The 62,766-nt window shown below is 36.6% G+C and overlaps 1 protein-coding gene across 1 annotated transcript; it reads right to left on the bottom strand.

The window, feature by feature from the left end:
• Positions 1 to 17,834: 17,834 nt before the first annotated feature.
• Positions 17,835 to 37,096, bottom strand: LOC125875290 (uncharacterized). Its single transcript, XM_049556394.1, has 10 exons — positions 35,661 to 37,096; positions 34,607 to 35,080; positions 34,202 to 34,503; positions 28,276 to 29,004; positions 27,915 to 28,193; positions 25,646 to 25,807; positions 24,628 to 25,563; positions 24,297 to 24,512; positions 22,038 to 22,298; positions 17,835 to 18,421 (listed from the first exon to the last, which is right to left on the bottom strand). Exons 1-10 carry the CDS (start codon positions 37,024 to 37,026, stop codon positions 18,080 to 18,082), a joined length of 5,067 nt encoding a protein of 1,688 aa, XP_049412351.1. The 5' UTR covers positions 37,027 to 37,096; the 3' UTR covers positions 17,835 to 18,079.
• Between the last annotated feature and the right edge of the window lie 25,670 nt (positions 37,097 to 62,766).

Here is a 62,766-nt window from a genome sequence, read left to right as displayed (position 1 = left end):
AATAATATATTTTTAGGATGTTAATGAAATGCTTTTAACTTCCTTGCTGACTAATTATGAAAGAAAGGGGCAAGGTATTAAGAATGTATACGGTGCTACTTCAATCAAGTAAGTTTTACTTTTTTGGTGATTATCTTTATTTTATATGTAAAATGTGGATATGGATGGAAAGATTTTATATATGCTCTTTTTTTATTTGTAGACATACTTATATGTCGAACCATTTCTTTAGGAATTTACTCTAATTGTTCCCGTGTCATGAAAGATGAAGAGTTACCAAATCCTTGGTAATTTGCCTTGACTTTGTATTAATATATACTATGTGTACTATTTGACTCCTCTGTGATTCAAAAATGTTTGATACACTCGCCAATTGGAAATTTTGGATCCTTACTCGCTTTAACAATTGTATTGCTGAGTGACGTAAGTGACCGAGAAAAACAGTCAACTTCTAGAGACAGAACAACAAGCAGGTCAAACCAAGGGAAATGATTGATTTCAGATTCTCTAATTTCAAGCCTTCAGGTACAATTTCACACCCTTTCCAAGCTTTTAAGATTTGTAAGGAACCATAGTGTTCTATTTTGGATGATGTTGTATTAGTATTTAGTAGTTATTCTTAGATAGAAGTTATGCTTTTAGTATGATCTAAATTTCTTCTGTTATTTTTGTATTGTTTAAATTACAACTTCTGATTATTAGCAGACTGGCAGACGATACCAAAACACCATAGTTTATCATATTCATAATTACAATTCTGGAATTGAGAGGATGATCATACAGTAGGAGACTAATGATGTTTGGAAATGATTTAGGTAATATTCATTTCCTTAATGAGGTATTACCTGTATTTTTGACACACATAATATTTTATGAAGAAGTTTTCACATTTTATGTGATTATGCATGTGGGATAGGTTTTGCTTTAAAAAATTATTGTTCAACTTTTCCTTTATTGAATTGAAAATCTTTCGTTACGAGTAGTAAACTGAAATGAAAGGATAAAAACGTAGCTATAACATGATTTTATCTAAGTCAGGCGCTCAAATTATTAATGTTAGAGGTAAGGATAATGTCAAAGCAAGTCTGACCCGTTCCTTTATATCATTATCTTTAATTTTCTTGAACTTGTAAGGTTCTTATCGTTTTGTTAGATATAGAAGCTACAATGTCTAAGTGCAGTAATTTAAATAGCATCTTTGTTGAGTTTTGTAAAACAAATAACATACTAAAGTGCATGATCTTTAGGAGGAAAAGAAAAAAAATTCTATCTGTAATATCTTAAGATGGCTTCCTGGTAGCCAAAATAAATCTATCCATAAATCATCTTCTTATGAATTAATCTTTAATAGAGATTGTGGCTCACTTCTATCCCAATTTTCCCAAGAGAGGGCTTGAGCAAATGTGTACTCTAAAAGGTGTTTGTAGTTTACACAAAACCATGACTTGTTCAGACATATAAAGATGAAATTGACTCTTAAAAGGATTACTTACTTTTTGCTGTCTAAATCTTCTGTTTGGGCAAATAGTGAAATTGATAGACTTTAACAGAAACTTGTGTTGACTATTTCTGGTGTATTCACTTTTCAATAATTTTCAGGAACAACATATAGTGAGTTGATGTTCTCCATGGTACATTGGATTGTTCAAAAGTTGCAACACCAATGGAATATGAATGATAAACTGTAAATGCAGAATGTTCCTAACAACTTTGAGCATTCTCCCTTTTTTTCTTACTTTTTGATTCTTTTGTTTGGGTGCAATTTTTTTGAGTTGTGCCAACAACTCCTATGCTATGATTTTTTGAATGAAGAAGATTAGCTACTAAGAAGCGAACTCCGGCATCCTCTACATATGATAAACAATGACATGCTAATCTTATATATCAAAACTGAAACATCTTCTATATCCCTCTTCTAAATAAGGGTAATTATTTTGGTTGTATTACATTAGTTAGTATTTGCAGATCGTTCAAGTCGGCATCATACTGATGTCTGCTGTACATATTCAGAATATTTCTACTAGTATATAATATATGATATATGATATTATCCATCTTCTGCAAAAACTATCACCCTTGATTCATTAGTATTAATATTTTTACAAGCATAATATTTTGACTATTGGGCCCGTGCTTGCCACGGGCTTCCCCCATCTAGTATATATATATATAGCGTAAAAAGTTAGTACTATATTATCTAGTACAACAACTAACCCGGGCCCTATAGTACACGGTGATTTCTAAAATAATATTAATGTCAAACAACTTGTAATATTTCTCTAATAATGAATACTCATACATGTACTGCAGAGACAATTGATAAAGACAGTGTAGATTTTATATCATTTTACTTGTCATTATCCTCTTTCCTAGCTAATGAACTTTGGATGGCCTATGGACTGCTCAGTCATGATATCTTTCTAGCGGTTCGTATATTACTACTACTTACCTTTATAAATCCATAATTTAATTCAAGCATTAAAGAGCAGTAGTTAAAGGAATATAATATCAACTTCAGCCTACTCATTTCACTTGTACACGTACAAATCTTCTTTTATTCTCCTTTCAGTCTCCAAATTTGGTGGGAACACCCCTTTGTATATATCCTGCTACTTATATTGTATTTCAACTATCCTGTAAAGGAATTAGAACCACAGAAATGGACAGATTGGAGTATAAGGATGACAAACTTAAGCAAGAATTCCAATTAGATGAGAAGAAAGAATCAGTTCTAGTTGTCACTGAGAATATCAGTACCAAGATTTGATTGCCTCTCATTGTGTAATTTATTAATTAAGGTATACATCTTTATGTCATATTCTCTCATCTGTGTTGCAATCTATTTCCTTCTTGTTATAGCTAAGTAATATTTGTTATTTCATTTTTGTATAAGCAAGTAAAACCTAGCTCGATTAATATTTGTTACTCGACAGAAACTAAGCCTACCCATAAACACATGAAAAACCATCTCTCATCTATACGCTCGACACAAACTATACCCTTGGAGACTTGGACTGCTCGAAATAGTTGTTGGACCTGACTTTTTTCATGCATGGAAAATGTTGGTGCTGAACTCAAAGAGCCTAGGCAGCTCCATAAGCCAACAAGACGTCAGTTTATTTTTCTTTTCCCATGAAGCAGGTGTAAACAATAACACGACAAATGTATTATGATGTTTATTTATATATGAAAGAAGATTATGATAATTTTGTATATATGCATTTGATAATTGTCCTTTGATATTAGGACCAATATTTATTGTTGATAGATACTATACAAATAGGTTTTCAGGACCAGTAAACTGGTTTTGAAAATATTTAAACACTAATTGATTTTCTATTTAAGGACCGGAAAATATAGTCCCTAAAAAAGCTTTAAGGACCACATTTTTGCAAATCAGGGAGCAGAAATATTTGATGAGTCGGGGATTTCGACTAATTTAGGGCTAGATATTCAGAGTTTTAGTGTCCTCAATGCCTATTTATTCTCTAAACTAATGTTAAAATGCTAATTTGCAGCAATGAAGGCTAAAGAGCAAGACAAAGACATTATTGGGCAAGAAAGAGTGAATAGATGAAAAAGCTGAAGAAAAGAAAGGTTGATGTTCGCCAAAGCTACTCAGCGATTCGCCAAGTGACTCTTCAGCTCGCCAAAAGTTACAGAAGGCCAACCCATGGACAAATTCAACTCGGCGATAGAAAGAATGATTCGGCGAAGCACCGACTGGATCGGTGATGGAGACTTAGCCCGCCTAAAGTTACAGAATGATTGGTGAAAAGGCAAGCCAAACTTGGCGCATCGCCGAACGGGTCGGCAAGCCCGACCTCGATTGTCTAAAGTTACAACAAAGAAAAATTCAAGCCAAGAAGACGATGAAGGGAGCATTCGGCGTGTCGCCGACCTGGTTAGTAAAGCTGGACTTACTCCGTTGCGTGGCTCCGAAGCTGAAAACCTGGGACGTAAATGAAATTTTGAAAGGAAGAAAAGGATTTCCCTCACATTCTAATCCTCGGTTTTTGATCTAAAACACTTTGAACATTGTTTTTAGTCTTTTTGAATAGGAATTTAGGGTTGTTTTTTATTTTGAACATTTTGAAGAGTTGCAATTTGTTGCCCAAGCTGATGGAGAACATAATTGGTAACATTTTCTTGCTTTTTATTATGTTTGGCTAAAACCCCCATTCTTGGGGGTGAGATTATGTGATTGAATATTTCAATTAGCTTATGGGTGTTAGTATTTACTATTTTTTTAATGTTGATTTGAAGTGGGTTCAATTGATAGTTGAGTTTTAATTGATGAATTGTAGTTGCAAATACAATTCTAGTTTAGCATTCTAGGCTTGATTGAGAAAGAGGTTTTAGGATTAAAACTATGAATTGATGATTGTAGTGGTTGGGTTATTGTGGACTTAGCTTGAGAAAATGGGTCTGAATCCAATCCTACTAATCTAGCTTGAAAAAGTATATTAATTGAGATATTGGGTTGTTCTTATGTGTTGGGTTTGTCGAGGTCGAGAGAACTTGCTTAATTTATGATAGTTGATTGAGAAATAGCTATCGCACCTAAGGCCTGGCCTACCCACTAAGATTCAACAAGTTCTAGTAAATATTAATCACCCATTTAGCGCAATTGACATTCAATTGATCACACTCCCGAGGATTCCTCCCTACTTGATCACTCTCGTTTGTAAGTAGTTGTTACTTGTTCACTCTAATCCCCTCAATTGATATTAATTGTCAAACCCATGCCATTTACTTTAATTGTTTCGAAAATATCTACTTCTACAAATGATTAGAACACCATTTTACTTCGTAATTGAATTCTCTACCGTATCACTCCTTGTGGGATCGACCCCAACTCTTAGTTGAATTTATACTTGATTGTGACTGCCTACACTTAGAATCGGATGAAGTGTAGTTGAATGTTATCAAAATTGGCGCCGCCGCCGGGGAGTGGCGTTTAGAATTCTTTTATTAAAATTTAGTTGTGAAATAATTTTGTTGTAGTTGAATCAACTTATTTTTGTTTGTTGTTGGTTGCTCTTAAACAAGTGAAGAAATAAGCATTTGCAGGAGCAATGTTAGCCAACTTGGGCACAATGATGACATCGGTAATTTGCACGATGTCAATGGAGATCAGTTGGGAAGTGCGGGTGTTGTCTGATTGCCTCCGACTGTGGGCAATGCGGTGTTTCATGTGAACAATACTATGTTGCAGTCGTTGCAAATGAAAGGTCTCTTTGGAGATCTAGCCACTGAGGATCCTCATGACCATATCCGGAACTTTGTTGACGTGTGTGGGCCGTTTTCCTTCGAGAATATCGCGCAAAAGTCGGCCCGACTTCGTTTGTTTCCCTTTTCTCTAATGGAGAAAGCAACGAAGTGGTTGGCCGAGTTTCCAAACGAATCTATCATTTTTGGAAAGAGCTTACCGAGGCTTTTTATGTAAGGTTTTTCCCTCCCTCGGAGATGGTGAAGTTGAGGGGCCATATTCAGAACTTTAAGCGAGTAGATGGAGAACTAATCCATGAGACATGGTTAAGGTTTCAGAAGTTGCACTCCAATGTCCAACTCATGGACTTCCAAATAATGTGTTGTTACAATACTTCTATTAGAGACTCGACTCAGTCAACAAAGGTGTGGCTGACCAGCTTGCTCGAGGAGGAATCATGTAGCAATCATTTGATATAGCATCCACTTTTCTTGATGAAATGACAAAAATCAATCGTGCTTGGTACACTAAAGAAGATCAAGTGTCGTCCATGAATTTTGGGATGACAACAGAGCAAGTGGAGAAAAACCAATAGCGAGATGAAAACATGGCCAAAATGATGTCCCAAATGAAATTGCTAAAGAAACAGGTCATAGGGAGTCTTCTGAAAACAACAAGGTGCAAAAAGTGTCAAGACTAGAGGAGGGTTCTTGCTCGGGCTCTTTAAAGTCGGGTGGGAATCAAGGTTGGAACACACTTAGTGAGGACGGACGAAGAAGTTACAACCGAGATTTGGCTTACCACAATAACTTGTAGAGGAGAGAAGACAACTATGATGCATGTTACATGCACATAGGTGATGGCCCAAGATCTAGGGATAGTTTCGTGAGCTTTCAGGTGGATGAATTTTTATCCCACATTCTGAATAAGGTTGAAGGATCTGGCGAAATACTTAAAGAAATGAAAGTTGACTTCTCATCCTTGAATAATAAAGTAAACTCTCACTCGGAATCTATCCTAAGTTGAGTGAGTTTGAAGCTTAGCAGAATATCAGGTACCACTATTCTGTGAAGTAAATCGTTTTATCCTAAGAGGGTATATTCCATAATCTCGAGTACTTGAAGAAAATATGATATTTTTTTTACTAAATCGTTTTTATCCTAACCAAATACTTTACATTTTCAGTTCGGACCCAACAGATCATAGTAGTTATCTCTGAAAAGTTCAAAAACTTAAGAACTTCTAACAATAATAATAAATAAAAAATTAAAATATAAAGATTACAAAGTTACGTATAGTCAATTTTCTATGAATTAAATTGTATTTTGAAAATTAATTAACTTTACATTTTCATGTTCTATCATTATAATTAATAAAAAGTTGATCCACATAACTATTAAATTATATCTACATACTTTCTTGAGTAGCATACATGTATATGTTAACTCCCTTTTCTACTTTTATTTCAAAAATATCCAGATCTGAAAAAACGGTAAGTTAACCTTAAACAACAAAAAAAAAAAACATAAAAACAAAGCTAACTAATCAAGTAAAAACCTCAAAGAATATTTAGTTATGAGTTAAAGTGGAAAGAACGAACCTACAAAGAGAAAAAATTAAATTATTTGTTTTAAAAGAAAACTCATGATTTATATAATCAAGAATACGAAATATATAATTACAATAGAAAAAAGTGATAATTATATTATGTGTGTCAAATTATTTTACCTCGTAAAAATAAACTATGCAGAAATGTTTAATATTATCCATTATAGATCTCTCATGCACAATCAGATCAAAGAAAACAAAAAATTAACCAACCAAAGAGATAAAAGATGAAGAATAAGTAAATGAAAATAAAATAATCATCATATATGTCTCAAAATAGGTTTTTATACGTGTAATTTTGAGGAGTTATAAATTTGTATATTAAATAATTTGAAGGTTATGAATATGAAAGGTTAGGAGTTATAGATACAACTAAATTAATTATATAATTGAAGAGGTATGAATTAAAGAGATGATTTTATAAAATAAAATAATTGAAAAAAATTAGAAAAAATGTCAAAAAAACCACAAAAAAAAAAAAAAGATAAATAGAATCCTTTTGGAAAATTAATTTTAATATCTCAAAAGAAGTATCCATATAATTAATGCCTTAATTTATTCTTTAATACGTATTATTTGATATACTTATTATATCAACTATATGTAAATGCCAATTTCTTGAGAAAAGTCACAAATGACATAACTTCTTATCCAATATGCCCAAGCATTTTAATCTAACGTTACCTTTTGACCAATTGATCATTCATGTTCTTGATTGTCCTTAACCCCTATTTATTATCTGAGTTTTCATTTAATTGGATCTTTGTTAGTTTCTGGCTCCTAATTTTATATCAAGAAGAGCTTGTTGAATCCTGGGGTATACACCAATAACGGGTGAAATATTCTTAAAGACAGTGTCTTTTGACACGCCTCAAGCTATGAGAATTCTGTACAAGTGTTTGCAATGAAGTATTTTTCGTAAGATTTCCAATATATATTACTTGTATGAACATGTACACTTGTATGTATGATTGGAGTTGACCCCAAACAGTTAGACAAGTTGTTAGGTGCCTTATGTTGGGAAAGGCAAGCACCAAATAAATGTGCACGACAGGGCAATATCGGAAGAAAATCCAAGTCAAAACTTTCCCTTCTATTTGAACCAAGAGAAGACAAAATAATGCAAGAATAAAACGGTTTGGGCAGCAAACAAATCAACCAAAGCAAGCAAAATAAATCAACACACGAGACACCAAATTTAACGTGGAAAACTTCTTCGGTGTGAAGAGTAAAAACCACAAGGTCAAAGCTCCACTAAAATCAACAAGAGTTACAAAAGTGTTCTCCAAAATGGCCACCAACAAAGTGCCAAACAATGAGCAACACAACTACAAGATAACACCATAAACTAGAGAAATAAAAGAAGCAAAAAACACCAAACCCACAACTACTGTTCACGAGCTAAAATATATAGCTACAGGACTCCAAATCACCCTCTCTCAGTTCCCAATCAAAGATTAAGTTGAAAAAACAAGTTATCCAAAAATCAGCTCAATCGGACAAGAAACAAAGTGCGAATCGCGATTTAAATTGGTTGCTAGGGCTTGTGCGAAAATCTGCACTTTCTCACTTTTCTCTCCATATGACTGCTCTCTCACTCTTGTGATTCTTCTCAAATAAGACCGAAAAGAAAGTCTTACATATGCACCATAATATTGGGCTTATAGGCAAAAGTGGGCTAGTCAAATTTGGGGTAAATTTATCCACAAAGGAAAAAAAGGAAGACCCAAAACCTTGAACTTTTATTTATCCACATAGGAAGGAAAAAAAGGCCCAAAACCCAACAATTCTCCTCGTACCGACTATGTTGAGGAAACTGCCATCCCGACAATAATGCAACATTCTTCAAACTTCCCTCTTGGCAAAGCTTTAGTCATCATGTCGGAACCATTATCATTGGTATGGATCTTTTCAAGTTCAAGCAACATAGAATCCAACACATCTCGAATCCAATGATACCTCACATCAACGTGTTTAGACCGACCATAAAATGTAGAATTTTTGCCAACATGAATAGCACTTTGATTGTCGCAATAAAGCACAAACCTCTCCTGAGCACAACCAAGTTTGCCCAAAAATCTCTTCATCTAGATCAATTCTTTGCAAGCTTCAACAGCTGCAATAAGCTCAGCCTCTATAGTAGATAAATCAACACATTTTTACAACCTAGATTGCCAAGACACAGTTCCCCCTGCAAAGGTAATCAAGTAGCTTGAAGTAGACTTACGAGTATCAACATCATTGGTCATGTCTGAATCAATATAACCACAAAGAATAAGATTCTCTGTACCAAAACACAAACTCAGACTAAAAGTATCACAAAGATATCTCATAATCCACTTTACAGCATTCCAATGCTCTCTTCCCGAATTAGAAAGAAAACGGCTAACAATACCAATAACATGAGAAATATATGGTCTTGTACGCACCATTGCATACATCAAACTACCAACAGCTGAAGCATAAGGAACTTTCTTCATATCTTCCTTCTCACCGTCACTGGAAGGACAATGTCTAGTACTCAGTTTGAAGTGCATTGCTAAGGGTGTACTGACAACCTTAGCTTTGTCCATGTTAAATATACGAAGTACTTTCTGAATGTACTTCTCTTGTGACAATCACAATTTCTTGGCATCTCTATCACGGACAATCTGCATGCCAAGAATCTGCTTTGCTGGTCCCAAGTCTTTCATAGCAAAAGACTTATTCAACTCTTACTTCAACTTTTTAATCCTGCAAGTATTATGACCAACAACAAGCATGTCATCAACATAAAGCAAAACGATAAGGAAGTCATTATCAGAGAATTTTCGCACAAAAACACAATGGTCTGAAGAAGTCTTCTTAAAATCATGTTGACTCATAAAAGAACCAAACTTCATGTACCATTGCCAGGGAGCTTGTTTTAGACCATACAAGCTCTTCTTCAACTTGCAAACATAATTATTTTTCCCCTTGACTTCAAAGCCTTCCAGCTACTCCATATAAATTTCTTCATCCAAGTCACCATGGAGAAAAGCAGTTTTAACATCCATTTGTTCAACCTCCAAGTCCAGACTTGCAGCCAAGCCTAGAACCACACAGATGGATGACATCTTCACAACTGAAGAGAATATCTCATCAAAATCAATTCTTTTTTTCTGGTTAAAGCCCTTCACAACTAATCTAGCCTTGTACCATGGAATTGGGTTACCATCTTCATGTTTCACCCGAAAAATCCACCTGTTTTTAAAAGCTTTTCGATCTTTAGGTAACATAATCAAATCAAAGGTATGCTTATCCTGTAGAGACTTCATTTCATCCTCCATAGCATCAAACCACATTTCTTTTTCTTCACTTTCCATGGCGTCATCAATACTCTCTGGTTCTCCCCCGTCAGTCAAGAGTACATACTCATTGGGAGAATAACGAGATGAAGGTATTTTCTCTCTAGTTGATCTTCTGAGAGAATTCTCGGGAGCATCAATAATAGTTGGTTGCTGACCAACTACATCGTCTTGCACTGGAGCATCAACGACATACTGGTCATTTTGAATATGATCACCATCTTCAATATCAACTTGATTTTCATCATTTTGAAGATTTTCACTTGGTGGAATAGTCAAAGGAATTGGATCAACATCAACTAGGCTCTCACTGCTCTTAGAATCAACTTTCTCAGCTTTGTCAAGATCTTCAATTGCTTGGTCTTCAAAGAACACAACATCACGACTTTTAACAAGTTTTTTCTCAACTGGATCAAAGAAACAATAGCCGAATTCATCTTGACCATAACCAACAAAGATACATTGTCTAGTTTTAACATCCAAGTTTGACCTCTTATCCTTAGGAACATGCACAAAGGCTTTACATCCAAAAACTTTAAGATGATTAGAAGAAACATTCTTACTAGACCAAACTCTGTCAGGGACATCACCATTCAAAAGCAATAGTAGGAGATAAATTGATAACATAGGCAACAGTATTAAGTGCGTCTACCCAAAAGAAATCTAACAACTTAGCATCAGAAAGCATACATCTAACCCCCTCAACAAGAGTTCAGTTCATCCTCTCCGCCAAATCATTTAGGTGAGGAGTCTTTGGAGGAGTTTTCTGATGCCGAATACCATGCTCCCTGCAATATCTATCAAAAGGACCAATATATTCACCACCATTATCAAAACGGATGCATTTCAATTTCTTCCATGTTTGTCTTTTAACCAATGCCTAAAAATTCTTGAACACATCAAGTACCTGATCCTTGGACTTCAAAGAGAATATCCAGAGTTTGCGAGAATGATCATCAATAAAAGTCACAAAGTAAAGTGCATCACCATGAGACTTTACCTTAAAAAGACCACATAAATCAGAATGTACCAACTCCAACAAATCAAGTTTTCTTGAAGGTGGATGACTTTGAAAAGAAACTCTTTTCTGTTTACCGGCTTAGCAATGAACACACTTGTTCAACTTTGCTTGTTTCACTCCAGAAGGCAGTTTTTTCTTAGCCAAATTGTCCATCCCCTTCTCACTCATATGAATCAGTCTTCTATTCCATAATAATGATGAAGTATCATTCTCCACCACATTTACTAAGCCTCTGAAAGTGGAGCCTTGAAAAGCGTACAAGTTAGACAACTTGTCACCATGGGCTACAACCATTGAACCTCTTGTAAGTTTTCACTGACTAGCACCAAGGGTATTAACATAACCCTCATCATCAAGGTATCCAACAGAAATCAAATTCAAGCAAACATCTCGAGCATGCTTGACATTATTGAGAACTAGTTTGGAACCATTATTACTTTCCAAACAAACAGTCCCAATACCAAGAATCGCAACTTCATGATTATTGCCCATTTTCAACATCTCAAAATTACCTAGAGTATAAGAAGAAAATAATATTTTCCTGGGCGTGACATGAGAAGTATCACCAGAATCCACAAACCAGCTAGACTCATCGCAAATAAGATTAACAGCGTTTTCATCACAAGAAACAAGAAGGTCATTGTTAGCAACAACAACAACACGATTTTCAATATCACCTTCTTTTTTTTGCTGTTTCATATCTCTGTTGTATCTGAAACAATATTTCTTGATATGCCCATTCTTGTGGCAATAGTCACATGTAACATTCTCGAATCTAGACTTTGACTTTCCACTACTTTTATCTCTGTCATTCTGACCTCTAAACTTGCTTCTCCCACTGTCTTCAATAACCAAAACATCGGAGTGTGAAGTTGAAGAAAATAATCCTTGAGATCTTCTTCTCATCTCTTCATTCAAGACACCACTCTTAGCATATTTCATGGTCACAACACCACTGGGAGCAGAATTAGTCAAAGAAACTCGAAGAGTTTCAAGAGTCTGGCAGAGTATTAAGAAGCCATAGTCCCTGAATTTCTTCATTGAATTTTACACCCATTCCGAACAGCTGATCAAGAACACCCTGAAAATTATTAATATGATGAGAAATAGGTGTTCCCTCTTTATTCCTGATGTTCATCAATTGTTTCAAAAGAAACAACTTATTTTTGCCAGTCTTCGAAGCATAAAGTGTCTCAAGCTTATCCCATAAGCTCCTAGCGTGTGTCTCATTAACAATGTGATTTCTCACACTATCTTCAACTCATTGTCTAATATAGCCACAAACCTGTAAATGCTCAAATTTCAAATCTTCATCATTCATAAATTCGGGTTAATTAGAAGCAAACACATGTAAATGTATTTTCTTGACAAATAGAAGATCTTTCATCTTGCCTTTCCAAGTATGATAACTACTACCATTCAAACAAACCATCTTGCTCATATTTGACTCCATCATTCAAATAGATAATCAACAACAACTCAATGCTCTGATACCACTTTGTTGGGAAAGGCAAGCACAAAATAAATGTGCACGACAGGGCAATAACGGAAGAAAATCCAAGTCAAAACTTCCCTTCTATTTGAACCAAGAGAAGGCAAAATAATTGCAAGAATAAAACGGTTTGGGCAGCAAACAAATCAATCAAAGCAAGGAAAATAAATCAACACATGAGACACCAAATTTAATGTGGAAAATCTCTTCGGTGTGAAGAGTAAAAACCACAAGGCCAAAGCTCCACGAAAATCAACAAGAGTTACAAAAGTGTTCTCCAAAATGGCCACCAATAAAGTGTCAAACAATGAGCAACACAACTATAATATAGCACAAAAAACTAGAGAAATAAAAGAAGCAAAAAATACCAAACCCGCAGTTACTGTTCACGAGCTAAAATCTAGAGCTGCAGAACTCCAAATCACCCTCTCTCAGTTCCCAATCAAAGATTAAGTTGAAAAGAACAAGTTGTCCAAAAATCAGCTCAATCAGACAAGAAACGAAGCGGGAATCGCGATTTGAAATTGGCTGCTAGGGCTTGTGCGAAAATCTACACTTTCTCACTTTTCTCTCCATATGACTGCTCTCTCACTCTTGTGATTCTTCTCAAATAAGACCTAAAAGAAAGTCTTACATATGCACCATAATATTGTGCTTATGGGCAAAAGTGGGCTAGTCAAATTTGGGCTAAATTTATCCACAAAGAAAAGGAAGGAAGACCCAAAACCTTGAACTTTTATTTATCCACATAGGAAGGAAAAAAGGCTCAAAACCCAACACCTTAGACAATCTCCCGCAAGATGAAATGGGTTTAAGGATTGTTGTGATCTTGACAAGATAATATCTGAGAAGTCTTTGTGCCTAGATGTTCCTACCAAGTGTATTTTCATATATTTGACGCTAAGTGTACTTGATATGGTTTAGGAGGAAGCTTTTACAAAATATTGTGATATTGATTTTGAATTGGTGAGTTATATTACTTATCATCTTTTTGAGGATGAGTAGTGATTGGGGAAGTGTTAAGACTCATTGTGATGTTTGTTGAGATCTTTTATCAACTCACCTTGAAGGTATTTGGTTCACTTTATGAAAAATTTGACAAGTATTGGGGTGATCCAGTAAAGATGAACAAAATGATTTTTATTTTATGCATGTTGGATACATGCCACAAGTTTCACCTCCTTTATTTTTTCCTAACTTATATGTTTGGACAAACACAAGGGGCAAAGCTATAAGGAGTAGTTTGGTGTGAGACATAAGTTATAATAATTCTAGGGATAAAATGCAAAACTATTTTATCATGCGTTTGGTTGGAGGTATTAGGCAATCTTGAGATTATTTTTCCCACGATTTATACTTTAGTGATGGGTAAGTTAGCTCATATAATGGTGGAATAACTTATCCCAAGATAACTTATTTTAAAATAACTTGTTCCCAATCAAACGACCCCTAAGAGAAAGTCAGGACATCTTTGTTTGATGTGTATGCAAAGAATAATGTCAATTCATATTCATCTTGTCCATCAAGTGGTAGCATTTGTTTATCAAATCCAAACAATTTAAAAAGAAAGAAAGAAAGAAAGTCTCAAATAATTCTAAAACAGAGTTGGCTGAAGATATAGATGAGTTTGATATTTTATTGTGGTGGAAAGTGAATTCACCTAGGCTTAGTGAGATGGTTCGTGATGTGTTAGATTTTTCCATTTCTAGTGTGGCATCTAAATCTGCTATCAGTATTGGAGGGTTTATACTTGATCTATTTAGGAACTCCTTTTTGTGTGTTCAATATTGACTTGATTGGTAATGAATTATCAACGGAAGATTTAGGTAAACTCGATCGAGCAACTTGCAACTTAGTCATGATACTGTTTTGCATTTTCATGTCATGCTAATATGTGGCTCTGCATACCAGAAGAGAGTCTTGCATCATCCACATATACTTTCAAGTTTCAAAATATGTTGTAAGTATTCTAAAATCAGTTTGAATCTTCTTCTTTTTTTTTTTATAAAAGCTTCTAACTATATATGTTTATTATTTTGTGGATAGTCTAGATATTTTTGTATGCTACATCTACATCACTTGGTTGCATGCAATATGTACTTGGATTGTTTTGGGATGTTGGCTCATCGCTGTTGGATTATTGTATGCTTGTACATGTTGTCTACCTTTTATTTTCTCATTTATATATATGCTATTATTATACTTGTAAGTTGATTTTTATTTTTATTTTGTTTATGTAAGCTGCTGCAATTCTAAGACTTTTGTTACTTTTGGTTATATCTGTTTGCTCTAAATTGAAATGAAAATATATAGTTGCTTGTTGAAATTTCCAAATCAGCCAAGTTGAAATTATAATTTAAAAAATGAATCAAATTAGACCTAGAGAGGATCGAGTTTGGATGCAAATTTTTCAAACCAAAATGACTCGTGCATAGGCCTAGTCTATATACTTGAAAATTGAATCGAATTTTGTTAGTCACTAATACCGGACTCATTTTTTATTCGCCAAAAACAAGTGTGTTCGGTAGGTGATAACGGAAAACAATACACAAATCATCTTTCTATTCAGTCTAAATAGGGTAGTTCTACATACGGATATATACTTAACTTCCTAAATTATTTTTTATAACTAAAAATCATTCACTCACTAAATTATTCTACTCACTCAACTTTGTACTACTCCACGTGAACTCACTAACAATGACATTTTGTAACAAAAACATCACATAATTATCATTATAATTAGGGGTGTTCACAATTTGGATAAAATTCTATCTAAATCAAAAAATCAAACCAAATCAATTAAATAAACTGATTTTATTTAGGTTTGATTTGGATTGGTTTTATATTTTTAAAAACTGATAGTATATAGGTTGGTTATGGTTTTGTTCCCAAAGAAATAACCTAACTGAACTGACAAATTATATACGTTATTTTATTATTATACATATATAATATATTGTTTTTATAAACAATTTTAAAGATCGTATATATGTTCTCATCACAATTTATTTATAAAAGTAAAAATGTCCAAGGTGAGAACATTTATCTTATTAGTTTCATGTATATGAGCAGTGGCAGAGCCACATGCAGTTAAGGGGTGTCGACCAACACCCCTGCGTCGAAAAATTACATTGTGTAGCTAGAATGAAAATATTTTTTATGTATATATATTACATATTGACACTCCTTGACTTCTATATGATTTTATTTCTTTATATATTGATACCCCTTACGCGAAATTCTAGATCTGCCACAGTATATGAGTGTCTACGATAATTTTTTGTGGGATTGAAAATGTCACTGCCTCTTCCTTCTAGGGAAAAATTATGAAATTTGAAGCTTTATTCATAGTAAGTTCAATGATCGAAAGTTATATATGTAATGTCAGTCATTCTAATTATTTTTCATTTTGAATTGATTGTTGTCACTTTTTTCACGTTTTGAATGAATTGTTTCTTTTATCTGTCTATGGTTAATAACTGAATAACAAGATCAAATTAAACCAAACCGAACCGAAACCAATAACAATCAAACTGATAAATATATATTATATTTGGTTAGTTTGATTCCGATTAAGTTGGTTTGATTTTGATTTTGACCAATAACCAATCCAAACCGACCCGTGAACACCCTTAATTTATAATATATCTTTTGTTTCCTACTAAAAACATTTTGTGGTGCTCTGATATAGTTAAATGGAGTGTACAAAAGCAAATTGAAAGTCGAATCAAATCGCAAATCGAGATAAATCGAAAATATATTTTATACATAAAAGTATTTATTTTGATAAAATTTCTAAATATTTCTCTTACCTTTTCATCTTTTAACATATTATTTCAAGTTTTTGAACTTGAAATTTTGAATGACCCAATAAATGTTATAGTTCATAGATATTAGTAACTCTATAATAAAACTCAAATTAAAATTAATTCAAAACTAACAATGACAATAATGTTGAATATTTGTTCTTTCGTTTTACATTGATTTAGACATTTAAAATACATAATCTAAATTTATATTTTCTTTAATGTTTAATCATGTAATTAATACTTATTAGACTTATTTTAGCATAATTTAGTACTTTTAAATTATGATCATTTTCATCATAACTTATTAATGCAATGTTTATTTTATGCGATTTCATTGTTATTTTTGTTAAATATTTGTGTCATTTATCTCATATTATATGTTAATTTCTTAAGAAACACCTTAGATAGTTGTATTTTGATAGGACTAAAGAAATATTTGGAACACGAGTTAATTATATGTTTGCATGAATACTTTACTGTAAAAACCTGGAAAAAAAACCCGAGAGTTTTATTAGTTTGATTGATTTAAAAATCCTACACAAATAATTTGATTTGATATGTGAAAAATCCAAACCAACCCAGTTATATACACCCTAACTTTTAGTACAAAAATAATTTGGGACATTCATAATACTTGGATAAAGTTAAATCACATTTTTGTTAGAAGAAATTATTTAGTCACTTCCATGCAATAAAATAAGTTGTCACCGTCCATGGAACTAACCTAGTAACGATAGCCGAAATAGAAGAGGATGATAGCTAAGAGGGTCGAGTGATGGCTAAAAGAATCGAGTGCTATTCTTTTAATCTCAAGGTCTAAGCAAAAACTTAAGACGTACAAGTGTGATCTATAGCAAGCAAAAAAAAAAAAAAATAAATAAATAATAATAATAATAAAAAATAATATATATATACATGAATTTGTTAGTTATTTTTGAGTGATTAGTAGGTAAACAATAAATATCATCCTAAAAATATTTCTATACTATGAGAGATAAGAGTGGTGGCAAGGATAAAGGTTATGGGTGCAAGAGTTAAAAGGGGTGTGTTTGAAATATCACTTATGAAACACTTTTTTTCCAGTACTTGGACTAAGGAAGTCATTAAGGAACTTGCTTTTCTAGAAAAAATGTAAGAAAAAGTAGAAAATGTTTTCCTCCACACCCTAACTGTAAAGACTCACTGATTCATAAGCAGGCAGAGGAGCAAAGTAGGAAAGGAGGTCAACCGTAAGACCAAAACTCTATAAGGGTATCCAAATTAAAAAATAACAAGGACATCTGCCGGACTTTTTTCAATTATTTTGATAGGCATGAATGAGGATCATTGAGAGTTCTCTGAGAATACCAGACAAACTATAATCAACTTTCTAATGCATTTTAATTGATTTGACAAAAAAACTTAAAACCATAAACGTTAAATTGTTGATGCTATAGGATGACTACCATTTTTTTCCCCACAGTGCAACCAGCCTATGCCAAGAGAATTTGAAAATTAAAAAACATGACCAAACGACTGCCTACACATTGCTCTCCGACCAAGCTCCAAGGCTCGAGGACGAGACACCTAAACACCTTGATCATAACATGGGTCATCCTAGACCTAGATTCAAGAATGATTGAACCACGGCCCAATCGAACCATTTGCATGCCCATTGCTGTGGATCCCAACACCATTCGGAACAAGGGATGGGGGAAGTCCAACTGCCATTGGAGGAGGAGCAGGAAACAAAGCATGAGTGGGTGGAAGATTGTGGGGGCTTACTAGAGGACTACCAGCTGGACTTCCATTGCGCTGTTGGATAACGTGGATCTGTCTGAGTCCTTCTTCATGAATACGTGATAATGTCTCCAACTCATTCATTGATAAAGCTTCCAAGCCAGCTCCATACAGTGGGGCATGCCGAGACATTTCTTCCTGAAGTGATCCTTCAAGCTGACGGATGTATTGCTGAAAATGAAGCAACAAAAGAAAAAATCAATTTTGATACTAATGCCTATCACCATAAGTTCCACGGAAATACATAGGAGTTGCAAGATGCACTGAAATTGCTAAATTTGTACAGTAACAATGATGACTAATGATGTGGAAGAAAAATGAAAACAAAGCCAAAAAATACACGAAGGAAAAAGATTAAATCATCAAATTATTAGAATTGGCCTAATATCTACTTATCTAAAGAAAAAGTTACTATGCATTTTTATTTTTTCCTATTTTGACTAATATAAAGTTTCTAAAAAATAAAAGAAAATAAAATGCGACCTTTGAGAGAGTGAAAGCAAGAAAGGCACAGCTTTGCTAGCTTTTACACTCTTATGCGACCTTTGAGAGAGTGAAAGCAAGAAAGGCACGTCCAAGAAACCAACAAAAATTCAGTACTCTTATAGACTCAAAACACCTGAACCAGCCCTAGTAGGATATAGAACTCAACAGAGCCTAACCCAGTCCCGCCTTTCATGTGAAAGTACTCTCAAAATGCTAGGGCACCCCAGCCCATAGCAGGCTGTGGGCTAGCCCTCAATTTTTTCTTTCAGAAAGTTCTTTAAACGTTGGTCAGCTGCCACCAGTAATACTATTCAAGGATTTTTTTTTCAGTACTCTTATATAGACTCAAAACACTTGAACAGCCCTAGTAGGATATAGAACTCAACAGCCAAACCCAGTCCTGCCTTTCACGTGAAAGTACTCTCAAAATGCTAGCGCACCCCAGCCCATAGCAGGCTGTGGGCTAGCCCTCAATTTTTTCTTTCAGAAAAGTTCTATAAAAGTTGGTCAGCTGCCACGAGTAATGCTATTCAAGGATTTGTTATTCCCTTTTTTTGTACTTCCATTGCTACAACCAAAAGAAAAAAAGAATGAATAAGATAGTTTATTTTTTGGACAGAGGAACTTAGCAAATCATGCTCTACGAACTTTAGAAATGCATATATGAATAAGACATGTTCTCCATATTCCTTTAAACACGGGTTTAATGGCAGTCTGTCAAGGAAAAAGTTTAGTATGAATAGGACAAGTTAAGAGTCCCACATTGACTGTGGATGGCGTACTATAAGGTCTTGAGACAATGCTCACCTCATGAACTATCTTATCCATGAATTTATAGGAAAGGTTTAGAACCCCTACAATTGTGTAAATAGGCATAGGAATTATTAATAATTACTTCCCTTAACTTTTTTAGGATTACTAGCATAATATCCTTTCCTTTTCAGGATTACTTGTAAACACTATTTAAACCCCAACATGTTTGAAGGAATAATCAAGCAATTCATTCCTGACATCTCTTCCTTTTCTCATTTTTTACATGGTATCAAAGCCAAACCTTCCAATTCTTGGTTTATCTGATGTTAGGCCGCATGTCATAATGTTCATGATTCAGATGTCTAGTCCTAGGCATGCATGGTCTTGGACAGTTTTCACTTCAATGCCTCGTGAGTAAGTTTTTCAGATTAGTTAAGCCTAAGGTCCGTTTGAGCATCTAAGATCTTGGTAAAGATTTGAATAGCTTCCACTAGCGACAGGTGGTGTCAGCCTCTGAGTATCGCTCGCCTGGCCAATACTTTCTCAGTTTCTTCTTTCTTCCAGGGTCTAGCACAGTTACTCTCTCTGGCTATCAATGTTCTTCTCTTCATTCAAGTACTGTTCATCTCCATTCAAGATAAGTGATAGCATTTATTTCACAAGTGTAAAATCATTGATATATTTCTTCAGTGTGAAATCATTGATTTTAAATAACGCAACTTAACCTCGACAAAAAACTAGGGTTTCAACCTCAACCTTCAGCGAAAACCAGGTACTTCCTCCTTTTTATTTCTTCTTTCTTCTCCCTTCTTCCTCCTCCTTAGTTATTTCTCGTGCAGTTGTGCTGCTAGCCTGGGGTTCATTTTCTTCATCTCTGTTTTCTTCTTCTCTTCTTTGGTCTAATTTTTTAAATTATATGTAGCTGAATATTTTTTTCTTTAACAGTGATTGTTTATTAAATTATATGATATTCTTTTTCCTTAACAGTGATTATTGATTAAGTTATATGTTGCTGAACTTTTTTTAACAGTGAATAATAGAATGCTGCTGATTTCTTTACTTACTAGTGATGTAATATGTTGTTGATTTTTGTCTTATGGTCTATGGAGAATTTTGTGATATCTACGTTTTAGTTTTTAATTTAAACTTTTGTTTATATATACAAATTATCTCTATCTTTTTGTCTTTGTTAAAAATTGTGCTTCACTTCAATGAAGTAGTCGCTTCCCTTAAAGCGTGAAGCAGGGCCTTGTCGCTTTTTCCGCTTCGTGCTCCCAAAAACACTGGTCCCTATTCTAAAAATTTGTTCTCCCAACCTCAAATATTCTTTTAACAGAGCAAGTATTTGACTCCAAACTCCCAGTATTCTTTCTACCTACTGTGAAAATTATCTCATACTTCCTCTAATTCTTTTTCTGCTAAAAGCAAGTTCTCTCTGGTTCAAAAGTTCATTCAGTTTCTCTGTTTCAATTTACAGAACTGGAAAAAAAAATACTTCCTTCCCAAGAAGAAAATCTTATATTTCTCTTCTAAACCTCACAAAAGCAAGAAAAAAAAGATTGTTTTCTTATTCCAAAGAAAACAAAGTTGATGTGGCTCAGACAAGTGGAACTGGAATCCTGCCTACATCAGATAGAGGGATCAAACATCTCATTCTACTATCCATGAAATTTAAATGTGAAAAAACAAGTAGCAGTACACATTGTTTCGGGTACAGTGTTTCATTAACGAATGAAAGCGTATATAAGTATATTGTCATTTTTCATTCGACAACAGATTGTGACAGAGTTTGACAACTTAACAAAATCCCTTTGTGGCTCCAGAATTGAGTATGTTTGTGGCAACTAAGGAGCATACACAATACATAAGCTCCAACTTGAGGGGGTGGATGTTAAGAATTAGAAAAATATTAATAGCAAGAACTCGTTCCTTGTATCTATAAGGTTTAGAATCCCTATAATTGTGTAAATAGGAACAGGAACTATTAATAATTAGTTTCCTTTTTTAGGATTACTTCCATAAATCCTTTCTTTTACAATTTACTTGTAAACACTATTTAAACCCCAACATGCTTGAGGGAAATCAAGCAATTCAATCCTAAGCAATTCAGTCCCTTTTTTACTTGTATAAATAAATAAAAACTCTCTTTATCTTGCATGAAAAAGCAAAGAGAAGAAAGATACAACAACAAAATACCCAGTATAATCCCACAGGAAAGAGAAAAGAAATATAAAGAGTAAAAAATGGATAGAATTGAACCCTACCGGTAATTTATGTATATTTGGGCTCTACAAGAAAAATCATCTACCCTCTTTTAACACTGAAGAAAGAAAAAATACTCCCTATGAAGGAGTAAAAAAATAAATACTATAATGGCTGCTTTGCCTAATATATATTTTTTATTTTTATATATTTTGTGATATTTGACCAAGTAAGGAAAGATCCTTTTTTCTTACTTTTTCACAACATAAAGATTTAAACCACCACCATAATGATGGTGGAAGACGAAATATCAGGAAATAGAACAAGAAATATCAAGAGCAAAAACCTCGCAAGCCTCCAGCTTAGATTCCATTCCGTCGATAAAAGCTTCACAGCGAGCAACCTGCTCCTCCTTTTCACGTTTCTCCTCTTCCGTTTGCCCAACTGTTTGAGTCAAGCGGCGTACTTCATCCTCAAGTGATTTTCGTAATTCTTCTCTGGTCACTTTCTCTGTGGCATACCGTTTCAATTCCTCATCAAATCTTTTCCGTGCAGCTTCAGCATTCTTCAACCTTTCCGCAAGAGCATTTTTCTCCTTCATCACTCTCTGAAAGATTGATAGTATATCAGTCAGGGAAAGAGAAAAATATGTCATGTGTGAATCCATTTGGAGAACACCCCAAAGTAAAATAAAAAGAAACAAGCGCATACAAATTTCTTTTGATAAGATAAGTGGTATTAATAACAGCATCAAGAAGATGCAAAATTTACAAGATATGGCATTTGAGCTTACAAAAAAATCTCTGGCTAACTACACAAACTATCTATGTCAGAGCTAATGAGTTAGTAAAATCCTGAAGTTATTCTGCATTAACAGCAGAATCGGATACAAATTTAAAACACAAGAACTTCCATTTCCAACTATTGCAAGCACAATTGTCAAAGGTCTTTGAATATTTCCAATCCTTCAAGAACTAGATTGAACCTTTCAGCAGTTCCAAAAAAGTGACTCTGGAGGCACTCCTTGAAGAAAAGTAAAACATAATCAAATAGCTGGGTTGTACACACAAAAAAAAACTTTATTTGGTTGCACAAAAGCAATACTCCACTGTCTTAAATTGTTTGGCATTGTTGACTACTTATGGCGTCTAAGAAAAAAAGAAATCACAAAGCAAGCACTATAACACCATAAGAACCGTTGCAAAAGTTCCACACAAGGGGGTATGGTCTATTGACAATGCGGCGGGTCCAAATAGTGGAGGACCAGGGTTCAAATCGTAGCAAAGACAAAAAAAAAAGATATTAGGTGATCTCATCCCATTTGCCCAAATCGTAGTGGGTTGAGTTACCCAATAGCTATGCTGGTGGGAGATATAGCAGGTATCCAAGTAGAACAGTCTAGGTGCACAAACTGGCCCCTACACTATCAGAAAAACCTTGTAATTTATTTTTGTATTCACTGGGACCTCTATAGCAAGTTATGTTTAGCAAAAATGGGAATAGAAAAAATAATTAGCATCTAAATATAAAAAGGCTTTGATCTTTCTGGGGCAGACAAAAAATGAAAGAGTGTCAACCAAATTGGTGCCGGATGAAGTAATTTACTATAAATACTGGCATAGAACGTTGATATTATTATTTGATTGCACATGAAAGGTTATTGGCATAATTAACAACATGGTTTCACTTTTGAGGTCTAGGTGCAACTTAAAACTCATCTGAAAGCAACAAAGCTATGAGATTAAAAGAGCAGCAAAATAAAAAATGATATACCTAACAAGAATGCCACATGGTCTGATTCAGAGTCTTACTCGGAAACTGGCAAGACCAAAAAACTGATTCTAATTGAGGTAAGTTGTAGCATCAGACCCTTAATATTTCATAATGAATTGACTTGTGTAGATAAAAAATCTGGTGAAATGACACCAAGAATGTCAAGCTTCAAAGAAATTTTTAACTCATTTAGGAAATTTGCTTTGTCATGTTTTTACTTGAGTTGAGGGTCTATCGGAACCAACCTCTCTACCTCCCAAGGTAGAGGTAAGGCCTGCATACACGCTACCTTCCCCAGACCCCACTTGTGGGGTTACACTAGGTATGTTGTTGTTGTTGGAAAAATACTCCCTCCGTTTTAATTTATGTCTTACTTTCCTTTTTAGTCGGTTTCAAAAAGAATGTCTCTTTCCTTTTTTGGCAACTCTTTAATCCTAACTTTCCACATGGCATGTTTAAGACCACAAGATTAAAAGGCATTTTGATAAATTCTACATATCTTTAGTTTATTCTTTACTTTCTTAAATGCCAAATCAAAATCAAACAAACAAATTGAATGGAGGGAGTATAAATTTGTTGATAAAATGACCAGAACGCACCACTCAATTGGTAATATGATCAATAGACAGAATAAGAGCTTTCAGGGGAGAAAGAAAAAAAAATATAAACAGGTAGCAACAAAAAGATAAGATAGAAAAATAGTAATGTCATCAGTGGAAATCATGGGAAAGACTGAACAAACTAAAGCTCATAAAGGTTTGAAGCTATATAACAAACTCAAAGGGGTTCAGCTTAAAAAATAATACATGCCAATTAATGACGGAATGCATACCTTCAATTCATCACGTTTCCGTGATTTCAGTTGGGAAAGTTGTGCCTCAGCATCATGCAAACGATCTTGAATAGCCCTTTTTTCTGCAGAGAGCTTAGAAATTTTCTCATCCCGCTCAGACCGTAGCCAATCAAGTTGACTCTCAACTTCTTGTATCTGTTCCGCGAGTTCCTTTCTTTCCCGAGCAAAACGATCCATCTCAATCCTCATTTCAGACTGATGTTCAATGTTTGTCAAATCAAAATCACCAGAAAAAGAATGAGATATTCTTTCAAACAAGCATGCTTTGAAAAGTAGAATCCCAAAAAAGAAACAATAATGACCAAGATACCTTGAGACGGTTGTTAGTAGCCTCCGATTCATTAAGCTTTTGGGACAATATAGATTTTTCTTTAGCCATACTGGCATTTTCCACTTTTCTTTCCTCACGAATGCGCATAATTTCATCTTCAATAGCACACAATTGATGCCAAAGTGCGGCACGGTCAACATTGGCAAGTTCAGCAACCTCCCTCATCATGCTTAGGACTGGTCTAACAATTTCCTGATCCTCACACATCAAGATTATCAATATCTCCAAATATAGATCTACTTCACAAGCATTTTCCCTTGAAATGGTAACACGATCAACAAGCCTCTTGAGTATCCTCAATCGGTAAGACTCATCAGCATACCACTTAAACAATATGGTGTAAAGCAACTTTACAAAACCTTTTACACGTGGATCTCTAGAGAGTGCCAATGTCTCAGCAAGACCAAGAATTGATGTAAAATCATCGCGCTGGGCTGTTAATTGCTCAATGGTTTCCCCTTCCACAATCACGTCAGTATGCGGAAAATTTTCAACATATTGAGAGGTCAAATTTAATCTCCGGGAAAAACGTCTTTCCAAGACCATGGCTACAGACTGAGCCACAATGGCCCCTCGAGCTACAGTTCTCTCAAATGTTTGGGAAGCTTCAAGGGCAAGACATTGAATTGATAACATATCAATAAGTATATAAATATCGGAAAAATGATGATTTGAAAGGAAAGCTTGCTCATCCACTTCACGTGGTCTTTCAGAAGTATGACAACTTTCACCAAATAAGAAAATCCCACATGGTACAGCCGAGCAATTATCACCAGACTTGTTCTCGCAATCAATATCTCTTAGAATAGCTTCAGCAACATCTGAACAGCTATTTACAGTTCGGCTCAAATAATCAAGAACACATGGGGAGACTTCATTGCCTAGTTTTTTCAGCCGGATACGTACGGCTCTGACCTGCAGAGAAATCAAAACATTACACTTGTAGAAGGGTGCAAAATAAGACCAAAAATTATATAAAACCAAATTTTATGCATACTGCTTCTGGAAGATGATGACAATGAAGGGCAGCCTTGAATATGAAGTCAACAGTTGCTGCAAGAGGTTCATCAATGGAATTCACTAACAGATCAAATGACTGGAAAAGGACACGTTCCCACACATCACTGCTACACTCCAACTGCCCGAGTGCACCAAAGACCTGAGAGATTAATACTTAAAGCCATCAGATCACTAAAATGTCACTACATAAGAGCTGAATGCTAAATGTATATGCAAATAAAGGAGAAAAATGTTATTGAATTGTGCATCTATACATTATTACACTGAGAATTTATTTATAGACACTATATTACTATAATCATTTTCCAAGTAGGATTCTACATATTATCCTTGTTCCTATTACTGTTCTAACGGTCCCCCTCAAGCTTGGTGCATACAAGTTATATGTACCGGGCTTGTTACGAATGTAATTAATACGAGGACCGATGAGGGACTTGGTGAAAATATTTGCAAGTTGATCACTCAACTTGACAAATTTTGTAACAGTATCTCCTGAGCATCTTTTTGTGACAAGGTGACAGTCAATATTAATGTGTTTACTCCTCTCATGAAAATACTACATTTGACGCGATATCAAGGACCACTTTTTTTTTATGACAAGGGAAACCCGCAGCCGCTACCCTTTGGGTGTGCACAGGGTAAAACCCCCGCTCTTATGCAATAGCTCGCAAACAGGAGAGGTGATCCACACTACGCAAGCTTGGTGTGACAAGCTCGACCCAGAAGGCAAACCCCTTGCTTTCGCTGGCAAGGGGTTTTAAACTTGAGACCTCCAACATGGAAGTCTCAAGCCCAAACAACTGGGCCACACCGAAGGGTTGATATCAAGGGCCACTTGATTATCACACACAAGTTTCATCTAAACCGATTTCTTTAGTTCTCTCATCAACTGTTTGATCCAAATTAGTACACAAGTTGTTACAGTCATTACTCGATATTTTGCTACTGCACTAGATCGAGCAACCCCACTTTGTTTCTTACTCTTCAAGGACACCAAATTACCTCCTACTAAAACACAACAGCCGGATATAGAACGTCCATGCCCAATCAATGACTGTATATCCAACCTCAATCCTCAAAGTGTAGTCCTTTCCCTGGAGCTAACTTTATATATTGCAGAATACAAACTACATCCCAATGACTATCACAAGGAGAAGTTATAAACTGACTTACAACACTCACATGAAAAGAGATGGCAGGTCTAGTCACCTTGAGATAATTCAACTTTCCAACCAGCTGCCTATATCTTTGTGGCTCCCCTTGTCTTGGCAAGAGAGTAACATTTGGATCCATAGGAGTAACAATGGGTCTACATCCCATCACTCTTCTCTCCTCAAGAATGTCTACAGCATATTGTGTCAAAAATAGCAATACTTGATCTGGACTGAGCAACCTCAATACTTGGAAAAATACTTCTGTGTTACGAAGTCTTTAGTTTGGCAATGTTGAAAGATATCTAGTGAAATCAGAATTTTGTAGCCTAAAATCTGAAAAATACAAACCGTTGCCGGAATCTGAAATAAAAAACTTGTTTTGGACGACGGAAAATCAGATCTAACTGCCAGAAAGTAATTAAAATCAGGAATATACTATATGGGTAGGTCAGAATGATCGGGCGACCCTAATGGAAAATAATCAACCAAAAAAGTGGCTGGATTCGCCGGAAATAGTACTAAGTTGTTGGAACAATGATTTCCTCACCGAGAAGTGCTCAAAATTTGGTATAAATTGTACGGGTCGTCACGAAATCAAGAGACAAGTAAATCTTGAAGAAGAAAGTTACAGGAAAAGGCTCATGCGCCGGCGCGTGGTCAGATCTTGCCGAAGGTGACAGGCTTCTAGGAGGCACGTGTGAGGCCGATTGCCGGAGTGGTAGGCTGAGCTTTGGTCGGCAAAAGGTGGGGGACTCTATGGTGGTGTTAGTTTTCGCATGACCCCGACAGAAGAAGAAGATGACGGAAAACTCCACCAGAAAATTGAGGCATGGTGACCATGACTTTGTTTTCTTTCCCCAATATTTTTCACCAAAGCTCTGCTACCATGTAAGAAATAAAGGAGAAAAACATTATTGAATTGTGTATGAAACTCTATTTATAGACACAATATTACAGTCTTTTTCAAGTAGGTTTCTATATACTATTCAAGTTCCTATCCCTATTCTAACAAATATGTGATAGAAATAATGTGAAGGTACAAATGTTTCAAGTATGTTTGGAAGAAATGAAAGATAATTAAGATTATCTTACTGGAATCATTAATGCAGGTTCAGCATCTGGCTTCTGAAGTCGTTCTAGAAGCGCATAAGCAGCAAGTGGATGTTCTGAATGCTCAACCAATTTTGGAACCAAAGCAACTAGGTCCGGCTGTAGATGCTTCGGAGCTTTATCCAATACAAGGGCTATCTTTTCGGCTGACTGTGGCCTCCTCCTTGGCTCAGGACAACCTTGTGGAACAGCTCCATCAAGTGCTCTCAGGGAGTTCACTATCAGTCCAAGAAGCTCCTCAGACTGCTCTGGCCATTTAGTCTGAAATTAAAGATTCTTTGAATGGTCTATATACCCAGATATATCAAACCAGAAAACTTCAACAGGAAGATAGCAGTTGTACCTTAGTACGAAGGGAAGGATTTTCAGAGGAACCACCAGCAGATGTTTCTGGCGGATGCGGATGCATAGGTTTCCCATTGAATGCCCTTTCATGTGCATTAATCCCATCAATATCTGAGCTCTGAACAGCAGATGAATTCATGCTCTCATCTGTCACCGTATCCAGTCTATCATGGGTGTAAAGTTGCGAAGGTTCATTTGCACCATTAGCTCTATCAGACCCCAATTGACTACCTGCTCCATTTCCATCTGGAAAAGTTTTAGGATTCCCTTCGGATGACCCACTACTCGAACTTCCTTCGGAAGGTTGGCAACATTCAACCATAATATCCAACAGTAGATCAACGATCGCTTGCTGCAACACTTTTACCCCCATCAGCAAGTTCATTAAGCTGGGGGAGGATTTGTCATTTTTATTTACCTTCTTTCCATCACTACAACCAGATATATTAGTAGGAAGGAGTAGACGCTTTACTTTAGCAGGGTCATCAAGATACACACGAAGTCCCGTCAAGAACCCAGCTATTGCACCGGCATCCATAAGGAGTTTTTCCCTTAGAGTGACCTGTGGCTGCGATGGATTATCCCCATATGTGAGGTGAAACCCAGCTCCAGAGAGAAGATTTCTGAAGATATCTTCTTCATCACTGATCCCTTCACTATCTTCTGAGTCAATGAGTTCATCAGGGTCAGTTGTCAGAGCATCTTGATCATCCTCAGAAGCCAACACCTAGAAAAAATTGAAGAAACAAGATAGAGAAATTAATATTCTACTAGCATCTAATATTCATGGGAAAAGAGATTTGCAACTAAACACTGCCAGACCAAGCCACATGTAATGCCCCAACTAATAAGAGCAGGGGTTGTTTGGTCATAGGATAAAAGAAAAGAAGCAGAAAACACAAAAACATAGATTCTGAAGAAGCAGAATACAGTGAACTAATAGCTGGTTCAAAGTAACACCTGTAGATAACCCAAAACACAAATTGCAGTTTATTGCTCCCTGGGGTTCAAGAATAGCCACCTTTGTTCAAGGAGGCTATATTCATTTTTTGTGAGCGCAAACATAATTTACTTGTACTATCCTTTGCAACTAATTGATGCTAGCAATGATACTGTGTAATTACACCCAATTAAATCCAATAACAAGATGTCCTTCTAAACAGACCCTTAAGGTTTAATTTTGGGGATGAATAATGGTTTGAGTTAGCCATGGGCTAAACCCTAAGCTAGGATGAAAGACCAATTGGGTGTAATATCATAGCAAGTCACTTTCAATTATCTTTTTTAGCAGAGATTCTTGAATTAATTGGATTGAGGAAGGAAAAGATTCAAAGTTTTACAAGCTTAGACTCGAGGTATGTAATGGCTATACCATTAGGCCCAGTGTTTTGGACAGTGAAATGCAACAAAAGGCGACAAGGATCTGCCTTGCCACAAAGCGAGGCGAGCGGCAACGCGCTCGCCTTTTTGAAGTGCAGTGTATACCAAAAAATTAAAATATTTAATTGCATATATAAATAATCAAAATCCCAATAGCAATAACATATTAACAAATATTTTTTTTTTTTGAACTTGGTAACTTAACATATTAACAAATATTTCAATTCAACTGAAAAAAAAAGTACATACTAAAAGTCTAGAACTTAAATGAGAAAAAAACAGAACAAACGTTAAAACAGGGAGAAAAAAAACCAGAGGTAGAAGTAACTCTGAAATCTAAAGGGGGGAAAAGAAATCTGAAGGAGAAAAGAAGAAACACGTATTGGTTGGACTTTGGAGTCGATAGGAAAGTCTGGCCGGTCGTCAGAGTAGCCTAGTCTAGTCAACTGGTTGGAATCGCAGTCGTAGTCTAAGAATGCAGCTACAAATGCAACTGTGCAAATTTGGAAAGAAAACCCTAAAATTACCTTTTTAACTTTTAAAACCCTAAATTGGACGCCTTTTTTTAAGAAACAAAAGGAGACGCCTTTCTCGCCTCTCGCCATGGCGTCGCCTTTTGAGATCGCCTCACCACAAAGCTTATAGGCGATGTAGGGTTGCCTCACTGCGATCGCCTTTCACAACACTGCTTAGGCATTAGCTTATTTGATTATAAACAAGGTTAATGTACCAAAACGGTACTTTATGCCACATACTTAACAGACAGTAAGGCCCATTTGGCCCAACAGATGATTGGATTACAGATCCTTGGAAGCAATGAACAGGAGGAGGCGTTTTAATTTATGGGATAAACGTCAATGGGATGCAATTGCCACCCAATCGTCCCATTGACCTCAATATTTTAAGTCTAAGCTAACAAAAAACATGATTAATATGAACTTATAATACTCGCCAACGTTGTCGAAAGTGAAATGCCTAGGGAAGTAGCAAAATCGCTAGCACTCTAGGCCAAAACGTATATGAACAACACGCTTTAGTGAAAAAATGCAAATGAAGAAAATATTAAAGATACATAAATGTAATGCAACAAAATAGATACAAACACAAATACATTGGATAAATGAACAGAAAAAAACTACTCCCTCCATTTCATATTAATTGAATTGTTGAGGTGTTTCACACCCTTTAAGAAAAGAAGATTAACGCATAAATTAGGTATAACTTTCCATTTTGACCCTTATTAATCATTGACAAATTTATGATTAAAATAACTAAACATTAATTAATAACTAATTCCAATACTAACTAATAAAAGGTAAAACTGGAAGAACATTTTAAAAGTAGTCTATAAAATTGAATAATTAAGTTAATTTGAAAAATGAAAAATGTCTCAACAATTCAATTAATATGAAACGGAGGGAGTACTATCAAGTGCATCATGAAAAAAATTACGACAATCACATTAAGAAATTACTTTATAATGATCCAGATTTTCAATTCCCAATTAAAATTGAATATTCTTCTTAAAACTAATTCCTATTCATAATCACTACCATGTCTACCAATATTTACACAATAAAGACGCCTCTTTGCTAGCTACATTTATGTTTAGCGGCAGCCTCCTCAGCACAAGCCTATCGGCGACTAAGCACACGCCTCAGTGTCTTGGTGCCTATGCTGAGGTATCACCTACGTGAGGGGAAGCATACAGCCTGCACTACACCAAACTTCAACACTAAAACACAGTGCAAGTAAGCCTTGAGCCTTAAAAGCACTGATACTCTCTCTTCTAAAAATATTGACCGACTCTCCTTTTTATCCATCCAAAAGAAAAACCTTGGTTTACTTAATGGAAAAAAACATTGATTTATTTTCTTAAAAGAATTTAAATGAAACCAACTAATACCACTTCATAAAAATTATTTTTTATCATAAAAAACTAATTCTCCCTCTAGTCCATAATAAGTGAATTGTTGGGACATTTTTCATAGTTGAAAATAAGTGAACTATTCAAAGTTCAAGAAAATTGTTGGGGCTTTTTTCCATATTTACTGTGTATTTAATGAGGTTCTTAACTACTTTATATTTTCTAGGGAGACTAATTTGGAAATAATCAAAAGGGTAATAGTGGAAAGAGCCTTTAATTTATGTCTTCAAATATATTTTTAAGGGGTGTGTCATACCCCAATAATTCACTTAGTATGGACTAGAGGAGAGTACCACTTTATATTATCTTTTTAAAAAATTACAAAGCTTTATTGTAACTGCACCAGCACTAAGATAGTGCAGCTAAATACATTATAGAGAAGCAAAACTTCTTGGCATGCCAGGAGCTGAGTAATTTATCAGATTGTGTACCTCATATACATTTTCCAGTTTACACCATAAAACAAGCAAAGAATTTCTTTATATTTGAGTCTAGAAATAGACCTAATTTTGGAAACATCGTTGCCTTACATTGTGCAACACTTTTAATCTGACAATTTTTTTGTACTCTTCAAACTGTCATCTTAAGCATTTCTCTACATGCTAATATGGTCTTCTATTTTATTAGTCTTGCTAGACAGGGTGAGTAAATTCTTTTTGTAGACAAGGTTTAGGCTATTCTTGAATGTGCTTCTTCCTTTTTTCTTTTTTTAAGGGTTGGGGAGGTCTGGGTCATGAATACGGGTTATGTTTAAGTTGCATAATACAAACTATAGAGTAAATAATATCAGGCAAAGTATTTTGGTACACAGATATAATCTAATAATATCTCATATACATTAGTGGAATATTGCGTTAGAATGTCCATATCTTTTCATTAATCGGTAAGACTATGAAATATTACTCCCATTAGCCCAAAAAGAATGATGAGCACTACATCATAATTTCTTAAAATTGCATGTGTTATAAATCACAATTTTATGGTTAAAAAGATGAAACAAGTGTTTGTAAAAAATCACAATCAAATAAAAACTCATTGACCTGCAAATTGCAATAGTGCATTGATATGGGCAGGAGGGAGTTTCATTTTTGGGGTAAGGTACATCTGAAGTATGTCCATATTTTGTTTTATGGAACTTCCATATTCTGTGCCCTGAGAACAGAGAACCCATGGTAGGAAGCACTTTCCCTTTTAAAGGGCCTACACGAATCTAGATTAGCCTGACCAAATGGTTATATCAGGAAAAGAAAAACCACCAAACCAGGTTCAAGTCCAAGCTTCAGTGCTAGTAAGACAAATTCTGAAGCATATTCAACGAAAAATAAAATTGAATATTGAACACAAATGCATGACATTTGACACTCAAATCTTCTTTTCTCTATTTTAAATCTAAGAACATAAGCACCATCTACTTTTTTGAGAGAGAAATCTGAAAACTTGAAAAGTAAATGCAACACTACAGGAAAAGAGAATAATAAGAAGAAAAAATAACAAGAGTAGGGGAGATAAGAAAGAGAACAGAGAAAAAGCTTCAATCTGAGACCTCAATCTAAATACAAATTAAGACATTCTCAAAAAGAACCCAAGTGTACATCTATAATTCATTAGTAAGCTGAAAAATATCCTGTATCTTTTTTTTATAGCCATGGTGTCTGTGCTAGCTTGCACGCACCTTGACTAATTCCACAAGGTACCTACCACCTCTCCCACCAGTAACAGAAACTAGGTAAACTCTGTCCACCAGGCTAGGACAGATGGGAAGAAATCACCTAGTATTTTATCTTTGCTGGGATTTGAACCTAAGACTTTATGGTTCTCAACCCACTCCATTAGCCACTAAGTCACACCCTTGGATAAAAAATATTGTATATCATAGGTGCACTATTTCCAGCTATTCCTTTTTGTTATCAGTCTTCCTCCAGTTCTTCTCTGCCACTCATATAATGAACTAATGAAGGAGCAGAATGAAATTTCATGTAGTTCTTTACTGTAAATATTAGCAAGCTGCCAATATCCCACACCCAAAATGTAACATTAGCAATTTTCACTGTAGCTCATATAAAGTGGGAGCAGAATGAGTAGCATATTGCCTCATGGCAGATTAAGCTCCCTTTTTGGCCATAGATTTTTTAAGCTTTTATTCAAAAAAAATTGAAAACATTATTTGTTTTCATGGAATTTAATCAGTTCGCGAAAGAAAAAATAAACAAGTTCCAAAAACTGTCCAAATTTTTTTCTTCCACTTTCAAAACATCAGCCTTTTTCCAAGTAAATGCATGTACAGACACAATTTCAACTTCCAAAAACTATTTTTCAAAAACTCTTATTTTCAAGTTTCAACCAAATCTATGTCCAAAAGTTCGCTAAAGACAAACAATTCAACCATAGAGGCACATCTTTTACAGTTAACTAAATTGATTAAACGCATGAGCTGATTGTTGTTCATGAATATAGATCTCTTGGTGGAAGAATGGAACAAATGACAATGAAGGTGATTGAAATTTTATGATCACACAGATTAGACACAGACAGAGAGAAGTTGCAGATACCTCTCCTTACCCTCCAACAAACCCACAAACAAGAAACAGATATGTAGAGAAAACGAATGATCACTAACCTCTAGGTCAGCAAAGTCAAACCAAGGGCAACAGTCCAAAATTTCACAGACAAAGACAACTGTATCACGTACAAGAAACCCCGCATCTGATTCCAACATATCTGCGATCTTCATGAATTGAAGAACAGAATTATTCCAAGTTTTAGTGCAAATGGAAGACTCCTTCCATACAGTTTTAGAATGACTTTTCTGGTTCAGAATCGCCATCCTGTATTTAACCCAAAAATTCTTCTCCGGATCATTGCCAATAGACTGATCACTCTCCAAATAAATACATATAGTGTCAAAAGATTCATATACACCTGCAGTGTAAAACAAGAAGCAAGTCTGCCAGTTGTCAAAACAATGGCACACAGACAAAGTTAACAATTTAAACAATGGGGTTTTACGCAGAAAATGACGCACCAATACGAAGCTCACATCCACCTGCTTGGAAATATTTGCTAAATATTTTCCGTGTTTCCATTATTTCTTTGAAGGACAAGAAATTCTCCACCTTCCAAGTAAAAGAACTTCTTTTCCCAGCTTCGTCCAGCTGAGCACCAGCATTTGCTAGCTCAATATCCTCAACTACCAATTCTTGAACGATGGATGACTCCTTCAAGATGAGGACTTCTGCAGAAAACACGACCGTATCCTGAACGAGAAATCCAGAATCTTGATCAAAGAGACTAGTGAGAGTCACAAATTCACGCCAACCCCAGTCTTTTGCAGCTTTAGAGTATCGGTTCTGAGATTCCTTGGTGACAGACTTCTCCTCCATTTTTTGGTTCACAACAGACAACCGATGGCTCACAAAACAACTCCAATCACTGTTACTATTCCTCGAATCTGTAACTTCAAGAAACACTGAAAGGTGGCATGGAGGCTGAGACTGCCCTGATACCATAGATAAATGTAGCACACATCAGTCATGTGATAAAAGCAGTAGACAAGCATCTCAACAAAGCTCATTTAGTAGATAAACGTAGCACACATCAGTCATGTGATACATGTGATAGAAGCAGTAGACAACCATCTCAATGAAGCTCATTTAGTTCCAAAGAAAGGACTAAATGAAGAAAGATATAAAAGGAAGCTACATGACTAAAATGTTTTGAAGAACAGGTAGTGATAGTGCTCAAGAATTAGCATGCTCATCACAAATAGCACAAGCAATTAGGGTGTATTAACAAGTAGCACAACATTAAATTTATGACTCAAAAGGGTCATTTATGCTGGAAGCAAGAACTTTGCATGATCAGATAAGTACATACATGATACATGAACACATTTCTCTAGTCTCCATGGAGCCTTGATATCAGATTTACCATAGCAAAATATTGAAGGAACTTGTTTACGTACTGAAACCAAGCCTCACTAACTAACACCATACTATAAAGGCAACAAAAGCAGCTGTGAGCATGCTGAAACATATTTTCATATGTGATGAGATTACTGTAGGCAGCATAAGGCATACCTCTGGGGTAAACAATCAACCGACAATCCCGGTTACCAATCTGAAACCTCCTGCTCTTTATGCAAAGCCCAGTAATCTTCCTTTTCTTTAAAATATCCTTCAACCTTGTGAAGTTCTCAATCCTCCATGTAAACTTTCCCATGTGACCATCAGATTTCCTGGAACCACCCCCATTCCTCAGTCCAACCAGTCCCCCATTCTTTGAAAAGCTACTAAGCTCTTTAATAACATGGAACGAAGTGCTAAAAACAGCAGTGTCATCTACCAAGAACCCTGAATCTGATCCCATAAAATCCATCATTTTCATATAATCGTTCCATCCCAAGCTTGTGTTATCCCCGCTCTTATTATCAGCAGCAAACCTTCCATAAGAATCCCGATGCATGTGATTCAAACCCGGCTTCTGATTCAACACTGACATTCTAAACAAGCACCAACAACTTCGATCCGAAATCAATGTCTTCTCCGTATCCTTACTCTCTAAACACATAGACAAATACTCAACCCCATTTACCGCGCTTTGATACACACTAATCCTCAAATTACACTCCCCAGCTGGAAAAATGGGGCTCATAATTTTCTGAGTCTTTATCATTTCTTTAAACAAACTAAAATTATGAACCTTCCAAGTAAATTTCCCACTGAGAACATCCCCAGAGGAAGCAGTAACCACTACATTGGAAGCAGAATTTGACTGCAATTCGTTGTTATCACGTGAAAAGCTAACTGATTCATTAAGTATAAGTATATCTGCAGTGATAAGAATGCAATCATTGTTGAATAAAAACCCTAATTTAGGGTCTAATATGGAATTGGAAGGAGTAAAATCACACCATCCATGAGATTTCTTTTTGGAAGAGAATCGATGCCATGAATCACGATGAATGGACTTTGAGGAATCAGTAGGGTTCTCAATGGCAAGACGATAACTGGCAAAACAGTCCCATTTGGATGACGTTGTATTGCGAGGGTCCATAATTTGAAGGTATACAGAAATATAACCAGGCAATGCCTGTGAGTCACCTTTAGGGTAAACTAGCAAACGACAATCGAAACCGCCGACTTCAAAGTACTTGCTCCATAACGCCCTGGCCTTTACTCTTGTAAAATTGGCTATTGCCCATTTGCAAACGGCGCCGTAAGCACTCCGCCGCTCAACTGTGACAAACTCCGCCACCGCTGCAGTGACGGAGGTAGGGTCACGAGAAGCAGCTACATCCTCCACCGGTGCCGTTGGTTTCTCCGATGATGAGGTGGCAGGTGATGATGTCATAGAAGGTGGGGCAACAGCCGGGTGAGATTGCTCAGCTGATGATGAAGAAACGGCCGTTTCGATGGCGGAATGGTGGTTGCGGCTGTTTTTCATGTTTGTTTGTTTTTTTGGGTTAATTATTTTTCCTCGTCTCTGTATATTGGTGTAGGTTGTATTACATATATATGTTTTTATTGAGGATGATGAATGGAGAAAAGAAAATAAAAGACGAGGAAAATGGGGTTTATGCAGCTGTGTCTGATGATGAGGCTTGAGGGTGATAAAAGGGAGAAACACAGATTACTACCTTTTCTCCTCTCAACCTGTATGTTCCTTTTCACATTTATTATTTCTTTTTTCTGTTTATTTCTTTAGGGTAAATAAATATATATTCATCCCATAAATTCATTTTCTATTAAAAAAAAATCGGAATATTATGAGTATTTTATCACCCCTTATTTTTGTTTGAACTAAAGATTTTACCACTTTTTTTTTTGTAAGCAAGACAAGATAATATTAATTATATAATATGCATCAATACAGGATCAACTACATTACTTGTAGCGTTAAGTTTATAGTTTGGAGTTGTGTTAATACAACCATCAGTAATATAATTAACAAAAGAAGTTTCACCCTTGTTTGCTTTCAAAACTTCTAAAGCAAACATTAGGGGAACTGTCCATTCTTCACAAAAACTTCTCTTCGTCATCTTCCCCTTCCTAGCTAGCAAGTCGACTACCCTGTTTTGTTTTTGAAACTCGTGTTTGATTGGTGGCTTCCCTAATCATAGCAGTAGCTCCCTGCATTCATCAACAATATTTAAGTAAATGTTTGTGTTAAGGTTCAACATGGTTATTACCTCAATAGAGTCTGTGGATATCTCCACATCAGTGATATTGTATTTTAAGCCTAATTGGAGTCCATAAAGTGATTTCAGCATTGGTGGTTGAGTTGGTGTTTATTTTCAAATGGTTACCTACTACCCAGTTGCTCTGTTTATCCCTGATGATGCATCTAATGCCCCCTTCTTTCGTATTTGTATTAAAGGAGCCATCAATGTTTAGTTTGTGTTGGCAAGTGGGGGGAGGGGGGTCCTATAGTTAGGTTTCGATTTGTAGCTGTGGATGTTAGTATAGTTGTGTTCCTTAGTGAGATGGAGGAATTCTAAGGCTCTCGATATGGACAGGGACTAGGGTATTTCATTTTAGAGGTTATAGTGGAGATTATTATTCCTATTAAGCCAGATATTTCATATAAAGAAGGGGGAGGATGATCCCCAATCAATATCTAGGACAGAGGCTTTGATATTGGCTAGGTCATATAATCAATTCAGAGTATCCTTGTCTTTGATATTGGAAACAAGGACGTGGATATTTAGCATAGTCCAATAGTTGACGACTATGGTGCATTCCATGAAAATGTGCTTGTTGGTTTCGATTTCTCCACATATTGAGCATGTAGGGCTAGTAGAGATGCCTATGGAGTTTAGGTATTGCTTTGTAGGGAGTTTATTATGGAACACTAATTAGAGGAAGAATTTGATCTTATTTGGGCATTGGAGATCCCAAAGCCATCGAAATTTTATGGTACTAAGTAGGCTTGTGTTATAATATCTCAGAGCTCTATAGGTAGAACTTGTGGAAAAACTTTCATTATCAGTAAGGGACAGACCCTTATGTCTAGAGGGATGGAACTTTTAAGTATGTGGACACCTAAAGTTCAATTTTTTATTTTTGGTGGGAGATCGAAGGATAGACCATCAGAGAACCAGTGCCCGTCTTTGATCAGATCACTAATTTTAAGTTTCTGGTCATTAAAGATGAGAGGACCAACTATGTAGTTGAGGGATCCATTTATCCAACTACAATGAGATTCCATTTCCTCTTCCTAGATCCCATCTACTATTGTCAATACAATTTTTCCAACTGTATATGATGTTTCTCCAAAAAGGAGAGCTACATTTCAAGTGTATATGGGGATTATGGAGATATGTGTTCCTAGTGTATTTTTTTGTGAGAAGGGAGGCCCACAAGGAGTTATTATGCTTATACAGGCGCTAGGCTAACTTAGTAATCATAGTGTCATTTTTAATTGAACATTGTTGGAGACTCACTTCTTCGTAAGCCTTGTCTCTAGTAACTACTTCCCAACTTACCATGTGGGGTTTCTTTTTTGTCAATGTGGTATCCCAGAGGAAGTTGCATTGTAGTTTGTCTATGTGCTTAGTAATAGATCTAGGCATTTTATGTATTGCATGACATGGGTGGACATGTTGCTAATTGTAATTACTTTAGCGCCAATTATTATTGTCAGTAAAGCTTTCATATTTATGGCATTTGTTATTGCCGGTAATAATACAATAAATGTCGGTAAATGAGACCTATTTTAGTGGAAATTATTATGGCAAGTAAAGTTGACCATGAATTCACCTTAATTCATATATTTAATAGAGAAAACAATTCAAAAATAATAACAAAAGAAAAGAAGATACTCACTCTGGTTTACCGAGAAAGGGAGTAGTGAGAAAGGGGTGCCTATCATACGGAAATGAAACTAGTAAAGTAAGATGTCAGAACTCTTGCTTTCGCCATTCTAGAATAATCATTTGGTTTTGTTCATTCTTTGAGTGCTCTGCTACCCCTCCAAAAAAAAGACTAAATTTCTTCCACCTTCCATTGTGGCAGCGATACTTTGGCGAACCAGGTGTTGGTTCTAATTTATTTTTTCTTATTATTTTCTACCCTACAATGGCGAAACCTACAAAGCTGCTCTTTTTTCCACGTCCCGTGGTTTGATACCATCTAGCCTCTAACAAGAAAGTCTTGGATTCATCTATCATATAGGTGAGAAAATCGCTTGTGACTAGCTATCCTTATTCTCCTCCTAGGGATGTTTAGGAATATGGATGTGAGAGGCTGATAGACGACCACGATGAGGTTTGAAAGTCTGTCTTTATTCGTTGCTCTTGCTCGTTAAGTAGACGCTTTATGCTCTACTCTTCCAGCTAATGTCAAGCTCTGGTTTTTGCTCTAATCAAAGTTCTAGCTGGCTTTCCGCTGGGAAATTAAGAGACAAGTATAGTTGCGAACCTGGAAGCCTGCTGAAAGGGGCTTCTCTTTCTAGTTCTATCTGCTGAAAAGGGCTTTTCTTTCTGGCTTTCGGCTGGGAAATTAAGGTTGATGATTCGTAGCTATGAAGGCAATTGGACAAAACAAGGATTGATGTTTGAAAGAATGACCTAAAATGCAAAAAGAAGTCCAAATTATACATTGTTGATCGCCTAACAAGAAGAGCAGATCGCCAATTGAGCACGACCTCATCCAAAATGACAGTGCATAACACTTATGTTATCAAAATCAGGTCGACGGACTCCAGTGGAGAAGACAATGCGCCGAATGAGAAAGACGGCCTTGATGAACATCTCCCAAAATGACAGTGTAAAAAATGATTGAATTCTCAAAAGGCGAATCAAGGTGGTACTCGGAGATACGTCAAACATGAAAGACTTACTCAATCGAGTTTTCCAATTGAGGTTCTAACACCTTAAGCCTAAAGCGTAACAAGGCAAGTTGAGGAGCAAGAGACAATTCGCTGAACGAGCTCGGCGAGACCGACTAATGTCGCCGATTGAGTCGCATATTGAAATTTGGGACTAATTTTAGGAAATTATAAATAGCCCAAATGAGAGAGAAATTAAATATCAGATAACAAGAGAGCATATTATATTAGAGTGGGTGTGGAGAGTTTAGAGAGAGAACAATTTACCTTTGAAGAATACTTTTTTAGCTTTTGGGGTTTTACAACTTTGTGCTTGAAATTGACAAATTGAAGTTAAATCCAAAGTGGGTTACTTGTAATTGCTTAATTTCATGTTACCCATTGTTGCTTTCATGGAAGGTATAATCTCTTTACTTTTTATGATGGGTGGCTAAAATCCTAAGATCTAGGGGTACAATTATGGGGTTGAATGTTGATTTAATGTAGTGGGTATTATGTTATGCTCTGTTTTGTTGCTGCTCATACATGAATTTGGTCTAATTAACATGTGGTTAATTTATGGTTAAGTTTGCAAACTTAATTCCTACTTTCGATCTCCGGTCGATGCTCGAAAGAGATTGATTGTAGTGGGTAATTAGCCTGATACTAGAAATTTAGATTTGATGTCTGTAACTTGCTTAGAAATAGAGGTTCTGGGTTGGATCTATTTTCCTTGTTCTTGAAAGAGAGAATAGAGTAAGGTATTGGAATGTTTAGGTTGGCATTTAGATGAGACCTAAGGAGATTATATGCATAGATGCTTTGAGATCGAAAGACGATTAATGTCAATGAAGATGACTTAGACTATTCATGAATGTTCATCACTATAGCAACACAATTACCCATATGTGACATCTATTTCCAATCCCCACACCCTTAGATTGTTTGTTAGCTCTTGAATTCTTCGATAATTTAGTTTAATTGCGATAATTGATAACTAGAGCTTTATATTAAATTGGTGGAATTATCCATACACTTGTTCTTACTATTACAAATGAGTGGTCTTAAAATCCAAATTATTTTATTGGAATTCTCCACGATATACCATTCTTTATGGGATTCGACCCCGAGCCTTCGTTGTGTTTTTTGTTGACTACGACCGATGTCCCTTTTAATTGGTTTTAAGGAGGACATTTGAGCATTATCAAAAGTGGCGTTGTTGCCGGGGATTGGTGGTTGAGAATTCTAATTTAGAAATTAGATTTTAATTTTGTTGGTTGTAGTAGATTATTATTTGGTGTTGTAGTTGGCTGATTTGCAGGTTTATGTGATGAGTGACAATAGAAGTAACAACGATCGTCACTTTGGTCAAAACGACAATATTGATGATTTGAATAATATGCACATGAATGTTATTCAAACCACAAGAGCAATTCAGATACCTCCCACTACTGGTAGGGTTGTGTTTCACATAATTAGAACAATGATACAATTGCTCGAGCTGAAAGGAAATTTTGGGTGCCTAACTCATAAAGATCCCCATGAACACCTTAGGAATTTCATGGAGGTATGTGGACCCTTTGTGTTCAAGAATATCTCTCAAGAGTCCATAAGGTTGAGGTTATTCACGTTTTCTTTAACGGGAGAGGCTATAATATGATTGCCAGAATTGACAAATGATTCTATCACTTTCTGGGAAGAGCTAAGTGATGTCTTCTATGAGAGATTTTTTCCACCCTCAAAGATGGTTGAACTCGAACCCAGATCCAAAATTTCAAGCGTATTGGAGGTGAACCTCTACATGAGACGTGGCTAAGGCTTAAGAAGCTGCTTTTGTAATGACCAACACATGGTGTTCTGGACAATTTGCTTTGCAATATTTCTATTGCAACCTTAATTCAGTCAATAGAGGTGTGAATGATCAATGAGACAACCGTATGATGTGGCTGCTTTGTTGCTTGATGATATGACTAAGGTCAACCGAGCATGGCACACTAGAGAGGACCAAGTTCCTCATCTACAATTGAGTTTAAGCAAAGAACAAGTCAAGAATGACCATGAAAGAGATGAAAACATGGCCAAAATGATGACCCAACTCAATTTGTTATCTAAACATGTCATGGGAGGAGGACCCAAGTCAGTAAATTCGATTGAAATCAACAGTGGGCAATACCCGGATGAAGCCAAATTTGAGGCATTATACAATGAAGAAGTTCAATACTTAGGAAATCAAATGGGGGGGGGGGGGTTTCCCACACCAATTATCAACGACAAGGTAGGAACCAATGTTGGAACAAGGATATAGATGGTGTTTGGAATGACTGGCGGGTTGGAAATTAGAGAGAGAGGGAGATGGAAAAAGATAGGTATATGCCTCCCTACGATTGTCCACACCCAAAAGAACCAGATATGCCAGAAGGAAGCCGGACTGAAGACATGCTTGCAAGGATTTAAAATAAGGTTGAATGGTCTAACGTGTTAAACAAATTGAAAAATGACTTCTCCACTTTATCCCATACGATGACTTCTCGCTCACTTTCTATCAAGCATATGGTGACCCAATTAAGCCAAATTTCCACTCATCTCAATCTAAGGTAAAATGGAACATTGCCTATTGACACCATTTCGAACCCCAAGAATGATTGTTGAGATTTAGAACCATGTCGTGCCATGACATTAAACAAAGTACTTTTTGGGAGGAAACCCAAGTCTTTACTTTGTTTTTTTTTTTGCTTTCGAATAACGTGCTTTTTGTGAGGGCAGGTTGAGAAGAAGTTGAAAGGTTGAAAAGGAAAGTAGAGGCGATGCAAAAACCCAAACGGCGATACGCCGAAGGCATTGTGTGGACTCATTCTTGTCCTCCTTTTGAGCTTGAAAAGGTGGAAAAATGTACTATCAAAACCGGCGATCAGAACTCCAAAGGGAGATCCGCTAGTGCACTATGTAGACCCTATCGGGTCCGCCGAATCAGCCTTTAGGTTTGGTGTTTGTTCAGGCATATTTAGCGAGTTTGAGCTCAAATTGGCAATTCACTGAACACGTTCGGTGACGTTAGTCTTGACCGTCGAACAGGCCCGGTATAAAAAGGCCAAGGGCCTTTCCAAATTCAGAATTCAAACCCTTTGATATCTTTAAGTCTTTTCTTTCCTTTCTCTTGCTTTGCTTCTTCTGAATGATTGTGAGCCTTTAGTGTGTGGTGTCAAAGTTTGAGGAGTGTGTTTGCTTGGATTTCCAATATACTCAGCCCCATTTCATTGATTTTCTCGATTTATGCTCCTACTAAGGTTGGTTTTCAATTTTTGTTGAGTTTTTTAAGCTTTAAATTGCATAGTAGGTGTGGGATTAAAGTTATTAAGCGTTATTGTGTAATAGATTTTGATGAGTAGCATCGTATTATGCAATTTGAACTATACCCATGAGAATTTTGAATATGTGTGCCTGTCAAATGCAAATCTTGTTTATGTTGGTGAAAATTTGAAAATTAATTGATAAATATGTTGGGTCTAAGTCCAATTTGATGTGGGTGTATTATGGTTAGCCTAGTGTTGACCCAATTGCATGATTTTCCAGGGTGACTATTTTCTTAAGAGAGAAATCTGAGTACCCATGGGTAGATAAGCATATAGGTGGATTATAATGATGGGGGAACTTATATTTTTTGTATATGTTGGGTTAGCTATAAAAATTAGGCACCGAGATGAACACTTCATGTTCGGCATACTTATCTTAGCTTGCCAAGGAGGTTAGACAAATCACCAACTAAGCTCAGTTCACTATCTTTAGCGTATATATGACCTTGGATTCTATCCCATTCGGCAGGCTTGTCTTAGTTCACCGAACCTATTTGGCAAATCACTGAGTGAGAGTGGATATCTCCCTTGATGCGTGTGTCTTTTAAATTTGCACTGTCATTTTTGGTGAACTTGGCTTAGCTCGCCGAAACCTACTCGGTGAAACACTGAGTTGGAATTGACTCCACTTTTTGTGCTTGAATCCTGAGAAATTTGCTACTATCTAATTTGGCGAGCTCATCAGAGCTCGTCGATCATGTTTGGAAATCTGCCTTCCTTATAAGGAGGTCATTCTTTAGGCGACCATGGACCGATCCCTTCAAGAGACTTCAATGGTTGGCACTAGTGGAGTCAGTTGAGACTTCCCCATCCCTCGGACTGATGAGACATGTATTATGCCTCAGTTGAGACTTCTTTGTCGCCTCTAGTGATCTTGTTGCCGGGCATTGATGCCTCTCTTGAGGCTTCCCCACCTGAGGCTCTAGATGAGAGTGCTCCACATGAGGCTCTAGATGAGAATGCTCCACATGCATAGCCTGTTAGGGGAACCCTTTTATCTCAGCCTCCGGTACTTTTGTTTTCATTGCATTGAGGACACTACTTTTTATTTTTTGGTGGGGTGAGGGCCTTTAAGCCAATATTCCCCTTTTGATTTTATGTTGTTATTTTGAGTCTTGAATAGTTGTAGTACCTTACTTTTGTTTATATTATAATGCTCTTTTGGTTAAAGTGTGTCTCTTGTTTCTATTTCGTTCTCTCTTGATTTTGCAACCCCCCATGAGTTCGAAATCATGAAATGCTTGGAGTTTTCATTGATAACAATTTGAGGTTCGATTGTTTTCAATATCGATGTCTTGAATAGTACTCATGATGAGAATGGTATAAAGTGTTAGTATTGCGAGAATGAAATCAATGTTGTTGCACTTTTGAGCGATCTGTTTGAATCTTTTGTTAATTAGTTGCGTTTTGATGTGAGCATTGCAATGAACATCACACGTATTGATGAGTTGGGAGTTTTAACTCAGTTATGGCTCATAACTGATGTCAATGTGTTTATATGCAGCAATGAAGGCTTAGAAATAAGATAAGGATATCACGATGTGCAAAAGAGCAAAAAAGTTGGAAAAATCTGAAGAAACGAGAAGCTGGAGCTCGCAAAATCCACTCAGCGATGCACCGAGTGAACCTCCAGCTCACCAAACTTTCCAGCAAAGTAGCCCGTGGATCGAGCCAACTCGGCGAGTGAAAATACAATTCGGCGACGCGACGAATGGAACGATGACGCGCTGAATGGAACGGTGACGGAAACCCAGCTCGCCAAATCTTCTAGAACAATTGGACGCAAGAGTCAAGTCACAAGGAAAAAAGACATGCATTTCGTCGGATCGCTGAGTCATTTGACAATCCCGACTAATATCGCCGATTGGACTTTGTGTTGAGATTTTGGAAAGTTTTTTGAAACATATAAATACATTTTTTTAAAAGAGAAAAAGGGTGGACACAGAGTGTATGACTGAGTTTTGAGAGCTTTTTACATATTTTTACTTTATCGAACACTCTTGGAGAGGATTTTGATTTTAGATTTGAGGATTTTGGATTTTAGTCTTAATTTTTGAATTGAGCATTGAACGTTGTTGACAATTCGTATGGATAATCGTTTTGGTAACGATTTTTTCCCTTTTTCTATGTTTGGCTAAAACCCCACTTCCTTAGGGGTGTGATTATGTAATTGAATACATAAATTATCTTATGGGTATTGCCAATTGCTATATTTAATGTTGTTTCGAGATGAGTTCAATCACTTATTCATGTTTTAATATATGAAATGAAGTCACAAATTTAGTTCTAATCTTAGCTCTCAATGTTTTTGTGAGAAAGATGCATTGTGTCGAATGAGTGATTGATAATTGTATTGATTTAGATCTTTACAACCTTGTTTGAGAAAGTAGGTTAGGTTAAGAAAATTAGTTGTTTTTGTAGTGTGAAACTTGTTGAGGTTCTAGAGAACTCACTCAAAGTATGACTACTATAACCAAAACCTATCCTATCCATTGAGATTCAACAACTTAAAGCAATTGATAAGTACCCATTAAGCGAGATTAGTGTTCAATTACTCACACATCCCTAAGGCCCCCTTATATTTGTTCAACTTCCGTGCTAGTTGTTTTTGTTAACAATTGGTCACCAAATTCTCTCAATATTGATATTTAAAACTCGTTGATTTACTTTATGTTATGCACTCCTCTACTTCTACTAGAGATTAGAGCACCCATTGATGAGTCCACAAATTGGACTCATTTAGGGCTTTATTTTGATAAGAATAGTGTCCTCAAATGCTTATTTTGTCTAAATATCTGATGAAAACTCTTAAGTTTCAGGTATTTTAAGTTTTAGTGAAAGCATGGACACTTAGGCGCAAAAAGGAACAAAAAGGCTGAAAAGAATGAAGAAGATGAAGCCCGAGCATTGCCAAGCACACTTGGCGATTCTCCGAAGGGATTTACTCCGCCCTTTGTTCCAGTACGCGAAGCCCTGAAGGAGAAGGATAAAAAAGGCGATGAAAGGAGCAGTCGGTGCTTCGCCGAATAGTTCCACGAAGCAATACTATACCGCCTAATGGTCCAGAATGTAAAGATGCAAAAGGAAAGCACGAAACGGTGATGAGACAAACGAAGGGCGAATCGCCGAAGTCATTCAGCGGTATCGACTAACTTTGCGGAAAGATTCGCAGCACTATTTTCTGAAGTCTATAAATACTAAACTTATTATTAATTTTAGAGTTCCAAACATTTATTTTAATTTCCAGAATAGAATAGTTCTTTTTGGATATTTTTCTCTCAAGTTTGGAGAGGGTTTTTGGGAGACTTGAAGAAAGAAGGATTTCATCTTCCCCAAGTTGGAAGTGAGTCATCTCCATTCTACTTCCTTTGGTTAAATCCAGGTTTAATTTCTTACACCCATTTGATTTTTTTTTATCATTTTAGGTGTATTTTGTTATTTCATGATGTGTGGCTAAAAACCCCATTCTTGGGGTGTGATTTAGCAAATATGTGTTGATATTATTGTTGGGTCCTGCTTGCTGATAGGTTAGATGTAGTTTAATGGTGATTTCACCTAGTGGTTGTGGTTTAATCTAAAGGGTTTGTAGTTGCAAATACAAAGCCACCCATGTGTTTTCGGCTTGCCCGAGAGGGAGGTCGCGAAACCAAGACCACTAGACTGATGGCCTAAGAAGTGGGTCGACATGAGGTTCAGCCCGAGAGGGCGGGACCTAGTCCCATATCCTAACACTCAGCTCGAGAGAGTGAGAGGGGTAAGGTGTAGGCTGGTCTTCATGCGGCAAATGGGTGTCCGAGAGGAACGCATTTGAAACGGGGTAAATTGCCTGAGAGGGAACTTATTTCCATTTAAAGCTTAACCTAGTCACTATTATCTTACAAATTTCTTTTCAAAATCATGTACCCAACTACTTTTCTCAACTTGTATTGCGGTCACACCCCAAAAACATTTCCCCATACTTGATTTTCTTGTTAATTTTTGCTATTTTTACGAATTGTGACAAAACCCCCAAATCGTTATTTGACACTTTTGTGTCACCCCTTTTTATTTACTGTGTTTTTACTCGTTAATAACTGTAGATACGAATAGTTAGAGATTAATTTTATTTTTCTATCAATTCTCAAAAGCACTCCCATGGGACACGACCCCAACCTTTAGTTGGGTTACTGTACTATCGACGATTGTGGACACTCATACCGTAGGTTAGTGTCATTGGTCACGATAAGCATCACCCATACACTTCCTACTTGAATTCTTTACCGTATCACTCCCTCTAGGATCGACCCCAACTCTTCGTTGGGTTTATACTTGTTAGCCACCACCTACACTTTGAATTATAAAAGATGTTGTTGAGTGTTATAAAAAATGGCGCCGCTGCTGGGGATTGGTGTTTAGAATTCTTTTATCGAAGTATTTTTGTGAACTAATTTGGTTGTAGTAGAATTTTCTTATTAATGTGTTTGTTTTCTTCTCTCAATAGGTGAAGAAATGAGTGTGAGCGGGAGCAATGCAAGTCAACTCGGGAACAATGATGACATCGGTAACTTGCATGATGTCAATGTGGATTAACTAGGAAGTGCCATTGCAATTTGTTTACCCCCAACTGTGGGCAACACTACTTTTCATGTTACCGCAACTATGCTTCAGCTGCTTCTAATGAATGGTTTCTTTAGGGGATTTGCCTATGAGGACCCTCGTGATCACATCGAGAATTTTATGGATGTGTGCAGAATGTTCTCCTTGAAGAATATTTCTCAAGAGTCAATTCGATTTCGTTTGTTTCCCTTATCTCTAAGTGGGGAGGCAACGAAGCGGTTGGCCAAGCTGCCATGAGATTCTATTACTTCTTGGGAGGAGCTCATGAAAGTACTTTATGAGAGATTCTTCCCCCCTTCAAGATGGTGAAACTGAGGGATAGCATTCAAAACTTCAAGTGGATTGATGATGAGCCCATTCATGAAATGTGCTTGAGATTGCAAATTGCGCTACTCATGGCTTGCCAGACAATGTGCTCTTGCAATATTTCTACCTGAGTCTTGACACCGTAAACAAGAGTGTTGTTGATCAACTTATTAGGGGTGGTATTATGAGACAAACTTTTGCCGTGGTGTCGGCATTGCTTGATGAGATAACCAAGATTAACCGGGTATGGTATAAAGAGAGGATCAAGTGTCTCATCTAAACATCGGGCTAACCAAGGAACAAATGGAAAAGAACCAAAAATGAGACGAGAACATGGCCAAGGTAATGACCCGAATGGACTTGTTGACAAAATATGTCATAGGAGGTAGTTATAAGGTTCTGAAGGCGGTTGGTTCTAGTAGTACAGTGAGCCCGGATGATGCAAAATCTGAAGCTAAGTATAATGAAGAAGTACAATTCTTATTGAGCCAAGTGGGGATTCTCGACTGAGCTATCCAAGACAGGGCAGGAATCAAGATTGCAACTGAGATTGTGATGATGGTTGGAAAGATCGGGATTGAGACTAGCGTGATAGTGGTACAAATTGGAGGTATAGAGATGATGATAGAGATCGTTACGTGCCTTCTTATGACTGTCCAAAATTGAACGAATAAATTCCAACCCCGAAAGCTTTCAGACAAACAAAGGATATGCTTGCCCGCATCTTAAACAAAGTAGAGGGATCAGATAAAGTGTTCAAGGAGATGAAGACTGATTTCTCATTGAATCAAATGACGACCTTCTCACTCGGTTTCCATAAAGCAACTTGAGTATAAAATGGGTCAAATTTCAGCGCACCTAAATCAAAGACTAAATGGTGGTCTTCCTAGAGATACTTTAGCCAATTCAAAGAATGATAATCTCTAATGCATGGACATTTTTACGTAAAGTGGTAAGGTTGTTGGTAGTGACGTGCCAAAGGTTGATAAGGCAAGTTCAAGTAAAGGGAAAAATGTTGTTCTTGGTAGTGCTGGACTTGCCAAAAAATTGAACAATGGTGCATCCAATGAGGTTGATGATGCACCGAAGAATGTTGTCTGCAGCGAAGCTAGAAAGTCAAATTTAGGGGTTGCTCCCCCTTCTGTATCTACAAAGTCATTGCCTAAATTTATTCCACCATTTTCTCAAAGATCGAAAAGAGGGATGAATATGCAAAATTACATAAAATTCTCCCTGTCTTCAAAACTTTATCTATCAATCTCTCTTTAGTGGAAGCATTGTTAGAGATGTAAGGTTATGCAAATTTTATGAAAGAATTTGTTACCAGGAAGAGGAGTATGGATTTTGGAATAGTTGAGGTATCCCATAGTTGTAGTACCATTATGTCAAGCAATGTGGTTGTCAAGAAAGCTGACCCGGGGGCATTTACTATTGCATGTCCTAAAGGGATATTTCAATTTTCTAAAGCATTGTCTGATTTGGGGGTAATTATCAATTTGATGCTGTATGCCATTTTCAAATAACTTGAGCTAGGTGAGCCTAAGTCAACAATGATGCATCTTCTCATATCCGACCGATCTATCAAGAGTCCTATTGGCATTCTTTATGATATTTTGGTGAAGGTGGATATGTTTATATTTCCGGCACACTTTGTGATTCTTGATTGGGAGATTGATGCCGAGGTTCCTATTATTCTAGGTAGGCCGTCCTTGGCTACCCGAAGAGGTCTTGTTGACATAGAAAGTGGTGATTTAAAATTTTGAGTAAATGATGATGAAGTTACTTTCAATGTGTGTAAAATCAATGAAGCAACCAAGTGACATCCATGTGGTATCGGTCATTGATGTGATTGATGAAGCTGTTGCTAGTATGGGTGAAGTTTCTTGTGAGGGTGAGTCTTTAGCGACCATTCTTTTGAATTATGATGGTGAAGAAATTCAAGATTATGATGAGGTCATGGATTCTCTATCGCGTTTGGGTTCTTACTCCAAGAATCCATTGAAGCTTGACATTGATTTGAAGAATCAAAAGAGTCCTCCAGCAAGGCCATCTATTGATGAATCGTTGATGAGTCTGAGATTATTACTCATTAGGGATTAATATTCCTTGTTTTAGTGTCTTAAATTCTTATTTTATGCTCTAAAATGATGTTTAAGTGTTAATTTACAAAAATGAAAGCAAAAGAGCAAGGCAAGGACATTATCGGGCAAAAAGGAGTAGAAAAGCTAAAGACAAGAAAAGCTGGCCATCGCCAAGACAACTCAGCGACTCGTAGAGTGGTATGTTAGCTTGCCTAATGTTACAGCTTGCCAGACCTTGGACAAGGGAAATTCGGCGGTGGAGCGTACTTTTCAGCGATGCGCCGATTGGATCAGCAAAGGAGCCTCAGCCCTCCTAAAGTTATAGAGTAATTAGTAAAGATGTGAGCGAAAACGATGACAAAAAGGGACAGTTGGCACATCACAGACTAGATCGGCGAACCCGACTTTGATTGCATAAAATCACAACATAGATACGGTGAAACTCAAGCTTAAAGGGTGATAAACTGGAGCATTTGGCGCGTCGCCGACCCGGACGGTGACACTCGACTTATTCTACTGAATGACCCCGATTGGAAAAATTTGGGAGCGTGTAAAATTGAATTTTGGAAAGAGAAAGAGGCATCCACACAATTACTATCTCTGGTTTTTCTGATATTACACCAAAAACACTGTTCTTAATAGTTTTTGAGGAGAATTTTGAATTGGGTTTTGATTTTAAGTTGATTCTAAGCATTGTCTTGAATTTTATTACCCAACTGATGTAGACTATAGTTGGTAATATTTTATTGCTTTTTATAATGTGTGGCTAAAACCCCCATTCTTGGGGGTGTGATTATGTGATTAATTGCTCTAATTAGCTTATGGGTGTTTTGATTTACTGATTTTAATGTTTGTTTGAAGTGGGTTTGATTGATAGCTGTGTTTTATTTCAAAAATTGTAATTGAAATTGCAGTTCTTACTTAGTATTCTAGGCTTGCTTGAGAAATAGGTTTTAGAATTAAGGCTATCGATTGATGATTGTAGTGATTGGATTATTATTGATTTAGCTCGAGAGAGTGAATCTAAATTCGATCCTACCAATCTAGCTCGAGAGACTAGATTAATTGAGGTGTTGGGCTGTCCATATTGTTTAGCTAGTCGAGGTTCGAGAGAACTCACTTGAATCATGTTAGTTGATTGAGAGATGGCTATCACATTTAAAGTCTAGCCTACCTGCTAAGATTCAACGTCTTTTAGTAAGTTATAATCACCCATATAGCAAAATTAGCATTTAAACAATCACATCCTCGAGAATCTCCCTCTACTTGAGTACTACTCTATTTTTGTAGTTGTTAATCGATACTCTAAACCCCCAATTTTACATTTATTGTGAACCCCTAAAATTTTACTTCAATTTGCTTCGATAATTTTTACTTCTAGAGATGACTAGAACACATCCTTTACTTCGTAACTAAATTCTATTCTATATCACTTCCTGTGGGATCACACCACTACATGATCAACCGGCTTGAACAAACTAGCCTTCTTATTCCCTTTAGGCACTTACTGCCCATATGCAACACAAAACTCTCAGACCCAAGTAGGAATATAGGAGCCTCTGGGCTTGGTGAAGATTTTGAACTTGTGGAACTTGATTGTGTTCCACACCTCTGGATACCGATCTACTACTCCGTTAGTAGACAATCACTTCTCCTATAAGATTGTCCTCAAACCCTTGACTTTTAGTCTATTCAATGACCGGGGTGGGGGTGCCCGAGCTGGTTGCATCGGAGGAACCTGTTCAACAATTGGAACTAGAGGTGGAGGAGGAGTAGGTTGCACTGGATCCTTACTGGATCATGTAGGGACTTGGAGCGCAACTCCGCTTTCCTAGTTTGGAGAGTCTGATCTTCCTCTGGTTCAGACACGGAGGTTAGTGATCTATTACCCTGGTTGCCTTTACCGTCGGACTCTGAAGTGGTGAGGTGGGTTGCATAGACACCCATGCTGTTAGATCTCTCCTCCACTCGTGTGGCCACAACTAACCCCTTTCCCTTGCCTTTTATTTTGGAGAAAATTTTGTTAGTGTATTTTGGGAGGGTGCATCCTCCTCGTTAATAACAATGCCCAATGCATGCTTTTGGGGTTGTTGATATCTCCCCGCTACCTTTGGTCTAGCCATAACTACAAAATAAAGTTGAATAAGTCAGACTTTGTTAAAAAATCTCAAAGTTGAAAACTTGCAGTAAAACTCGCCGTCCCATTCGGCGAACCAGATCGGGCTCGCCAAGTGTTTCAAAAAAAAATTCCCAGAAATTAACATGGGTCGGCGATGCTCAGGGCCCTTTGGTGAGTCGCCGAAATCATTTGGTGAACTAGAAGTAGCTCGCCGAAAGTTACAAAACAATTTCTAAAAATAGGGGCTTAGAAGGGCGATCAAACAGTCTTTCAGCGAGCTCACGCGTATCGCCGAATGTTACAGAATAATTTCTATAAATTTGAAGGATAAAAAGGGCGATGAAGTGGTCTTTAGGCGAACCGCCAAACCACGCGACAAGCTAGACCCAAATCGCCGAATAGTCCAATGTGTCTGATTTTGAACCAGACCTTCAATTTCTAACATGCAGCCCACGAGAACAAAATTAAGCACCTATTCTATGCAATTAAGCCTAGACCCATACTACCCATGACTTTGAGGTACTTAGACTTCCCTCGATTTGACCAAAATTGGCTAGCCAACGTCTTTTGTTCTTAAGAATGACGTCACCCTCTCTATCATTGGAAAAAATCAGACGATCAGCACAACCGGGGTTACTCAGACTTCACCCACACTAGACCCAACAATAAAATGAACACAACCCAACATCTTAGACATGCACACACACGTGATTCTACAGTTATAGGCCAACAAACATAATTCTGACTCTCATAGACACAAATTCACAACAATAATTCCAAACAAACACTTATATTACGCAAACAACACAATATGACAACAATCATGAATTCAAGGCTACGAAAATTTAGTGGCGAGGTTCAAAAAACTAACCTCAAGAGTAGATAACAAATGCTAGGCTAGAAAATCTATACGCGAAAGTGCACAAACTCCCCCGGAGCAATTGATCCAATGCAAAATCGCAAAGAAAGCAAACACTAAACTTAAAGTGCGGTTGTGAAAGTGCAAAAGTCGGAAATTATGAAATGAAGGAGGTTTTTAAATTTAAAAATGGTTCATCCCTTCATGACCCTTCAGTTCGCGTGCTGGTCGGCGTTGGTCACTTATGTCGCCGACCATTCGGTGATGCGTTGAATGACTCTTTGCCTGCCGAGTTTTACAGAACCACTATCTAACTAGATGGTCCAAATTGCGAACTAGATTGGGCTTGCTGACTTGTTCAGCGAGTCTCCGATTAGTACCTAGGCTCTCCTAATTGCTCCTCTCCCTAAAATTTCAAATTTTCAACTTGTACATTCAACACCCGTTATTCAAACAACACTATTAAAAAAATAAAAGCTTGGGTTGCCTCCCAAGAAGCGCCTTATTTAATGTCATGGCACGACAAAGATACTTATGATCAAGGTTCATTCTTAGGGTTGGCCATGGTATCACTCAGTAATCCTCTTTTTGGCCTTGGATTCAAATGAGTCGAGATTTGACCCATTTGTGTTTCCAACTGATTAATGGACACCGAGTGAGAAGTAACCGTCTGATTTAGAGTTGATACTTCTTCTTTCATTTCTTTTAGCAGTTTGTTTGACCCCTTCACTTTATTGCGAATGTGTGTAAGAATATATTCATTGCAGAAATTTTCAGGATCAACCGTCTGCTCTTTTGGCTTTTGACGTTCATGTGGGGGTACATAACGATCCTTGTTGCCATCCCGCTCCTTCCAACTTGTCCCACGATCACGCCATTCCCTATCATGGTCTCTCCAACCTTTATCTGGATCTCTATTCCAACTTGGTTCCCACCCGACTTGGGATATTTCGGACATAATCCTCCTCCTTGATTTGCTAGAAAATGCACCTCCTCATTATACAAAGCCTCAAATTATGCATCATCGGGGTTTACTTCACTAAATCCAACCGCATTCACAACTTTAGAACCACTACCCATGACATGTTTTTAACAACAAATCCATTTGGGTTATCATCTTGGCCATGTTTTGATCTCTTTCTTGGTCCTTTTCAATTTGCTCTTTTGTCATCCTAAAAGTCAAAGGAGACACTTGGTTTTCCCTAGTGTACTAAGCACAGATGATCTTTGTCTTTCCATTAAGGAGAGTAAATGCGATTTCAAAAGGTTGTTGCATAATTTCTCCTTGAACAAGTTGATCAGCCACACCTTCATTGAGTGAATCTAGACTCTAGTAGAAATGTTGTAACGCTACGTTATTCGGGAGTCCATGAGTTGGACATTGGAGTAGCAACTTCTTGAAACGTAACCACGTCTTGTGAATTGGTTCACCGTCCAATCTTTTGAATCCCTAAATATTATCTCTTAATGCCATCATTCTCGAAGGAGGAAAGAACCTAATGGATAACACCTCAGTAAGCTCTTCCCAAGAGGTAATCGAGTCCCTAGGTAGGTCGCCTAACCACTTAGTAGTCTCTCCCATCAGAGAAAAAGGGAACAATCAGAGTCGGACTGACTCTTGTGAGATGTTATTGAAAGAGAAGGGACCACATACGTCCATAAAATTTCGGATGTGATTACGGGGATACTTATGAGCTAGCCCGCCAAAAAAACCTTTTATTTGCAATAGTTGCAACATCGTGCTAGTCACATGGAAAACCGCATTTCTCATGTCTAGAGGAAACCAAATAGCATCAACACCACCCAACTGTACTTAATTTACATCGTTTAAGTTGCCGATGTCGTCATTGTGTCCAAGCTGGCTAGCGTTGCTTCTATTGACACTTATTTTTTCATCTCAAAGGCAACAAACAACAAACAAAGGTAAATTGGTTCAACTACAACACAATAATCACAACCAAACTTCAATAAGAGATTTCTAGCCACTACTCCCCGGCAGCGACACCATTTTTGATAACGCTCAACTACACTTCATCCAATTCTAAGTGTAAGCAGTCGCAGTCAAGTATAAACCCAACGAAGAGTTAAGGTCAATCCCACAAGGAGTGATATAAACTAGAATTCAGTTAAGAAGTAAAGGAAGTGGTCTAGTCGTTTGTAGGAGTAAACATTATCAAAACAAGTTAAAGTAAGTTTCAGGGGTTGACATTAAATGTTAGATGGGGGGTTTAGAGTGTGCAATTCACAATTACAAAAACAGGGTAGTAATCAAGTAGAGGGGATTCTCAGGGATGTGGTCGATTAAATGTTAATTTCATCATATGGGTGATTATGATTTACTTAGAGCCATTGAATATTAATGGGTAGGCTAGGCATTGATTATGATAGCCATCTCTCATTCAACTAACCAGATTCAGATGAGTTTTCTCGAACCTCGACAAGCATAACATTATGATCAGCCCAAGACCTTAATTAATCTACTCTCTCATCTAGATTGGTAGGATCAATTTTAGATTCACTCTCTCTCGCTGAATCAACGATGACCCAATCACTAAAATCATCAATCAATTTTAACTATGATAGCCATCTCTCGATCAACTAACACGATTCAAGCGATTTCTCTAGAACCTCGACAAGCATAACACTATGATCAGACCAAGACCTTAATTAATCTACTCTCTCGAGCTAGATTTGTAGGATCGAATTTAGATTCACTCTATCAAGCTTAATCAACGATAACCCAATCACTAAAATCATATAGCCTTAATTCTAAAACCTATTTCTCAAGCACGCCTAGAATAGTAAGTTATAATTGCATTTGCAACTACAATTCATAGATTAAAACATAACTATCAATCAAACCACTTATAATCAACATTGAATTCAGTAAATCAAAATACACATAAGCTAATTAGAGCAATTAATCACATAATCACACTCCCATGAATGGTGTCTCAGCCATACATCATGAAAAGTAAGAAAAAATTACTAACTAGGTTCTCCATTAGCTAGGTAACAAGATTCAAGTCTTCATAATGTTTGGAATAAACTTCAATCAAAACCCAATTTGAAATTCTACTCAAAAACTACTAAGAACAAAGTCTAGATAAAAAACCAGAGTTAGAATATGTCTCAACTTTCAAAACCGGAAGCTCTCAATTTTGGACTTCAAAAGATCTGCTCAAAGCTCTTTTAAAATTTTGCAATTATACTCTTCTAGATTTTCAACTTCCACTGCCATTTATCGACCAAATGCTTGACAGGGTTGTAGGACATGGATGATATAGTTTTCTAGATGGCTATTCTGGTTACATCCAAATTTACATTGCATCGGAAGATCAAGAGAAAACCACGTTTACGTGCCCCTATGGGACTTTTGCATTCAAGAGGATGTTGTTTGGGCCATGCAATGCTCTGACGACATTCCAACGTTTTATGCTTTTAATTTTTGTAGATATGGTGAAGGATTCAATGGCGGTATTCATGAACAATTTTTCAGTCGTTGGTGATTCGTTTGAAACATGTCTTGAACATCTTCGGCAGATTCTACAAAGGTGCATGGAAACCAACCTAGTTCTAAATTGGGATAAGTGCCATTTCATGGTAAAAGAGGGAATAGTTCTGGGCATAAAATTTCAGGTGAAGGAATGCAAGTGGATCAAGCAAAGGTCGAGGTCATTGAAAAGCTCCCTTCTCCTATTTCGGTAAAAGGTGTCAGGAGTTTTATAGGTCATGTGGGTTTCTACAGGAGGTTTATCAACGATTTTTTCAAAATAGCTCACCCTCTTTGTAAATTACTAGAGAAGGAATCAACCTTCCATTTTGATGACGCTTGCCTCAAAGCGTTCTTGTGCTTGAAAGAAAATTTGGTGTCATCTTCGATCATTATTGACCCCGATTGGAGTATTCCGTTTGAACTCATGTGTGATGCTAGTGGTATTACTTTGGGGGATATTCTTGGTCAAAGAAAAAAGAAACTATTCCATCTGGTTTATTATGCAAGTAAAACCCTAACATGGCTCAAAATAATTATACAATCACAAAGAAGGAGTTGCTAGCAGTGGTGTATGTGTATGAAAAATTCAGAGCGTATTTGTTGGGAACTAATGTGGTAGTGCATACTGATGAGTCCAAGATTTTGACTTATTTAAGGCCATGTTTTGATAGTTTATTGTCTTCAAATGCCTAATTTATGCTCCGAACTGATGATAAAATGTTGATTTGCAGCAAAGAAGGCAAAAGGAGCAAGGCAAAGACATGGCTGGATGAAAAGGAGCTAAAAAGATGAAAAAGGCTGAGGATAGAAAAAGCTGAGAATCGCCAAAGCCACTCGACGACTCGCCGAGTGGCACTTCAGCTCACCTAAAGTTTCAGATTGCCAGCCCTGGGGAAAAGCCAAGTTGACGATGAATTTGTACCTTTGGTGATCGGTTAATGGATCTGTGATACTAAATGGGATCACCTAATGTTACAGACTCCTGGGGATAAAAAGCCAAGAAAGACTGGCGATGGAATGGAGCCATTGGCGCGTCGCCGACTTGGTCAGCGACGCTTAAGTTACCTCGCCTAATGGCCCTGAAAGCCAAAATTTGAGAAACTATAAATGGAATTTTAAAAGGTGGAAAAAGGGTGTGAAATTATTTCTTCTGAACTGAGACATTTTCCCATTGTAGAACTTAGAATTTTTGCTTGAGACTTGGTTTCTTGGAGTGTTCAAGTAGATTTTAACGTGGGTTTTTTATTTTGAGAATTTTGAATCATTGTAAAAACTTGGATAACAATACACAGATCATGGAGAACGTATTTGGTATTGCTTTCTTCCTTTTTATGATGTGTAGCTAAAACCGCAATTCTTGGGGTGTGATCATGTGATTATTTGTCTAATTAGCTTATGGGTATTGTTCTTTACTAATTTATTTACTGTTTTAAAGTGGGTTTAGTTGATAGCTGAGTATTAATCTATGAATTGTAGTTGCAAATGCAATTCTAATTTAGTGTTTTGGGTTTGCTAGAGAGAGGTTTTTGAACCAAAGCTATCGATTGATGATTGTAGTGTTTGAGTTGTTGTGGGTTCAGCTCGAGAGAGTGAACCTTAACTCATTCCTACCTATTTATCTCTAAAGAGTAGATAAATTAATGTTTTGGGTTGTTTATAGTGTTAAGCTTGTCAAGGGTTTAGAGAACTCGCCTGAATCGTATAGTTATTGGAGATAAAGCTATTGCATCTATAGTCTAGCCTACCCACTGAGAATTAGCAATTTGTTAGTAGTCTATAATTACCCATATAGAGAAATTAGCCTATAATCGATCACATTCCCAAGAATCTCTATCTACTTGATTATCTCCCCCATTTTCGTATTTATTACAGTTGATACTATCTCTATCTACTTGATTATCTCCCCCATTTTCGTATTTGTTACAGTTGATACTTGACACTTTTAAACCCCCCATATGACATTCGTTGTCAAACCTTTACCTTAGTTTGTTTGATTTCGACAATGTCTACTTCTATAACCAACTAAACCATAAGCTTTACTTCTTAATTGAATTTGATACTGTACCACTCCCTGTGGGTTCGACCCCAACCTTTCGTTGGGTTTTATACTAGATTACGATCGCCTACACTTAATATTTGATGAGGTATAGTTGAGCGTTTATCAAAAATGGTGCCGCTACCGAGGAGTGGTGTTATTGAATTCTCGTATTGAAGTTGGTTTGTGGTTTTATTATGTTATAGTTGAACCCACTTACTGTTTGTTGTTGTTTGTTTCCTTTGAGCAGTTGATGAAATGTGTGTCAACGGAAGCAATGCCAGCCAACTGGGCCAAAATGATGATGTTGACAACTTAAATGATGTGAATGAGGTCAATGTGAATGATATACACTTGGGTGGTGTAGGGGCCATCCGACCACCTCTTCTCGTGGAGAATGCGAAGTTCCATGTGACAAGTAAAATGCTGCAACTTTCACGCATTCTCACCACAGTGGAAGTGTCACACCCTAAACTAAAGAGGGTGTGACTGGCACTCGACACTTTATGCAATAGAGTTAGCCACATAAACATACCAACTGACTCAACTGCGGGCCTAGGAGGTCGGGCAACATAACATCTAAAATACTATGACTTGACCCTTAAGGTCATAACCTAAATATCGGTAAGTCATATAGACGAAGGTAGAAAAACCAAAGATAATAAGGTACTAGCTAGCCGACAAGGATACAATGAAGATATACACACATACATACATATCTATACATGTGGCAGGAAACTGGAAGCTGCAGAAAGAAACCCAAAATATTGTGTCCACAATAACCTCTTGAGTGACATAAGCACTGGTCGGGACAAGGCCCCGATTACACCCAAACTGTACAATAAAATTAACATCCTATGAAATCTCCAGGAAGAAGTGGAGCTTAATCCTAGCAGAAGGGTCAATCAGAATCCCTACCTGGACCTTCATGCACGAAACAAAAATGCGTCCCCATGTAACGGGACGTCAGTACAAATAAAAATGTTCTGGTATGTAAGGAAGAAAATATAATAATAAATAGTTACTGTAAAAAGGGGAATAAAGATACTACCTGAAACAGAAACTCTGGTAGCCGCCATGACTGACATCAAACCTTATATAAATTAAATATGCATGGTATGCTCGCATAATCATATGTCGTGAATACACATATATATAGATGCAAATGCATGTCATACCCAACCAAGTTCTAGCAATGGTGGTACCTTATGGTAGCGAACCGGGATCATATTCGCCAACTTGTGGCCATCTGTGTCTCATAAATATAGGCAATAGGCCCCATACCTTCCGATTATAGCTCGAAAGTAGAATGCAGAGCATGTAATGTCATGGATTCGTAATGTATTTGTTACCTGAATCATGTTGCCAATCTTGGCTCATTGGTACTCTTGTCCTCATAATCTCGTAATTACTTTCGTATCACATGTAAATATCTCGTGAAACTTACATACTTGTAGATTATACTGGAACACTTAACTTGGATTTAGAAAGGTAACTTAAACTTCAGGAAGTTCATAAAGAGCTTAAAGTTCTTCACTTAGTATCTATATATGTTTCCTTAGTAGTTTGTAAAAGAAAGTATTTCAGAAATACCCGTACTTTAGTAGTTTAAACCTACGATTTACATTTAAGAGTTTTGGAGATCAACATTTTATTTTAAAGTTTTCAAAAATATAAATTAGCGAGGAATGACATGCATTTGCATCTACAGAAAATCATGTCACCGTATATAATCAATATAAAATCATGCCACACAACCATTACAGGCATAATATTAACACGGCAGGGTCAAAGTAGCAATTTAGATCTTACTAGCAGAGTAATTAGCTCGCCAAACCCTTTTTAAATGTATGCTTCATTACATTTTCTTCTCCAAATTACAACCCCAAATTAATGATGTAACATACATTTTTGCAACATCAATTAACAAGTGGAGGCCTACACAATAGTCAACAACAACCAAATAGAGTATGCCTGCACAATAATAAAAACTCGGCGTATCGCCACACCCCTCTTCTCCAACCACAAAATAACCACAACCATATCCAAACCATGAGTCTTCAAACCATTAAAGCTAGAAAAATATATGTAATACAGTCCTATAATTGTTAAATATAACCATAATAACTCAAACTTGTCTTCCAATCACCATCATGTGAGTTCGTCCAATAATTACGTTTGGAATCATGTCTTTATCTTCATAATCAATGCGAGAATAAAAGGGCAGAACCTTAACTTAAAATTGATGGAGGTTATAGTATTTTAGAATGTCTACTCAATTACAAAGAGTCTCCTTAAACACAAGACATTGAACCAAGAAGAAATCATTTGAAAATTGCAATGCAATAATAGAACAAACGTTACACTTATTTATCTTATAATTAATTATCGATCTATACTTCTTCTTCTCTTCCAGACTCATATCAACAACAACCACACACAACAAAATGATTTCCAAAAATTCCAGCAATAACAACATTAGAAAATACTTCAAACACAGCCCAACATCACATACTATCAAAATACGATTTTCCAACCGTCTATTCGTGCTCTTGCTTATATAGCATAGCTATAACTTTGAATCACTCAATAAAATGAATGGTGAGAATTATTACCTCCAAACAGCAGCAACACTACCTAAAAGAGAGAATCCTTCACCACGAAGAATCCTTCAAATCACAACCAACGAGGAGGAAAGAAGTAACATAATCTCTATGAACATTTCGAGGGTGAAACCACATTGAAATCTTGTAGATATTTTCTTGGATGATAGGGGAACCTTTAGAGAGGATTTTGGACTGTTTTCTTCTATTTTTTGGTCGAAAAAATCAGTTAGAACGAAGGGAAACCAAATCTTGTAGAGCTAAATCGACATAGGGGCGAGGGACCCACTTTCACGTGCCTGCTTGTGTATTCTCACTAAAATCTGAATATCTCTCAATTCTGAAGTTGTATGGACAAATAGTTTAATGCATTGAAAAGTAAACTCGTAGACCTTCGATTTCATATATTGGGGGTTCTTCCAAAGCTTTATATATTAGGAAAAAAGCTCCGAGACATTTAACCCAAATTTCAGAAGGTTTATTAAAGAAACTTACTGTAACCTTTGTCAACTTTTATTTCCCAACTTGCTTGACTTCAAAACTTAACTTACGATAATTGGGCGACTATATCACCTTATAAAACATCCTTATTTGCATATAAGACACTCTTTGTCTTTCCCTGAAGGTACTAATTAACTTAAATCTTCCGAACGGACGGGGTGTTAGAAGAGACATTCTTTAACTCGAACTTGTTTAAGGGCATCCTTGACCTATAACGTTAGTTTAATTCTTTAATTTTTACCACCCCTATGCAAAATTATTCTTCTAACATGATACACCAAGTCATATAAAGCTCATACACTCATGCGATGATACACATACTATGCGAAAGAACCACTGAGTCTCACATTCTCCCCTCCTTAAGAACATTCGTCCGCGAATAGATTCAAACAATCTCTTGGTTGTATTCCTTGTTGCTTTTGTGCTGTTTG

The sequence above is a fragment of the Solanum stenotomum genome, chromosome 8 (genome assembly GCF_019186545.1).
Source record: "Solanum stenotomum isolate F172 chromosome 8, ASM1918654v1, whole genome shotgun sequence".
Lineage (NCBI taxonomy): Eukaryota > Viridiplantae > Streptophyta > Magnoliopsida > Solanales > Solanaceae > Solanum > Solanum stenotomum.
This window is presented reverse-complemented; position numbering and strand designations above follow the sequence as displayed.

Excerpts from the sequence above, each read along its gene's own strand:
- LOC125875290 (XM_049556394.1), bottom strand. The coding sequence starts at position 37,026 with ATGAAAAACAGCCGCAACCACCATTCCGCCATCGAAACGGCCGTTTCT. Across the intron at positions 25,808-27,914 it reads AACCTGCATTAATGATTCCA|GTCTTTGGTGCACTCGGGCA; the intron begins GTAAGATAATCT and ends TTAATCTCTCAG. Across the intron at positions 18,422-22,037 it reads CTAAGCTGGAGGCTTGCGAG|CAATACATCCGTCAGCTTGA; the intron begins GTTTTTGCTCTT and ends CTTCATTTTCAG.